Source organism: Eulemur rufifrons, unplaced genomic scaffold, assembly GCF_041146395.1.
Source record: "Eulemur rufifrons isolate Redbay unplaced genomic scaffold, OSU_ERuf_1 scaffold_114, whole genome shotgun sequence".
Taxonomy (NCBI): Eukaryota; Metazoa; Chordata; class Mammalia; order Primates; family Lemuridae; genus Eulemur; species Eulemur rufifrons.
Window position 1 is genome coordinate 1 of NW_027182896.1, and position 71,334 is coordinate 71,334.

General features: G+C 45.6%; 3 protein-coding genes, 1 long non-coding RNA gene, 1 other non-coding gene and 3 pseudogenes across 5 annotated transcripts; 5 read left to right on the forward strand and 3 right to left on the reverse strand.

Moving 5' to 3' along the window:
- Positions 1-5,383: 5,383 nt before the first annotated feature.
- LOC138379685 (U6 spliceosomal RNA) lies at positions 5,384-5,489 on the reverse strand. The gene has a single exon (XR_011232270.1). It is a non-coding gene; the product is annotated as a U6 spliceosomal RNA (small nuclear RNA).
- A 6,252-nt stretch (positions 5,490-11,741) lies between these two features.
- Positions 11,742-14,125, reverse strand: LOC138379651 (uncharacterized). Its single transcript, XR_011232261.1, has 3 exons — positions 14,084-14,125; positions 12,046-12,160; positions 11,742-11,883 (listed from the first exon to the last, which is right to left on the reverse strand). It is a non-coding gene; the product is annotated as an uncharacterized lncRNA (long non-coding RNA).
- Positions 14,126-24,101: 9,976 nt separating this feature from the next.
- Positions 24,102-31,484, forward strand: LOC138379656 (HAUS augmin-like complex subunit 8; annotated as a pseudogene).
- Positions 31,485-36,526: 5,042 nt separating this feature from the next.
- Positions 36,527-40,451, forward strand: LOC138379657 (C3 and PZP-like alpha-2-macroglobulin domain-containing protein 8). Its single transcript, XM_069464806.1, has 7 exons — positions 36,527-36,581; positions 36,670-36,732; positions 37,474-37,691; positions 38,615-38,702; positions 39,409-39,483; positions 40,146-40,251; positions 40,342-40,451. Exons 1-7 carry the CDS (start codon positions 36,573-36,575, stop codon positions 40,449-40,451), a joined length of 669 nt encoding a protein of 222 aa, XP_069320907.1. The 5' UTR covers positions 36,527-36,572.
- Positions 40,452-41,314: 863 nt separating this feature from the next.
- LOC138379679 (zinc finger protein 333-like) lies at positions 41,315-44,133 on the reverse strand (annotated as a pseudogene).
- A 4,871-nt stretch (positions 44,134-49,004) lies between these two features.
- LOC138379658 (olfactory receptor 7A17-like) lies at positions 49,005-49,835 on the forward strand. The gene is made up of 2 exons (XM_069464807.1): positions 49,005-49,359; positions 49,648-49,835. The coding sequence occupies exons 1-2, from the start codon at positions 49,005-49,007 to the stop codon at positions 49,833-49,835; spliced, it is 543 nt and encodes a 180-aa protein (XP_069320908.1).
- A 2,996-nt stretch (positions 49,836-52,831) lies between these two features.
- LOC138379659 (olfactory receptor 7A17-like) lies at positions 52,832-53,763 on the forward strand (annotated as a pseudogene).
- A 9,752-nt stretch (positions 53,764-63,515) lies between these two features.
- Positions 63,516-64,454, forward strand: LOC138379660 (olfactory receptor 7A10-like). Its single transcript, XM_069464808.1, has one exon. It carries the CDS (start codon positions 63,516-63,518, stop codon positions 64,452-64,454), a length of 939 nt encoding a protein of 312 aa, XP_069320909.1.
- The last annotated feature ends 6,880 nt before the right edge of the window (positions 64,455-71,334 follow it).

Here is a 71,334-nt window from a genome sequence, read left to right on the forward strand (position 1 = left end):
CCATCTCCAGCTAGAAATGTCTATCATCCACTTACCTGCTGAAAACCTCCTACATGAATATCCCAGGAAACGCAACATGTATAGAAAAAACTTAGTCTTCCCTGTTAACCTGCTGCTCCCCTCTGCTTACCTGACAATTTCCTATTCCTTCCCCATGTCCAGTTTAAATGCCAGTGTACAGCATGGAAATCTATGGATCATTTGAAATTTCTCTCTGCCCCCTAACATCGCACACTCAATAATCGTATTAACTGTACCTCTTTTCTGCCTCTGCTTTATGTTTCTACTACCACTGGAAACATACACATAAGTATTCACATATAAAATAATTATATTCATAATTCTTAGTTTAACATGGGCTCCTAATGAATGGCTTTCGCAGGAAGAGTAAACTGCCAACTATTATTATTATTTCTTAAATTAAAAAACATTAAGCAAAACAAATGAAAAGGCATAATGCCAAGGAAAAGATCAACATTTTAAAATGAATAAACTGAGCTCTCTATCTTTCTGTATTTTACCATGGATCAGTGAAACCTCCTAATATTAATAGATTGAGACTACTCCAAGAATTGGTGACAAGGAAACGATGGCTTTGACTACTGCAAAAGCTTCCTTTGTCTCCCAGTCTCTTTATGTGGTTACCTTCCACCTATCCCCTATATGGGGGCTCAGCAGATTACAGACCACTCATCAGATCCAGCCTGCCATATGGTTTTGTAAATAAAGTTTTTTTTTGTTTGTTTGTTTTTTGAGACAGAGTCTCGCTTTGTTGCCCAGGCTAGAGTGAGTGCCGTGGTGTCAGCCTAGCTCACAGCAACCTCAAACTCCTGGGCTTAAGCAATCCTCCTGCCTCAGCCTCCCAAGTAGCTGGGACTACAGGCATGTGCCACCATTCCCGGCTAATTTTTTTTATATATATTTTAGTTGGCCAGATAATTTCTTTCTATTTTTAGTAAAGACGGGGTCTCGCTCTTGCTCAGGCTGGTCTTGAACTCCTGACCTCGAGCAATCCTCCTGCCTCGGCCTCCCAGAGTGCTAGGAATACAGGCATGAGCCACCGTGCCCAGTCGTAAATAAAGTTTTACTGGAGCACAGGAGTGTCTATATGCTTACATACCGTCTACAACTGCTTTCACACTACAATGCAAGGTTGAGTAGATGTGACAGAGACCACCACCTGGCCTGAAACATTCACTCTGTGGCCCTTAGCGTAAAGAGCTGGCCAATCTCTACTTTAGACCATAACCAATCTCTGTTTTAGACCAAATCTAATCTTGTGGCTCCCTTGCTCAAAATTCACCAGTGAATCCCTGCAGCACACTTTGCTGGCTCCCTACAACAGCCACCTTATTCTTTCTTGCTGGGGAAACACAATCTTAGCTGGATATTTCTCAGCCCAATACCCCAACCCAGCTCCCAAACCAGAAATGATTATTCTAAGCTTATCACTGTCATTACATCTGCTTTCCCAGCGATTGGCTTAGGAATGAGCACGTGGTGTAACTCAGCCAATAAAGAGTTACAGGAAGTCCCCTGCAAGCTTCTGAGTTTTCTCCCTATTTAACAGAAACATGTGAAGAAAAGCAAGCCTTTCGGCCTTCAGATACTGTCCTGTGAGAACATGATGCTTGGAGCTGTTGCTAATTAGCCAACCATGAAAGGAGACAAGAGCAAAGTGCCACCAGCAGCACAGCTGAAAGAGGGACAACAAGTGGGATCCTGATGACACTGACCACCAAAGCAACTCTTGTCCCTATGGTTTTAGCCACTGTTAGTTATGTCATCCGCTGTCTATAGCAAAAAGCATTTTGATAAATTGCCCATGGCCTACAGGGTAAGATCTGCTCATTTCTGTACATTAAAAAGCCTTTCATGAGCTCATCTCAGCGAGGCAGTCACCTCATTCCCGGCCACTCTCACATTACACTTTTGCTGTAGGAAACCGAACTGCTTTAAACCCTGCAAAGTTCACTCGTGAGTACCAGATTTTGCACTTGCCGTTCCTTCTGACAAGCACGCAATCCTCTAAGATGTTCCTCCTGCCAAGCGTCATCCTTCTGCCTCTTCATCTGGCAGACTTTTATTCGCTCTGCCATGCTCACTTCACATCCTACCTATTTTCTTAAAGCTTTAATTTCTCCCCATGGACTTAAAGTGTCAGGCATATGTTACAGTTAACATAATAAATACATAACAAGTGGTCACTATGTGCTCCCGGGGGGCATCAGACACACGGGAAACACTGAATAAAGTAGTAAATAATAAAAAGGACAATGATAATAACCAGCTCCTGACAGTATTTTTGAATGTTTGTCTTCTGGAACATTAGAAAAATGCTTCACACCTAAAAGACACTTGATAGTTATTTGTTAAGTGGGCAAGGGAATAAATGCATAAAAATGATTTCTTTGACAATTCTCTTGAAAAATCACAGAAATTCTTAATAAATAGAAACAGCTCCACTCTGAGCACATTAAAGAACTAAACTAAGTCTATTCCATCTTCTTTCTCCTGCAACTTGCAAAACTTAAGTTACAGAAATTGTTTCAGAAGTAGAGACTACATTACAATTTAGATTACACAATGCATTTGGTGTCAGACTGAGGTGGCACGGTAGCATTTTGTTACTGTGAAGCATTTTTGTACTTTTATTATAATTTGTTGTGCCCAGAGTTGTTCTATTGGAATATTATGACAAAACTCTAGCCAGTAGTAACAGAATATCTTCTTCTAACATTGCTGATAGATACTGTGGCAATTATCGAGCAGAGAGAAGAACACATCCTGTTCTAACAAAGTAAATGTATTTCATTCAATTTCAACTTATGGGCAATGAAGTCGATAACAGTGACAATATGTTGGCACAAGAATATGTAACATGCCTTGTACTTCAAAACAAAGAATTGCCCTTCTGACTTCTCTACCCAGTAGGTATCTTTAAGAAATGACCGACTATTGCTGGTGGTGCACACGGGTACGTTTTGCACTTCTTATTGCCATTTGTTTATGGTATCACAAAGGTATTGTTGAGTTCACAGACATTGCCTTTTTAGTTGACAGAAATCACTATGTAATACAATTGACCCTTGAATAACAGGGGTGTGCACTGCAGGGGCCCCGTTATAAGCAGATTTTCTTCCACCTCGGCCGCCAACAGACAGCAAAACCAACCTTTGCCCTCCCTTCTCCTCCTGAGCCTACTCAATGTGAAGACCGGGAAGGTAAAGACCTTTATGATGATCCACTTCCACGTAATGAACATACTTTTTCTTCCTTATGATTTTCTTAATAGTTTCTGTTCTCTAGCTTTATTGTAAGAATACAGGACAATATTCTTACATTATTGTAAGAATACAGCATATAATACATACCAAAATTATGTGGTAATCAACCATTTATGTTATCTGTAAGGCTTTTAGTCAGTAATAGACGCTTACCAAAGTCTTAGGGGATCCAAAAGCTATACACCGGCTGGGCATGGTGGCTCATGCCTATAATCCTAGCACTTTTGGAGGCTGAGTTGGGAGGATTGCTTGAGACCAGGCAAAAAGAGACCAGCCTGATCAACAGAGCAAGACCCCATCTCTACAAAAAATTTAAAACTTATCCAGGCATGGTATCACATGCCTGTAGTCTCAGCTACTCAGGAGGCTGAGGTGGGGGATCACCTGAGCCTAGGAGTTTGAGACTGCAGAGAGCTATGAGGAGACAGCGCACTCTAGCCCAGGCAACAGAGCAAGACACTGTCTCCAAAAAAAATAGTTGTATGCAGATTTTTAACTGCAAGGGGGATTGGTGCCTCTAACCCTCATGTTGTTCAAGGGTCAACAGTAATGAATATTCCTTTACTAAATGCAAAACACTTATTATGATACTAAATAGAAGATTCATTTTTATAGCAAGTCCAACTCATTATAATGTGACTATAGAGGAAATTTACAACATACTAACTTAAACATCTCTTTTCTTATTCATACAAAAATATCATATAAGATTTCAGAGACCATAAGCAAGTAATTAAGTGAATTTTTTTCCAGAATATTGTTTTGGATTATAAATTACCTACAACCAACTTCTTAAGTAATTCTGAATTTGAGGCTTCTAAGGAAGAAATTAAGAAATTTAAATATTAATTTTTTAACTGATCTTTTGTAGTCACAACTCCTACTCTTATTATGGTAGAACCACCAACAGCAACTCACTATTAGAAGTCTTTCCTGGACTGCGATTTTGAGGATTATGATGCTTCATTTTTTCTTTATATTCTAAAATTTGCCGACATAACCTATGAATAAACAATAAATAAAATTACTATTTTAATACAGATATGAAAAATTTTTACTAAATATAGTAAATTCTTAGAGCACTTCAGAAAATATCACAGCTAATGTAAGAATGTTATCATATACACTTCAAATTTGTAAGGTCTATCTACAAACTTCTAATACAGCTTCTAATTAATGAAGAAAAAAGTAAGGTGAAGTACTCATGAATTAACTCACTACATTAACTGGAGCCAGCTAGACATAATGGAAAATATCCTGAAATCGGAATAAATTCTAGCTCCACAAACAGCTATTTCTTCACGGCCATGTTGCTTCTTTTAGGCTCAATATTTTCTCCTAAAAGTAAGGATTTTACTGCCTTAACTCGGTTGTTATAAAAATGTACTGAGACAACATTTTTTAAATGCTCAGAGAAATAGTGATGCAATGGAATACTTTGTTCCTGAACTTCATTGCTGAAGCTATTATAGAAGCCCAAATGAAACCCAATTTGTGTTTTTTCAAGGTTCTAATATTCAAATGTTGCATTTTTCAGAACATATTATTAAGATCTAATTTTTGTTGTTAGTTGTTCTATTCTTTGTAGCTCATAATTCAGGCCACCTCAGCTATTTCACAATTTTTAACAAACTGTATTTATAAATACATTATCTCCTTAAATTAGATAACATTATGGTCCCCCATCACTGAGACAATCAGTCATGCAAAGGGCAGAAAACAAACAGATGTCAAGACCTGGCTTGCACTACTACTGTTCCCTCCCTAGCTGCTCAGACTCTGAACCAGCAGACCTTGGTTAGAATGATGCTTAACCTCCATGTTCATCTCCAACCGACATGGAAGATAAAATCCTACCTTTTTAAATTCCACAAAGGAAGTTGACATTTTCTCATTTCTGAGCTACATACCAACAACATATGTGCACACAACATGCCATGTGTTGCTAAGCTCCATTCTCATTTCATAGATTACCTTACATAGATACCTTTGTAAAGAACATCACAGTTTTGATATCGAGTGCCGCCCATTGGGCTGGACTCACACAGTTTTGGTGGAGCTAGTCAGCAAACAGTCAAATGACCTTCCAGGGACTGTGCAAAATGGAGCGTCTCAAGAATGAGCACATCATATTGTCACAGGAGCCATGCTAACTGCTCCGTATTGTTTCAATTTTAGGATACATGCTGCCAGAGAAAGCACCAAGCCCCACCTCTGTATGTGGGTATCGATGAGTCCTGGGTGAGGCTTAGCCCTGTTACATCCAACTACCCTAGTTTAGACTCAGAGGTTTCAGCTGAATGGCTTCTTTGTGAAGCAGAATTTGAAAATGTTTTAAAACCTTGAGGTAGAGAACCAAGCAGCTTGGGAGATTTTTGTTATTATGGGGAAGAGATCACTTCAGGGCCAAGGGCAAGTTGGTGCCCACTACTGAGGAAGGATGATATGGACCATTCGCTACCTCAGAAAAGGTGCTACACAGGACACAAACAGACCTCAGGGTACAGAGCTGGTAACAAAGAAGAAAGGGAACTCTGATCTATTCCTGCAACATTGTTTGAACCTCTCTGACAGTTTAGAACAATCTCAACTAACATTTGCTTGAGAAAAGGGCTTCAAAGGATAACTTACCATGAAGGTTTAGACTAAGTCTAAGCCGAAATGTGGGTTCTACGTAAGGTTTGAAGTGCGGGGGGAAGGGTCACTTGCTCACTATGTGTGTGGCTAAAGCTAGCAGGCCCAGCTGCAGAGCAGAGTCCTGCTGCTTTGGGAACAATGGCTGAGCACATGAGCATATGCACGTGAACCAAAAAAAATGTTACTTGGAAGTCTAAGTATGGATGACCATGAAGACTGAGGGATCTGAACCAGCAAAGGTGTCCTAGTACCAAAGGTCATCATTACCGGATGGCAGGATCAGTTTCCATAGCAACAATGCAGCAACCGAATCAAGGGAAACAACTGAATGATTAGAATGTTCTTTTTTCCCTCCTTCTGCCTTATAAAAGAGGATCATCTTCCTTGCACTTTGGAACCCCTTAAGTTCTTTAAAATTCAAGGAGAAGGTTAGGACTGAGGTCCCCAACCCCCAGGCTGCAGGCTGCTGCTGGTCCGGCCGTTAGGAACTGGGCTGCACAGCAGGAGGTGAGGGCCTTCGTCTCTATTTACGGCCACTCCCCATCACTCACATCACCTCCTGAGCTCCACCTCCTGTCAGATCAGTCACTGTCGCCCATCAGCCCCAGATGGGACCATCTAGTTGCAGGAACACAAGCTCAGGGCTCCCACTGATTCTGCATTATGGTCAGTTGTAAAAATATTTCATTATATGTTACAATGCAATAATAATTCTGAAATAAAGTGCACAATAAATGTAATGCACTTGAATTATCCCAAAACCATCCCACCCGATCCATGCAAAAATTGTCTTCCATGAAACTGATCCCTGGTGCCCAAAAGGTTGGGGACCGCTGGTCTAGGAGATAGCCCCCAGGGTATGGTACAAGAGTTTCTGCTAAACTGGACATTTCAAGACCCAAATAACGAATTAGAAGTATCAAGGATGTGACCTTATTTTTATCCCATGCATAGGGGTTATACTTGGAATAAAATGGACAATGTTGAGATCCCTAAGGATAAAGGTCTTAAATGTCCTGAGGAAAAGAATCCTGCACCCTTTGCTACTTCTGACTAGGCTGGCCTTTTGCTTGATTCCCGGCACATGAAGTGGACTACCTCGCGGCCATTCCAGCACTACCTGACCCAAACTATGAAATCTCCCCTGATGTATAAGATGCAATAGCTATAATTATCTTATACCCCAATTTAGTATCAACTAGTCTTTGAATGGGTACACTTACGTAAAAGGCTGAATAGTAACAGCATAATCTTCTGCAGTCCGTCCCTGGTAATCTTTAGCAAAGACATCAACACTTTGCTGGAGCAGAAGACTGACTGTACTGGATGATTCACATTGTACGGCAAGCATGAGGGGTGTTCTAAAATAACAGAGAGATAACTCCACCCTTAGGAACTTTAATAAAGTTACTTAAACAACTAATATGATATACTTTACCAATTCACTATCTTGCCTGTCTGTGTACAATTAACCATTTACATGTACTTGTAGACACAAGAATCCTGGGTGCTCAAGGGTTCACTTTTGTAAATTACCACTGAGGCTAAAAGAAAGGGACAAAAGAAAGCCTCCCGTCTCACTGGGGTATGGGATAGTACAAGTTGCTAATTTATGGTCCTTTGATGGGCAAGAAACTATGCTGAGGTCACTTATCTACAATAGGCCGAGATTTAAATGGAGAATTATCCATTCTTCCCTAGTCTAAACAGAATATATTTTAATTCAAAGTCAGGTAGGGGTCACAGAAGTAAAAGCTACCTACAGCCTTACATCAACAATATTAGTAATAACAGTAAGAACTGTACTCAGAGTACTTTCAGGTATCGATGATGAGAAGCATGTGCTGGGCACTGAAGTAAACGCTGTACACACACGCAGACACACACACACACATAATCTCACACACAGCAACCCTTGGTGGATATCTTTTGATCTGCCTTTTCATATCAGAAAACATATTTGGTGATCAATAATGTCCCCAAGGTCCACACCTAGCAAGTGGGAAGTCAGGAATTGAACCCAGGTTTCTGGGAGTCTAAATCTATCTCTTTTCTCTTTATCACCCACCTATGGCTCATCTTCATTCAAGGAAAAGTTTATCCAATGAAAGCTGTCTTTCTTCCCTCTGCCCATACCAATTAAAAATAAAAACACCAAAATACACTAGAAATGCAAATGGAAAAAGCTGATGAATCCACACTATCTGGTAATAGCAATTCATAGTCACTTAAGGATAACTTAACATCAATATGCTTCAAAGAAAGCAACTTAAAGCAAAGACTCATTGAGTAATGCAAAAGACAAAATGAATTTCAGCTCCTATCTATCTGAAATAGAGCATTTTTAAAGGAAAAGTACGTAAGAAGCAGGGGTTAGACAAATACTCTGACGGGGTGAAGAAGTTCATGTTGAGTCATAAAGCAATCTAAAAGTTAAAGTTCATACTTCATAAAACTAACATGAAACCCCTTTCACTAATACAAGATCATATCACTGAAAAAAGATAATATGATAAAAAACATCAAATTACAAACATCAGTCAATATTGTAAAAGAAGATGAATCCTTCTGTATACTGTTCTTTACATTGTCCAGTCCAAATCACTGATTTTCTAACTGAACATTTCTGTTGACATTTTTCACTATACCCCAATAATTATAAGGTAATCTTCTTATTCGCTTAATATTTCCGACTTGAGTGACTGTTACCATTCTAGAAAAACACTCACTTTTTTTAAAAAAAGAACTAATTACTGTACCTGTCCAGGGCATCAACCGTATTTACATCTGCCTTTTCCTTTATTAAAAATTGTGCCACGTTCACGTTTTTTTGTTTCAGAGCAATCAAAAGTGGTGTGTCTTGTAGCTGTAATACAGCAAAAACAATTAGTAATGGACAAAACTAAGTATTTCTCAACTGAAGTGAACACCTTATATAAGACCCTAAGAATGTACATAATACAGAAAGTGAGTAAAGAGTAGCCCCTTCCTTCTCAGCCCTGTGCTTTCCCATGTGCTGCTCCTTCCCTTGGAAACTCGCCACCTCTGCCTCACCGCGTTAGCTCTGGTCATCTCCAAAGCTCACTTCAGACACTCACTGCTCCCAAGAATCTTTGCTTCTGTCACAGCATTTATCATGGTATATCGTAATGATTTTAGTGATTCTCATCTAAAAAGAGCTTCTTGTGGGCAGGGGCAGGATCTATTGTCTCTACACCCCCAGACCCTAAGATATAATAGTGAACATTTGCAGTATTTTTATTGAGTTAATGATCTAAATATTACCTCTAGAGCAGTGTTTCCTAAACTATATTCCAAAGAATATCTGCCCTACAAGAAGTAATGTTCCCCAACAGAAAGTTTGCATGATCATCTATTGGTGAGAAATATTACAAAATTGTGCACCGTGTGTCCAGTATGAAAACAATCTTCTGAATTTGCCTAATCCCTCTTTGACAATACATCTTTTGTGGCAAATATTAACATTTGAGAAATTATAGATTGAGAGAGACAGGTTTGAAAGCTTTCAACAAAGGTGGAGGATTTCTCCAGGTGATGCCAACTCACTTGACTCTCTTCTACCAATGGTGACAAGATCCCAGATGCCAATGTCTGCCACTCCTGCTCAAGTGGGTCATTAAGGAAATGGGCTTTGAATTAAAAGAGACAGGTTTCAAATGAACTTTGATTGCTTATTATTAAATGGTCCATGGAATTTCTCCTATTACAAGATCACAGATTTTTATCTCAGCTGTTAAAAAACTCAGTATGAAATTTTATTCTCAATGATAATGGTAATCCTGGGACCCTAATGCATATCTACCTTTTTAATCCATTTTCATTCTGGTTTCCCTTTTAGTTGTTACTTAAAACTATTTTTATTTTAGGCAAAATATGAATCAGAAATAGAAATATAATGGTTTCTTAATAAAAGTTCTGCTACTGCCTATATGAATTATTTCTAGCATAAGTAAAGGCACTAAATTACTTGCATTTTTAAGGGACGATGCTGAGAAGTAACATATAACGTCATCTACAATCTGCATAACCAATCCAACCATAACCCTGATTAACCGAAAAAGGCTTATAGGCAGTCTAATAGGAAGACGATTATTTATGGTATATATTAAGAAAAAAGAGTTTTTAAAAAGCCATCTTCTGAATTCTAATACTCAACCCTATTACTAAGGGAATAATATAAAACATAGGCTATATATTGTAAATAAAGATAATCTATCAAAAAGTGGGCAAAGGACATGAATAGAAATTTTTCAAAAGAAGACACAAGAATGGCCAAGAAACATATGAAAAAGTACTCAACATCTCTAATCATCAGGGAAATGCAAATCAAAACCGCAAGGAGCTATCACTTAACTCCAGTGAGAATGGCCTTTATCAAAAAGTCCCAAAACAATAAATGTTGGCATGGATGCGGAGAGACAGGAACACTCCTACATTGCTGGTGGGACTGCAAACTAGCGCAACCTCTGTGTAAAGCAATATGGAGATACCTAAAACAGATACAAGTAGACCTACCATTTGATCCAGCAATCCCATTACTGGGCATCTACCCAAAAGAACAAAATACATTCTATAACAAAGACATCTGCACCCGAATGTTTATAGCAGCACAATTCACAATGGCGAAGATGTGGAAACAACCCAAGTGCCCATCAATACATGAGTGGATTAATAAAATGTGGTATATGTATACCATGGAGTACTATTCAGCTATAAGAAATAATGGTGATCTAGCACCTCTTGTATTTTCCTGGATAGAGCTGGAACCCATTCTACTAAGTGAAGTATCCCAAGAATGGAAAAATAAGCACCACGTGGACTCACCATCAAATTGGTTTCACTGATCATCACCTAAGAGCACATTTAGGAATAACATTGATCGGCTGTCAGGCAGATGTGGGTGGGGGAGGGGATGGGTGTATACATACAGAATGAGTGCAATGGGCACCATCTAGGGGATGGACACGCTTGAGGCTCTGATTCTGAGGAGGGGGGCCGGGGGACAAGGGCAATATGCATAACCTAAACTTTTGTACCTCCATAATATGCTGAAATAAAAATAAAAATTTGTTCTTCCCTCTTCTTGCCCACTTCATTCCCACCTACTCACCACCAATCTGCTTTCCTCAGAGTCCTCCTACAATTGATGGCTTGGCAGGCTGACCACTCACTAACACTCTACCTGAGAATTATCATCCCCACAGCTGAAGAGCTCATGGTCTAAACATAAAAAAACCTCTTCTTGGTGTTTTCCCTGAGTTACATAATTGTCAAATTGGCCTGCATATTTCTGGTAGCTCTCCTTCTCCCTGTCCATTGTTCCCTTTTTAGCCTTGCCACCGAGAGGCATGTTCATAGCAACTAGTTTTTTTACGAACTTCTCAACAGCAAGATTTCCATTTCTGTGAAATGCATTTCTTTTGTTCAAGTTTTATGATAGAGCCCATTTCCAGGGTCAATTTGCTTTGCCATGTTGTTTTACACTAATGAGAAAACAAACAAACAAAAACTTGGTGGGAAAAGAATTTGAAAAAAAATTTTACTTTTAGTGTTAGCACAAATATTTACCCTAAATGCATAAAAGAAGCTGTACCCTCTAATGCTTCTTTAAAAGTATCAATATTTCAAGTAAAACCTTAGACAATTAAGGTATTTCAAAATATTTTCATTCAGGGAATGCTTGAACTTCCAAACATGGAAAATTGACCCTTACATTATGTCAATGTTAAAACAAAGGCATTTCCAATAGTTCGAAAATAAATACCTTGTTTGTCATTTCCAGAGTGGCACCATGAGCACATAGTTTTGCTGCTATTGATAAATCCCCATTATAGGCAGCATAGTGGAGAGCAGTGTTGCCGTAGTCATCCACAACATTGGGATCGGCACCATGTTCTAAGAGCAGAATGACACATTCCTGTGCCTGGCATTGTACGGCCTGTCAGTGTTAGACCAAGAAATAGATTGTAAACTCTAGGAATTCAATATAAACATTTCACAGGTTTCACTTATGAGTTATATTTCAATGAGATAAATTCATTTTTATCCTATGGGTTTAAACAAAACCCATCTCATGCTGAAATAGTTGGCAGCTATATACCTTTATCAGAGGTGTCCTGTTTTTGCCGTCACGGGGGTTAAGGTCACAGTCTTTGTGCAGCAGGAAAGTTACCACCTGTGCATCTCTGCTGGCAGAGGCCAAATGGAGAGCAGTCCTAGGAAGGCGAGAGGACTTTTTAGAAAATTGTAGTTCACCATCTCAAAACATATTTATGTAATTGCAAACATTAAATCTCATGGTAGTCCATCTGTTTTCAAAACAAATCTTTAATTTTCTTGTGAAGGCAGAATATGTCTTCGCTCTTAGTACTCACTGCATTAATGAAAGAGCAGCCTATCGGCATACAGAGACATTGACCTTTGGGTTCATTTCAACTTGGGTTTGAATCCTCCTTTAAGCTGTCACTTAACTGGCTATGACTTAGCTTTTCTGTGCCTCAGTTTCCTCACTACTAAAATGAAAATGAGAAGAGTGGGGACACCTCCCAGGATACCACTGTGATGCTTACGTGAGAATCTATGCTAAGTGTTTTGAAGAGTTCCCAGCACAAATAACAGCTCAATAATTGTTAGATATTATAACGATTACCATGACTACTACCTAACAATGATGACATTCTGATTAAGTAAAAATGATACAATACCTACCTTGTGGTAAGTTTGAAAGATGAGAGATTCAACCGTATTTCAGTGATTCTAAGAAACTCATTTTTTTCACATTTTAACACCTCTGACATTGGAATGCCACTTGTAATTCATGATTTATTATAACTATAATTGGCAGCATTTTAATTATCTTATTGATACATAAGATAATGGGGCATCACACAATCCATGATGACTTACATTAAATGAACTTTGGTATATAGAACAGGTCTCTGGCAGTTCTTTTCATATGATTAGCATTTAAAGACATTTTAGTTTTTACTTTCCACCGTAAACATACTATGAAAAAAGAGGGCTGAAATAACAACAGTGCATTTTTGAAACAAAGTTAATTCTTAATTTGATTTTCAAAGAACTTTAAACCAAAGGAAATGCAGGATTCAAATGAATAGGTATGGCTTATTTTGTTCAGTACTTAGACTTATAGAACGTACGTAAATCAGATATTCCCAATGACTAATATTAGTATTGAAGACTTATACCACATTTTGCTAATGCATTCATGAATTGATGGGCATTTGGGTTGTTTCCACATCTTTGCGATTGTGAATTGTGCTGCTATAAACATTCGGGTGCAGGTGTCTTTTTTATAGAATGACTTTTGTTCTTCTGGGTAGATGCCCAATAATGGGATTGCTGGATCGAATGGTAGGTCTACTTGAATCTGTTTAAGGTATCTCCACATTGCTTTCCACAGGGGCTGCACTAGTTTACAGTCCCAGCAGCAGTGTATGAGTGTACCTGTCTCTCTGCATGCACGCCAATATGTGTTTTGGGACTATCATGGAATATTACTCAGCTATTAGAAATAATGGCGATATGGCATCTCTTTGGTTCTCCTGGAGAGAGCTGGAACCCATTCTATTAAGTGAAGTATCCCAAGAATGGAAAAATAAGCACCACATATACTCACCAGCAAACTGGCTTCCCTGAGTGCACATTTGGGAATAACACCAATTGGGTATCGGACAGAGGTGGGGGCTGGGGGGAAGGGATGGGTGTATACCTACTTGATGAGTGCGATGCACACTGCCTGGGGAATGGGAATGGACACGCTTGAAGTTCTGACTCTGGGGGGATGGGGTGGGGGGAGGGGATGGGTGCATATCTACATGATGAGTGCAATGTTCACTGTCTAGGGAATGGACACACTTGAACCTCAGACTCGGCGGGATGGGGAGGCATAGGCAATATATATAACCTGAACTTTTGTACCCCCATAATGAGCTGAAATTTAAAAAATAGAAAAAAAAAAAGGGGCGCCTGGGAGCAGGACCCCTCCAGGGTTTCCTCATCCCAGGTGCTCAGGAGCCCGCGGAGGGGAGAAAGCCGAGCCCCTTGGGCGACAGGAGGGCTCGGGCTCCCGCACGCCCCCGGCCCGCTCCCAGCCCCGGGCTCACGGTTCCTATCACCTGTGCTTCGTGTCTGTCTCATTCAGCAAGTCTCTGTTGTGGTAAAGGATCTTCTGCACTTTCCGGAGTTTGTGCTGGTAGGCAGCTCTGTGGAACTTCCCCATCTCTTTCAACCGGAGGTCATGGTCATATCCTCGGGTTAAGAATGCGAAGTCACACGTCTCAGTCGGGGGAAGTTGGGTCGCCCTGGAAGGGGCAGGGGCAGGGGGAGGGGCAGGGGCAGGGGCAGGGGGAGGGGCAGGGGCAGGGGGAGGGGCAGGGGCAGGGGCAGGGGGAGGGGCAGGGGCAGGGGCAGGGGGAGGGGCAGGGGCAGGGGCAGGGGCAGGGGCAGGGGGAGGGGCAGGGGCAGGGGGAGGGGCACTGGCAGGGGCAGGGGCAGGGACAGGGGCAGGGGCAGGGGCAGGGGGAGGGGCAGGGGCAGGGGGAGGGGCAGGGGCAGGGGCAGGGGGAGGGGCAGGGGCAGGGGGAGGGGCAGGGGCAGGGGCAGGGGGAGGGGCAGGGGCAGGGGCAGGGGGAGGGGCAGGGGCAGGGGCAGGGGCAGGGACAGAGGAGGTGGACCCCATCCTGCCGCTCAAGCCGAAAGCTTCTTTCGGGTGGCGCCTTCCGGGTCCGCGGACACCTCAGCTCCTCCTCGCGTTTCCTCCGCCTCCGTAGCCCAAGGCTGGCAACCCGGTCTGGCCGACACCCGCAAGGAGCAAGCTCCGCACCTTCGTGCCGGTCAGACCAGTAACGGCCAAGTCAACCGTCAGTGCCCGCGCTGCACCTCAGCAGGCGATGTCGCCGGCGAGACCCACGCGCCGCGGCTGGGGAAGTCTCTGGGGCCGTGGGCGTCGCCGGCAGGTGGCGGCTGCGGCGCGGGAGGGCCCGGCTCTCCGCTGGCTGCCCCGGGGCCCCCGCGCGCTGCCCGCCGGGCCGAGACAGCAGCCGCGGAGCACGCGAGGAGGGTTCCGGGACGTCCTTCTCCGCCCTCGGCGCAGGCAGGTGCCTCTCCACGCCCGCTCCGTCGGCGGGGAGGAGCGGGCCGGGCCGGGACGCTGGGCGACCCTGAGGATGACAGCAACAAGCGGCCTGCGGGGCAGGGCAGGAGGGTTGGCCAGAGGCCCGGAGGCAGGGCTCCCACCTGGATGGAGTGGAACGGGGCCTCACCGATGGAGACGATGTCCCCGGGAACAATCTCGTCGCTGGCGATGGGCCTCCACTTGTGGCTTTGGTAGACCTGGGCGGTGAGGGGCGGCAATGTCACCGCGGAAGACGTGCCTGCGCTGTGCCCACCCCCAGACTGGGCAGGACTCTCCCCGCCACGCGCACCTGGATCACGCGGGGCTTGTTGCCCATCCTCCGGATCTCCGACATGTTCCGCATCTGCTGCTGCGCCAGGGAGGCCGCAAACGCCACCGGCATGGACAGCGTGAAGACGCTGTAGTACCAGTACTCGTCCAGGCACCAGAGTCCCACACAGAACACCTGTGGGACATCAGCCTGTCTGTCTCCACCCCACCCGTCCTGTCCCCCGCCAGCCTCTTCTGCCCACAGGCTCTGACGCACGAGGACAGGGACAGGTTTGGGGGGTTTGGAAGTGGCAGACAGGTTTGCCCCGGCTGTGAAAGCCCCGAGGAAGGAAACGAGAATGGCCAGAGCTGCCGCTTTACCTGAAACACGAAGAACGGGGCTGTGGCTCTCTCCTTGGAAAGCTCCGAGAAGTCGGGCACCACCATCTCGGCCCTGCAAGCGACCAGACCCCACATCCTGTTCCTGGTGCAAGGCCTCTCGGGGGTGGAGGCCCCACCCTGACAGCTCCACTCAGGGCACGGCAGACCCCCCCGGAAACCGAGCGGCCGTGGGTGGGTGTGGGGCACCTGGGCAAGCCTTCAGGCTCCTCCTCATCCGGGCCTCACCTGGGGCAGACGTGCTGCCCGCCCACAGCCCTCTGCTCCGCAGGAGCCCGAGGAAGCTTCTCAGTCTGCTGCTGCTGCGGGGCCGCTGCATCGTGGACCGGGCCTTGCTCACGGGGGAGTCGGTGCCGCAGATGAAGGTGGGTGGCAGGAGGTGGGGGTCCTCAAGCTACTCAGGAGGAAACAGGCCCGGAGAGGGCGGGCCAGTGGCTGGGCCAGGATCCCACCCAGGTGTAGATGGTGGAGGCGGGTGGACTCGGGTGAGTGCCGTGGACAGGAGGAGCTGGGAGGTGGTGGGAAGGAAGGAGGTGAGAGAAGCCAAGGGCAGCCAGGGTATCTGTGGGTGCCCGGGGGTGTCAGAGCAAGGTGGACTGAGAGAAGGGGGTGAGTCCTGGGAGAGGCGGGTGTGGTGGGGTCACAGGGAGTGGGAACTGCAAGTGCAGGGCGAGAGGAGACGGGATGCCGCCCCGGTGAGGGCGGGGCCTGAGATCTGGGTGGGATGCACGGGGTCGGGCAGGGAGCCCCATGAGGTCAGGCTGGCTCATCGCAGCCGCAGGGCCAGCTCTCCAGGGCTGGAGAAGGAGGCAGAGTGGCCCCGGCCATCCAGGGTCACCACCTTCCTCCCCAGGTGCCAATCGAAGACCTCAGCCCAGACCGGGTGCTGGACCTCCAGGCTGACTGCCGGCTCCACGTCATCTTTGGGGGCACTTCCTGAGCCTTGTCTACCTGTACAGGGAGGCCCAGGCCCGGAGCCCTGAGAAGTGAGTGCCACCCCCCAAGAGGTAATGCCCCTGCAGTCAGGAATGGCAGGAGGATGAATGCCCAGACACTGACGGGAGGGCCTGTGGGTCGTCTGGGCCAGGGAGGGACACAAGGCCAGGCCAGTGTGGTCAGCCAAGCAGGGGCCTGGCTCTGTGCCAGGGCAGCAGGGAGCCATAGAGGGTGTGTGAGGAGGAGAGGGAGCCCTGACCCCCACGCATCCCTGCAGGCAAGAGCAGTTTGTGGACCTGTACAAGGAGTTTGAGCCAAGCCTGGTCAACAGCACCGTGTACATCATGGCCATGGCCATGCAGATGGCCACCTTTGCCATCAACTACTTGGTGAGGCCTGGCTCCCCGCCCCCAGCACGCCCCGCCTGCCCACCCATCACCCACCACACGCAGCCAGCTGTCCATCCCCGCAGGGCCCGCCCTTCATGGAGAGCCTTCCTGAAAACAAGCCCCTGGTGTGGAGCCTCGTGGTGTCACTCCTGGCTATCTGCCTGCTCCTCGGCTCCTCGCCCGACTTCAACAGCCAGTTTGGCCTCGTGGACATCCCTGTGGAGGTGAGTGGCCCTTAGGCCACTGGGGCTTGGCTCGGGCCTAGCTGTGGGTCACTGGCTCACTGGCCCTCCTGGGATGGGTCTGTCCTGGGGTCAAGCCCTCAGGAAGGTTCAGGCTCGCGGCTCCTGTCCCCCACGGGGCTGTTCCCCAGTGTGTGTTGGGGAAGGGCTGCGTGGTGGAGGGAAACCGGATCCCCCCAGAAACTCCAAGGCTGACCCCTCCCTTTGAGTGGCTCCCCCTGCCTGTCTGGGGCCAGGGCAGGTGGGAGGTTGGGGGTAGGCCCAGCTCTCACCTGTGCTCCCACCCTCCTTCCTGCTGGGGGTCCGAGTCCACCACCTCAAGGCCGGCTCCGCTCAGCTTCACATCCCGCTGCGGGTGCCCCAAGTCCAGAGGGCCTGGGTCATCGTGGTGGGTGTAGGCCGCAGAGGCTGGCGGCAGCGGCTGCTCTGGAAGGGCGCTGTGGGGGAGGGGATCGGGACTGCAGGCAGCCCAGCGGGACCCAGGGACGGGAGGAGATATGTGGCCCAGAGCAGCAAACATGGGAGGTGAGAGGCGTCACAAGGCGGGGACAGGGATCAGTGGGAGAGGGGCAGGAGACCAGGGCAGGGACTGGGGGAGTCGGGGCCCTGGGGACGGGGAGGGACAAACAGGCAGAAAGGAACCAGGAGCCCACGTCGTGGGGAGGTGATGGACGAAGGGATGGATGCACGGCGGGCGGGGGCCGAGGCCGGGCGGGAGGACGTGGGGTCCTCACCGAGGGTGCAGCGGCTGGGGGGCGCTGGCTCCAGGTGCCCAGCACTGCGGCAGGCGGCCTCCTGCAGGCAGCAGGCGCTGGCGTAGACCGCCCCGTCTGAGCCGCACACCGGGGCCCCATGGGCGCAGCAGCATAGCGTACGCATCGTGGGACCGCCATGGGACCAGGCTCCCCAGGGGTCTAGCGTGGGGGATTGGCAGGATCAGCGGGGCATCGAGACCTCCACCTCATACTTTGCATGCGCCCCACAGGGCCTGGGGGATGGGGAGAAGTCCCTGGGGCTGGGGACCAAGCCCCCCCATAAGGAGGGAGCGGGCGCGACAGTTAATGGAAGGTCCTTGTAGTGCACGTTCTTGCAGAGAGTGAGAAAGACAGAAGATCGACACATGTAATAAAGTTATTGCGGAGTGTGGAAAATACCGTTAGAAAGATACATAATGTGAAGAAGCGCAGGCCGGAAGAGCACCCCACTTCAGAGCGAGAGCTGAGAAGAGACGTGGCGGCCGGGCTGTGGGGCCCGGGTGCTGGTGCAGCGTGCACGCACGTCTTCCCAACTCTGTGTGCGGTGACATCACACTTGGTAGTTGGAGTTGAACCGTGGTAGCATTTGCGCAACAGAAGTCAGCAGACGTGAGGTATCGGGGGTTTTCTTTCTTTCTTTTCTTTTCTATTTTTTCCAGAGTCAGTTATTAAATATTTACCGGCAAGCAAATACAAGCAAAGGGAAATACACCACGGACCGTAAGGAAAGGGGCGCGCGCAAAGGTGCTGAGCTAAGAGGAGCACTTGAGGGAAAGGTGTTTCTGAGCTCTTATTTCGAACACGAAGAATGAATGCACAGTGTTTATTATTAATAATGTACTTTTCTCTGCTGCAACTAAATGCATATTGAACAAATACAATATGTTTGTTTAAAATGATACCAAATTGTTACCTTGACCTCATTTACTCATTACTCATTTCTTGGTTAAGACAAGGATAATATATCAGAGGTTTGTTATAAAGAATAAATCTAACACTACATGTAGAATATACGGCTAAAAGTCCCTGGCACATACCAAAACCTTGATCAATGTTGGCTGTTGTTGTTATTATTAGTAGTAGTATTATTATTTTACTTTGCTCAGTGCACTTGATACTGTAGTTACGCCAGAATCTTGGTAGTTTCTGAAATGCAAAATATTGTTTCCTTGTCTTAAATATCTTGGTCTCTTGGCCTCAAAAATCCCTTTTTGTCTACCTGGAAACATTCTATTCATCCATCAATCTTTTACTAATTTCACATTCTTTCTTTCTTCCTTTTTCCTTCTTGATCTTCTCATAACACCTCACGTAAAAGGCCCTGTATCCGCACACAAGCCAATGCTATAACTTCTATGCATATTTTCACATGGGTTTGTCACACAGTAGATTAAGTCTGAAAAGAAGTTAGCACGTTCTTTTTTGGAGATGTTTTCTATCTTTAATATACTTCAGGGTTTTGTGACATGTTAAGTGGTCTGGTATGGCAAAATATCAAATCCATTGTAATATATTTATCATACATTAAAATGCTACTGAATACTTACTGAAATTATAATGTTTCCAAAACTCTATTACTTTTCCACATCTCTGATATTGTATAGAAATACTCTAAATGTTCTCTGCTTGCATATTTGATATAAGTATCAATTTTATTATTTTACTGATTTATTAATGTTCTGATTGTATTGTATATAACATATATAAAACATTATAAATAATTCCAATATACATAATGTATATAGTATATATACATATAAATAAACATACATATGCATACTTGATTCTGTCATTCATTAAATTAACTTGTATTTTGTATCCTGCTTTCAACTAACAGTTCTGTGTTCCTGATTTATCACAAATTATATCCAAGAATTAACCAAAATTAATGTAAATTCTTAATGATTTCAGTGATGCTAGGACCTTAGAATACTTTGCTTTCAATTACTTTCTCCCTCCTTTAGGTTCTTTTAAACATGCTTTTGTTAGTATCCCAAAGATATTATTTTTGTGATTAGATATTCAGTTTTCAAAAATTTGAATTAAAATAGCATAATTGAAATTTCTCACATAGGAAACTTAATTTGTTAACAATATAACATTTTAAAATCTTGTAAAACTTTAAAAATAATTTTATGTATAAAATTATACTTGCTAATCATTCAGATATCATTGCTATTTCATAATTTTGTAAGCAAAATAAGTTTACTTTCCCAGTTTGAGGGAAAACGTATGCATCTAAACACAGAATTACCCATCCAACCAAATTTTTAACAGCAACAACAAAAAACAAAGATCTAAAACTTAAAACTTAAATTTATATTGGAATAAAATAAGATTGTACTTCATCCCTGTTATGGAATTCTGCTGATTTTCATTATATTCATCACTTTACTTCACTAAAATCCATAATTATTTCTCTCAGATTGTAGAACACAGCTCTTCATCTCAATACATTTTATAAAATATACTCAAAGACATCTACACAGTCATTTGTTTTCAACAATTCTGGAACAAATGACAGATGTTGTTTCCAGAGTTTTCTTCCAATATTCTTAAAAGAACAATAGGGTGGTTTGATTATCTCGTCATCGTGTATCACTTTACTCATTCTCCAAATCCTTGGCATACTCAGGTACTCAGATAAAAGGGAGCAGGACCTAAACCACTTCCCAGTGTCACCTTCTGACCTCTATTTTTACCTACTTTCTTTCTCTGGTCATAGAGGAAAAAGGTTATGTTAATGAAAAAGTATTTTCACTTTTTTATTATATATCATAACTCAAAATTTATTTAACGATTGAAAGCACTAATGAAAAACATAGTTTCTATGCTGGCACATTGTTCTTTGAAAAATTGTTTATTCTTTAGATTTTCTCCTAAGATCTTTCAGATTGTCTCATTTCTCCAATAATTGTTACTCGCTATTAGCTTCTTAGACTAAATAGATAAATTGTAGATGTAGATAGAGATGTAGATAAAATTATGTATCACTTTTTATTTAAGAAATTAATTTGAGAACTATATTTCAGATGAAAAACATTTTTAATATTCCCTAGATGGTTTCTTAGTTACTGTCTGGAACTTGTATGCCCAAACAATAGAATTCATAAATCCATTCATATGTTTTTCTTTCACTATATATTAAGATTGTGATTGATGCCTATTTGAAATTCCATTATTTTCTGACATGTATAGATTTTATTCACATTGCTGGAACTACATAGACCAATGTATTGCAAGTGTGCACATATGATATATTGTGTATTCAGATGTTCACACCTACACCTACGTATAAGCACAAAATATCACAATGAATTAGACTATTCACTAAGAAAACTTTTATTGATACACTGCTATGAATCGAGCATCATGCAGAACACAAGAAATGTAGTGGTGAACAAAAAACTGTCTTGAGGTAAAATAGTGTTTTTCCAAACCATGTCTGAGAATATTGATGTTCTGTTACGAATGCGGTATTTGGGGAAGAAGGCAAGGGGGAATGTACTCCGTGAAGGAGAGGTCTTTCGAGCACGTTAGCAGTGTTAAGGTAACGGCAGTGGAGGCAAGATGACGTGATGAATATTTTACAGAGAAACTTCTTCAAGGCCACAATTGGGTACCATGTGATTAAAGCGTGGTTGCTTCTCAGTTCTAATTCTTACCAGACCATGTGCTATATGAAAACACAGTCACAGAAAAGCCTTTCTTTGCAGCAATTTAAGAGAACCCTGTAACATCAGAAACGGTTTTTCTTAAAGCTGTCATTGTTGAACTGAGCAATAGGAAATGATGACAAATGCTCTGCAATGTGTCGTCCTGCAGAGAAGTGACCCGAGTAAGTGTCAGCTTCTTTCAGCGTCAGTGATTACTCTGCTCGGGGGACCTAAGATAACATGTAAACACGTATTTGTCTTCTTGTTGTTTTTGTTTGATTTATCCTTCTTATGAGCTATTTTTTTCCAGCTTTTTAAGAAATTGACAAAAATTATATATATTTGGCTGGGTGCAGTGGCTCGCCCCTGTAATTCTAGCACTCGAGGAGGCTGAGGCAAGAGGATGGCTTGAGGTCAGGAGTTTGAGACCAGCCTGAGCCAGACCTCGTCTCTACAAAAAATAGAAAAATTAGCTGGGCATTCTGTTTTAAAAATTTTAAAAGCCAGCCAGCATGGTGGCATGTGCCTGTAGTCCCAGCTACTCGGGAGGCTGAGGCAGGAGCTTGAGCCCAGGAGTTGGAGGTTGCAGTGATCTATGTTAATGCCACTGCCCTCTACCTGGGGTGACAGAGTGAGGCTGTCTCAAAAAATATAATAAAAGTACATATTTATGGTGTGCCACAATGATGTTTTGAAATATGTACACGTTGTGGAACGGCTCCATGCAGCTCACTAACATGCATCGGCTGACATCCTTCTCATTTTTGTGTGTGTGGTGGGAACACGAAATCTACTCTCAGTGGTTTCCAGTATGCAATATGTTGTTATTATTAATAATAACAGTTACCACATTGTACAACAGACCCGTTGAACTTACTCCTCCTGTCTACCTGAAATTTTGCACCCTTTGACCACCATCTCCCCACCTCCCCTCTCACCCCAGCCTCTGGTAACCACCATTCCACTCTCTGCTTCTGTGAGTTCAACTTTTTTAGATTCCACATATAAATGAGATCACGCAGTGTTTGTCTTTCGGTGCCTATTCCTCCTGGCATAATGACCTCCAGGATCTAATCCAGGGTCCCTCATTGCATTTGGTATCTAGTAATATGTACCATATTAAAAATGAAAAGGGATATTTCATTATGGATACACAAATATGCATTAATTAATTAACATGATATTCACATAGTAACATACATTTATTTAAAAAAAAACCCATATGTTTCTTAAAACCAAAAGAAAAATTCATGGGAAGAGTGGTAATGTTTCACATTTTTGCAAATCTCTTTAATGTTTGGCTTATCAGAAGACAGACGGACTCTCATGTTTGATTCTGCATTCTCATATTTGGTGTGATATTACATCATGTAGCTTCTGAAAACTCCACCACTTACTTGTCAGAGGAAGAGAGTGAAAAAGGCAAATAATATCTTAGAATCATTATGAACAAAAAAAGAAATAAAAAAGAAAAAAAGAATTATTATGAACATAGTTTTGATCTTGCAGACCCCCTAAAAGGGCCCAGGGGTACCCCCGGGACATGCTTTGGGAACTGCTGCGGTAGCTGATCAGTGAGGCATGAGGAACTTTAAGGGGTTGGGGAGATGTGACGTCCCTTGAACCGCAGCCTAAAAATTCATCGTAAGTGGATAAATGGGCTTAATAAAGCCTGTTTCCAAGCTACAGTTGTGTAAGGAAGACGTCACATCTGCCCTCCTATTCTCTATCCTCAAGTGTGGAGTCTGTCGGAACAGGGGACCCTGCTGCATATCCTCGAAGGCGTCGGGGCCCCTGTGAGCCTGCTGGCCCGCGGTGGGGCTTTGGTGGTATCTGCTTCCTGGCAGTCCTCATCTTTCAAAGTCTGGGATCTCGCCAATGCTCAGAAACCCCAGGAATCTGCCCCCTTTCTGGACTGCACCAGCCTCACTGCAGTGTCCCACAATGGAAGCTACGTCTGCTTCCCCAAAACTGGGGACAAAAACAAAGTCACCATGTGGGACTTGGCAGAAGGTTTGTGAGATGTAAGTATAGTCATGTGTGTGGGTAAGAACTGAAGCTGTCTTAGTCAGTTCAGGCTGCCGTAACAAGTTCCCATAGACTGGGTGGCTGGAGCAATGAACATTTATTGCTCACAGTTCTAGAGGCTGGGAAGTTCAAGGTCAAGGTGGAGACAGGTTTGGCGTCTGGTGAGGGCCCGCTTCCTGGTTCATGGACAGCCATCTGTTGCTCTGTCCTCACATGGACGAAGGTGACAAAGGAGCTACCTGAGGCCCCTTTTATGTATGTATTTATTTTTGAGACAGGGTTTGATTCTGTTGTCTCTTTATCTTAGAGAAAAGTACAGTCAGAAAGACTCCACAATTAGAAAAAACAAGGTCAGAGAAAATGGAGTTGACGTTATTTTCTGCCCCTCGGAAAAAGAGCCCGGTAAGTGTCTGAGATGGAGGGGTTGCCGTTCACAGTTTGCATAAATCTGATTCTGCACCTCCCCTCCGCCAGGTGTCACCTGAGGCCCCAGGGCTCCTGGAGCAGACAAGACAGCCGTGCCCCTTAGGATAAAAATTAAGAGCACAAGCGTTCTTGGATCATCTGTAGAGTCTATGTTTCCCCAAGTACACAGACAGCAGTAGAAACCAACGTGAGATTGCGGCCTTCTCTGTGCCGATGCTGTGCTAGGGAGGACGTGAGGCCAGGCCCCGTCCCCTGGCAGGAGGACAGCTGGGCTGTGGCCTCACCTGGGTGAGGACAGGACCTAGGGGTGAGGGCTGGTGCCGGCACAGCACCGAGTCGCTGGGTGCTCTGAGCTGTCCTTTGCCCGGCTGCTGCCCCCTCCCCTTCCCCTGCCCGGTGCCGTGGGAGGGCCAGACCTCCCTCCTCCTGCTCACAGGGTGCTGGGAAACACGAAACACGTGAGAAAATAGAAGCAGCGGGGCCGCGTACCATAGAGGGTTCCCAAATTATCAAATGAAACACAGGAAACACGAGTCACGTTCCGCCCCTGCTGGGTTCACCCCAGCTCCCCGGGAACTTGAAGGGTCTTTTTCCTCTTCTCAAGAGCTTGTCCGAGGAGAGGGAGATGATGGAGTCCCAGACGCAGCTGCTGGTGCTGCTGGCGGTAAAGGTGAGAACAGTTCCCTGCTCACGTGTGACGTGGTGCAAGGCGGCCCCGATGCACCACCGGGAGGGCGTCCCCTCCAGCCTGAGCCTCCGTTTCTCGTTTAACAGATGGAGAAGGGTCTTGCCCAGTTTGAAGAAGAAGCAGAAAAACATTTATTAAAACTGTGCAAAGAGGAGGAGGAGCTACAGAAAAAGACCCAGAGCTGAAGCGCAGCCTTCTCCTCTGTCAGAGGAAGCGGGAGCGGGAGGAGGCCCTTGACGCCCAGGTGGGCTGTGAGCCACACCTGTGACCGGGGGCTCTGAGCTGAGCATCCTGGCGGGCCGTCCCCCGCCATTTCAGGGGGCGTTCATGGTAGGATGTCACTGCTCGCTCACGTCTCACTCTTTGCTGGGCTTTTGGTGTCGCCCACACTGTGGTCCAGGTGTTGGTCTATGACAGTTTCCCAGAGAATGAGGCTACAACGTAACGTGCCAACCAGGGAGGGGACCGGTGCCTTCAGCTCACTTGTGCAGATGTTCCTTGAGCGCCTCCTGATCACCATCGTGTGCGGTGACAGGAAGATACGATCTGGGCCTGCCCTGGAGGGTCAGTGGGCTGGTGGGAGACACGTCAGTCTTGGCACCGTGTGGCCAGCACTGGCACAGAGGTGTCCGCGTTGGGGAAGGACACGGAGCAAACGCTGGGAACCCAGAAAGGCCCGGCCAGGGGGACGGGCCCCCGTGCCCGGGGCGTGGGTTTCCTGCGGCTGCTGTAACAAGCACCACAGCGGTTCATTGTCTCGCCGTTCCGGAGGCTAAAGGTCCAAGGTCAAGGCTTTGGCATGGGTGGTTGGTGGGGGGGCAGTGATCTGTCCCAGGCCCCTCTCCTTGGCTTGTGGACGGTCGTCTGTGTCATCTTCTCCCTGTGTCTCTTCGTGTGTCCTCCCTGTGTGTGTCTGTGTCCAGGTTGCCCCCAGGACACCAGCCATGCTGGGTTAGGGCCCACCTAGTGACCTCACTCTAACTTGATGACCCTGTAAAGACCGTGTGTCAGAATAAGGGCACATCCCGAGGTGCTGGGAGTCGGGACGTCAGATAGGAATTTGGGGGACACAGTTCAACCCTAATGCCCAGCATGTTCACGTGAGTGGCCCTGCAGCCAGGCCTGGGCTGAGACCGGGGCCCCTGACCTTGTGGAGCTCACAGAGGAAGGAAAAGAAAAGACGCTCAAGTGAGCAACTACGGTTGAGCCTTGAACGTGGGTTAGGACTACGTGCGTCCACTTATCAGCAGACGGTCTTCAATAAATACATTGGAAAATCTGTTGGGGATTTGCAACAACTTGAAAAGCCTCATAGATAAACCTTATGGCCTAGAGGTACTGAAAAAATTAAGAGGAAGGTATATCATGAATGTATGAAATATATGTAGATAGTGGTCTATTGTGCTAATCAACTGTGTTAGCAGCAAGGCTTCTGGTCAACTGTGGGCCATTAGTAGTTCAATTTAGGGGGAGTTAAAAGTTACACACAGCCAGGTACGGTGGCTCATGCCTGTAATCCTAGCACTTTGGGAGGCCAAGGCAGGAGGATTGCTTGAGGCCAGGATTTCAAGACCAGCCTGAGCAAGAGCTGGTCTATTTCTACAAAAAAATGGAAAAATTAGCTGGGCATGGTGGTGGCGCACTTGTAGTCCCAGCTACTTGGGAGTCTGAGGCAGGAGCAACGCTTGAGCTCAGGAGTTTGAAGTTGCGGTGAGCTATGGTTGCGTTATCATACTGTAGCCCAGGTGACAGAGTGAGACCCTGTCTCCAAAACAAAAACAGTTGTATAGGATTTTCTACTGCTATGGGTCGGGGGAGGGAGGTGACAGCCCTAACCCCCAATTTGTTGAAGAGTCAACTGTATATTGTCACAAACGCCCGTGAAGACCCAGGCAGCACGTGTGGGGTGGGGGTGGGCCGTGCCAGGCTGGCCTTGGGAAGGCAGGCCCGTAAGTGGAGTGCTCCAAGGCAGGAGGGCCCAGGCCCGGAACACACTGGAAGGGGACACGTGTCCGTGGTGAGGAGCCTGGGCCGCCCTCCTGTCTGCTGGGCCATTGCCGGGAGGGGAGAGCACACACCCGCCCCTCACACCCTCAGAAGCCTCCTGAGCTCTGATCCCCTCGGGGCTCGTGAAAGAGCAGAGCCGTATCTTAACCTTGCTTAAGCCCTTAAACTTCCGGGCTGGTGACTGCAGGGTCCCCTCCCACGGCCCCCTTCCGTCCTGCTTGCAGATGGAGATGCTCAGTCCCTTTGAGGCAGTGGCCGAACGCGTCAAGGAACAGTACAAGACGTTCGCCACGGCCCTGACACCACCCGGCAGGAGCTGCCCGTGAGGCCGGTCCACCTGGAGGGAGACGGGCAGCAGTTCCTAGGTAGGAAACGGACGTCCCGGCTGTGCCGCGCAGGCTGCGGGGGTGAGGAGCACGTGTCAGCGCTTCCCATGGGCCTTACGTCACTTTGACAAGTGTCCTCTTCCCCGTCTAGTGGCAGAGGATGGTGGGGACTGGCCAGGCTGTGGTTCCTCCAGGGTCTTGCCCTGAGTAAGCGACTTTTGGGATTTGAACCCAGGCCTGTGGGATTCACCGTGATCTCTTGTCCTGCTGAAAGGCATTCTTGCGGGGGCAGCCTGCAGTCCCCTGGGCCCTACACGTGCCAGTCGGTGGCTGGAGGGGGCTACAGGGCCACCAGCCCGCCCTGGCTTGCCGTCTCTGCAGAGCGGTGAGGTCCTTTCTGTGCACAGGTTTCCCACCTCATCCCCACTGGAAGCCCTTGGCAAGTGTGAAAACCGCCACGCCCCATCCTAAAACCCTCTTCAGAACAGCAGTCCTGCCAGAGCGCGACTTCAGCTGCCCTGGAGTCTGGGTGTTCCTGAGAGGAGCTCTCATGCGTCATCTCAGTACGTTTTGCTTGAGGCTGTTGCAGGAGAGGCCGGTATCTAAGACCCAGAGGTGGGCTTCCCTGCGAGCTCCGCCGGGAGCGCATCTGAGGCAGAATGAAAACACGGTCCAGGGTCCCAAGGGTGCTGCTCGATTGGCAGCCTCGGAGAGAAGTGGTTTTCAATAAATCGAGCTTTCTCCAGTGTGACATGGTATAGGCATGACATCGAACTTTGGAAAGTGAGCCAAGTTGTAAAGAAAAAAGTGACAATTGTGGGTAATGTCACGGTTCCAGGATAAGCGCTGTTTGTCCATTGGAGTGTTTTCTTTCCATCGTTGGTGCAGCATAATGTCTGTGTAAACAGACTTGACATGGAGCCACGCGTGTCCTGGTTTTCCGCTTATTTCACGCACGTTTCTTTGTTGGAAGTCGTCATTAGAAGGGTGTAATGAGCACATAACTCGTCACACGGGTGTACACAACTCCGCCCTCATTGGATGCTTGTCAGCGTCTGGGTTTCTGATTTTATGGCGACCGCAGTCACTTCTGCAGCAGGAACTCTTGGGCTCCGTCCGTACTACGTTCCTTAGGTCGCTGCCAGGAGCTGGACTAGGGACTTGACGCATTTTCTGCGGCTGCCGTGACAGACGGCCACAGACTGTGTAACTTAAAAGAACAGAAGTGTATTCCCTCGCAGTCCGGGAGGCCGGAGTCTGACGTCAAGGTGGTGCAGGACTGGGTCCTTCCAGGCTCTCGGGGAGAAGCTAGTCCAGGCCTCTCTCCTGGCTTCTGGTGTTGCCGCCGACCTTGGCGGTTCCCTGGCTTGTGGCTGCATCACTCCAGTCTCTGCCCTGTCGTCATGTGGCCTTCTGCCTCCGTGTCTTTATCTACATTCCCCCCGTCTTGTAAGGACACCGGTTATTGGATTAGAGCCCACCCTAATGACCTCACCTTAACTCAGTCACATCCGCAGAGACCCCGTCCCCAGCTAAGGTCACACTCACAGGTAGCTGAGAGTAGGACCGGAACATTGGAGGACACGGTTCAGTCCACAACAGGACGGAGATGCCATTTGTGAGGCTCCTAGGTTCCCGGAATGTGACCCTAATGTACAGCTGGCCTAGATATGGCGTGTGTCAGAGGGGAGAGAGGTGTGTTAATGCACCTGGCGTATGTACGTGGGTTGCAGGTGTCCCTCGGCTCAGGGGATGCAGGCGCGCCAGGATCAGGGAATGCAAAGGATGGGGTTTTAAAGTTGCTCCTGGCCTGGCTGGGAGACCCCGAGTGAGGCTGGCACAGTGTGGCCTTTCCTGCATCTCGCATTGGTTTCTGTTGAGGACCCCAGTCTGTTTGAATGAGCACCTGGTGGACATGCCTGTCCCACTATCTCCGGCCACCATGATCTCTGGCCAAGGGACAAAGAGAAGGTACCAATGCACAAGTGTCTTGCTTTGCTTACCCTTCTTGCCTGTGAGCTCTAGCAGAGCATTACATTGGAGTGAGAAAAATCTAGTCGGTTACTCAACTCGTGCGTCTGTTGCTTTGGGCACCTTGCAATCCATCACTGACGACCGCTTTCCCCCACCCCAGACACCCTGCAGTCGGAATTGAAGACCACTCAGAAGCTCCTGAGAGAACTTGGCGTTGGCAATTCAGAAACAAACGTGCAGGTGCTGGACTTGCTGGGCGAACTCAAGGACGTGGCCGTGAAAAAGGACCTTGAGCTCCAAAGGTCTCTCAGAAAATATTTTCAGAACAAGGTGGCACTGCGTCCGGGCAGGACGTGGGCCGCTGGGGGCTGCACTGTCTGGAGTGGCTCCAGACTCCCCCTGGGGCTCAGCTCCCTGAGCCAGCCGCTCTTTCCCCGGACCGTGCGCGCTGCGGGAACAGCCAGCAGGTGTCGCTGTCGTCCGGGTTGTGGAGAAAGTCTCAGTCCAGGAGCACCTGCCGCGTCTTATGTCCCCTTTCTCCCCGCTCTGGAGTCGGTTCTGGGGGCGCGGGGGTGCTGGTGCCTTGTGGGTCAGAGACGTTGCAGGGTGGGCCCCAGAGTCACAGCGCGAAGGTCGGGCGAGGCAGGGGGAGGGAATGGCGGGAGAACTGACACCGGCTCTGGAACATCCGAGAAGTTCTCAAGCAGCCGGAAGAGAAAGGGCCTCGCCCCGCACGCACCCTTCGCCCCCGCAATAACCGGCACAGAACAGGCGCCCTCGGATCAGCCCTGTTCGTGTTCTGCGTGTCTTCCAGGGCTAGGGTTTGGGAGGGTGTTTCTGAACTCTTTATTGAAGTATAAACACACGCAGAAAAGACACAGATCCTAAGGGACTGCTCAGTGGCTGTCACGGAGCACGTACCCTTGTGGGACCAGCCCTAGATCTGACACAGCCCGTGACAGCGCCCCGAAACCCCTCAGGACCCCCTCTTTTCACCTCCCCCAGGAGATTTCTACCTATGGGCTTTTGACCTCTTCTAGAAAAGAATCTTGTTTTCTCTTCCTTATGATGCTCAGTCTGTCTCCTGAGATGCCTAAAATATTTGGAAAGGACTCATGAGAAACAGCTGCCACCTGCTGTGGCACGTCTTCCGTGGGTGGCTGCAGGGTGAAATCAGGGCACACCAAAGGCTTACAGATGGCAGGGGTCATGGGTTTGAGGGGTTAAACACGCAGGTGTCACACACGCTGCTCCATTGCCACGTAAGTGGCATAAGCAGGGACTTCATCCTGTTCACCGCTGTCCCGCCTGCTCCTGAGACAGACGTGCCCAGCTGTCTTGGTTTTCTGTTGCTTCTAACGATAACTGAAACTGGGTGACTGGTAAAGACAAGGAATTTATTTCTTACGGTTCCGGAGACTGAGAAGTTCAAGGTCGAAGGGTCCCATCTGGTGAGGGCCTTCTTGCTGGTGGGGACTCTGCAGAGTCTGTTCGTGGTGACGCAGGACATCACGTGGTGAGGGGGCTGAGGATGCCAGCTCAGGTCTCTCATAAAGCCACCAGTCCCACTCCCGTGATAATGGATAATTAATTAATCCTTTAATTCACGAATGGCAGAGCCCTCATGACCCAGTCACCTCTTAAAGGCCCCACCTCTCAGTGCTGCCACTGTGGGGATTGCGTCTCAGCATGAGTTTGGAGGAGACAAGCGTTCAGACCACAGCGCCAGCACCGTGCTGATGCGCTCTGAGTATTTCTGGCCCAGTGAGTCTTCTTTCACGCCTGCCTGGTTCCGTCCTGGCAGTGTCCCTGACAGAGTCTTCTCAGACCAATCCTCTCCCCCACGCTCTGCCACCGAGCACACGGGGGACGTGGAGATCCCCCCCCCACGCCGCAGCCCTCGCTCGCCGCGAAGGGGCTGTGTGACCTGGCGCTCAGCTGGGAGTGAGAGGCCTCCGCTCCTCCTCTCGCCTGCCCAGGAGCTTGGCCCAGCTGCGGGAACTCTCCGCCGAGGCGAGCAAAGAGGCCGCCTTGAGAAACCAGGGAGTCTGGGAAGAGGCCCAGGGCCCGGCGACCCCCAGCCAGTGGTACTCCAGCGAAGACAGCGCCCGTGAGGAGTCCCAGGGAGCAGTTGAGGGCACACCCTCGCCTGAGGACAACGCGCCACATGCCCCGGGAGGCCACACTCATGCCGTGTTCGCCAACCCCAGCGAAGACCTTCCTTCCAGCAGACGAGCAGAGAGCCTGCTGTGCCTCTCGTCCAGCAGGGACTTGCAGGGACGTGTTGGTGAAACTCAGGACACTTGAGCACTCTGTACACGACCTTGTTTGGTACTTAAAATAAACTTGTTTGCAACTGAAGCCTTCGTTTTCTATGCAGGGGCACACTTGGAAGGCCTGTGTTGTCTCACCTTCTGGTGAGGGGCAGATCCTGGGCCTCGGGACCTCCAAGACATGACGAGTGTCCGCTGTCAAGATGATTTCACGTCCTTCGTCACAAGGGTGGTTTCGATGACTGTCTGATAGCAAGACAGGAATTGGCAAACAAGTGGGCGTTTTCCGGTCCCAAGTTCCAGCAGTTGTTGCTGGGAGGTGCTCACAGGTGTGGGCTGTGGCCGGAGATTCTTCCACTCAGCTCTCCAGCTTCCACCCTGCTCTGCGTGGGCTCCGGGGTCTTCCTGGTCCTCATCGCACATCTCTGATTAATGATGCTTGAGGGCAGATTTCTGTGCCTCTGTGTGACGTCTCCAGGTAGGGGACACAAGCCCGTCAGACACAATCTGCACCCCCATCCTACGTTCGGGTAAAAGAGATGCACCTCTTCACCTCAGGTGGTTCAGGGATACGGTTTTGGTCTAAACTTTTACCTTAATACCACCAGCCCTCACATTCCCCCCTGTAGCCTTGGCGAGGACTTCAGCAGCAGGTTCTGGTTTTACCATAGTAGATCAGGGGAGAGGAGGCACAACTTCTGCAATTTTCATCCAAGCCTCCACCCCAAACCCATCGCCTTAGTCTGTTCAGTCAGCTATAGCGAAATACCATAGACTGGGTGGCTTATTATTAATAACAAGAGAAGGTGATTTCTCACAGTTCTGGAGGCCGGGAGTCCCAAGTTCAAGGTGCTGGCAGGTTTGGTGTCTGGTGAGGCGTGCTTCCTGCCTGGCCGCCTTCTGTCTGTGTCCTCATGTGGTGGAGGGAATGAGGGAGCTCTCTGGGGCCTCTTACAAGGGCACTAATTCCATCAAGGAGGGCCTCACCCTCATGACCTAATCACCTCCCAAAGGCTCCACCTCCTGACACCATCACCTTTGGGGTTGGGGTTTCCAGCATAGCAATGTGGGGGGTGGACACACCTGCAGACCACAGCACCCAGCCCCACATGCGGTATCCTCCCAGTCTAACTGAAAGCCCACATCAGGGCTAATCTAAAGGCTCCTGCATCGAGGAATCCCGGAAACTGTTCTGCACACCTTGACTTTATTTCCCGCTCGTGAGCAGAAAGCTTTGAGTTCACAGCAGGGGGCTGAGCCAAGGGACCTTGGCCCTTTTGTCATTCTTTATCTTGATTAATCTGATTATTGCCCACAATGATTCCAGGTGTGGTTACACATTGTAATCTCCGCCTTCCAGTTTTTAAAATGTTTACAAACTGGAGTACATATAGCAGACTTGTCTGGGGCCCTTTAAAATATTGAAGGACCCTAGACAGTCCCTTTGGTTCAACCAACCTTCCAAAGTGCTGTCTTAAGACCCTTGTTTCAACCCTATTAATGTCCGTGCCAAGGGTTTTAGGAACCCTGTGCCAGGAACTGTGGACAAAGACCAAATATATATTTTTTATTATACTACGGGGACATCATTAAACCCACATTACACGAAAAAGGAGCCAGGCGCAGTGGCTCACGCCTATAATCCTAGCGATCGTGAAGGCTGAGGCAGGAGGATCCCTTGAGGCCAGGAGTGTGAGACCAGCCTGAGCAAGAGCAAGACCCCATCACTATAAAAGATAGAAAAATTAGCCGGGTGTGGTGGTGCACACTTGTAGTCCCAGCTACTCGGGAGGCTGAGGCAGGAGGATCACTTGAGCCCCAGAGTTCCAGGTTGCAGTGAGCTCTGATGACACCACTGCACTCCAGCCTGGGTGACACCCTTGAGACAGGGTCTCGCTCTCTTGCCCAGGCAAGAGTGCAGTGGCACAGTCATAGCTCACTGTAACCTCCAACTCCTGGGCTGAAGTGATCCTCCTACCTCAGCCTCCCACGTGGCTGGGACCCCAGGCATGCACCACCACGCCTGGCTGATGATTTTTAAATTCTTTTTTTTTTTTTTTTTTTTTTTTTTGAGACAGGGTCTTGCTATGTTGCCCGGCTGGTCTTGAACTCCTGGCCTCAAGTGATCCTCCCACCTCGGCTTCCCAAGGTGGTGGGATCACAGGCATGAGCCACCATGCCTGGCCTCATCTCAAGATTCTTAACTTAATTACATCTGCAAAGACTCCTTTTCTAAATAAGATCACATTTATAGGTTCCGGGGAACATACCTTGTCGTGGAGGAGGGAGGCAGGCACCATTCAACCTGCTACACCTGCACCAAGTGTCCGGGTCCTCCCAGTGTGGTGTGGCCTCAGCAGCATCCTTGAGACCCTTCCTGGTCCCATGGCCTGGAGTAGCCCCTTGCCTCTGGGATGGCATCCAGCCCCCCCCCCCCCCCCCCGCACCGCCATCCCCCCAGGCGATGGGCTTGTGTGGGCCAGGCCTGGGGTCTGGTTAATCTGCCCCTTTCATCCCTGGCACATGCCCCAGGTGGCACATCACAATGGCGCACCTTGGGGACAGTTGCCATGCTTTGTCCTGGTCTAAGGATCTAAAGTTTTGGAAGGCATTCTTTCTGCGTTCACATTTACCAAAGCTGGGGCTGCCAGAACACCTTTGCTCATTTCTTAAATTCACTCGTGCTCCTGCTCACTCATTTCTTCCATTTAACCAATATTATCGGGCAACTTCTCTGAACTGAGCCCATTGCCAGAACATGGACTCAGTCCCTGTCTTCCAGCAGCTCACATTCCCGGGGTGTGAGCAGGGTCGGTGGGCTTCTCCAAGGAGGTGACGAGGCCTGGAGGATGAGGAGGGCCTGGGCAGGGTGGTGGTGGAAGCCAGATGTCTTAACCAAGACCTGGCGCTGGGGCACGGTGGGACAGGGTGGCCAGGGCTCTGCCCACTTCCCCCAGGATGTCTCTGTGCTCATTTGCTGTACACACAAGCACTCTGGCCAGACCTCATCGGGGGCTTGAACGTAAAAGAATGGAGATGGGGTTAGAAAGCTGAGTCTGCAGGAAGTGGGAGCCACAGATGGTTGCAAAGCAAGAGACAAGAAGCCATCCAGGGCTCTCCCCAGGGAAGCCTGTGTGTGGTGGGTTGGATGAGGACAGGGCAGCCTCCCAGGGTTCCCCATCCCACCCCCCCCGCAGGAGGAGAGGGGCGCCATTGCCAAGGCGAGGCGCTTTCTGGAGTCCAGCATGCCCCTGGCCACGGACCCCTACAGCTGTGCCCTCACTGCCTACGTGCTGACCCTGCTCCACAGCCCGGCAGCCCCCGAGGCGCTACACAAGCTCCGCAGCCTGGCCATCATGCACGGTAGGTGACACCCTCCCGCCAACACCTGAAGCCACCATGTGGGGCAGCCCCCTGTGGACCCTAGTAAAAAAAAAAAAAGTTAAAATCCAGGCATTGTTGCTCATGCCTGTAATCCCAGTACTTTGGGAGGCAGAGACTGGAGGATGGCTTGAGCCCAGGAGTTTAAAACCAGCCTGGACAACACAGAAAGACCCCATCTCTAAAATAAAACAGTTAGCCAGGTATGGTGGCACCCGGCCCCTAAGTCCTAGCTACTTAGGAGGCTAAGGCAAGAGGATTCCTTGAGCTCAGGAGTTCAAGGCAGTGAGCTGTGATCACACCAGTGTACTCCAGCCTGGGCAAGAAAGCAAGACCCTGTCTGAAAAAAAAAAAATAGTAATAATGCAAAATTCTAAAACCACCCAATTGGATGAGTGACAGTGTCTATTCCTGACTAAATGTTCAGGATCAAGGGTGGGGGTGGAATGTAGGAAGGAGGGCTGGTTTCTCTCTGGGGTTGAGGGCTTCACAGCCCATGGGAGCTCAGAATCCTTGGAGCCCTGCAAGTGGGGAGTCACTGTTGGGCACTGAGTGGGAACATCTGGGGTCACCTCAGGACCCAGCCAGGAAGGAGGCCATTGATTGGTGATGTCTGCCAGGGGCACAAGAAGGAAGCCATTGACTGGTGATGTCTGCCAGGGGCACAGGAAGGAGACCATTGAATAGTGATGTCTGCCAGAGGCATGGGAAGGGCTGGGGCTGCCACATGTTTGCAGATCTGAGATGGAGCTCTTAGGCCTTTCCTGTCCCAGCTGTCTTCCCCCCGGCACTCTCTTTCCACTGAGGTCCAGCACCCCAGTTTTTCTCCTCCTGAGACCACATGCACGGACTCCCACCATGGGATGCCAGGCAGAGGCCTGGGTGGGGTTGTGGCCCCTGACCAATCCTGTCCTTGCAGATGGGGTCACCCACTGGAGCCCAACAAGTTCCTGGGACATGGACAAGGATGCATTTCTGAGCTACAGCGATGGGGTCTCTAAGTCAGGTACTGGCCACCGGCTCCCCGCTGCCTGCCTTGGCCGCTGTCTCCATGGAACTGGGTCCGGGTCCCAGTATCGAAAGGGCACCCGCTGGCCTCTTCTGTTGCAGTGGTCTCAGCCGAGGTGGAAATGACGGCCTACGCCCTTCTGACCTACACCCTTCTGGGCGACGTGGCCGCCGCCCTGCCCGTGGTGAAGTGGCTGTCCCAGCAGCGGAACGCACTCGGGGGCTTCTCCTTCACTCAGGCGAGCTGGGCGGGGCCAGAGGGCGGGGCAGGGTGGGGTTGCCACAGTCCAGGGCTCTGAGCTTGCCAGGCAGTCTGGCCCCTTCCCACCTGCAGACCCTGGAGGCACGGACCCCAAGAGAGGGCAGGGATGGGGGACAGGGGACAAAGGACGATGCAGCTGGACCCTCTGCAGGAACCTAGCCCCTACCTCTGTGGACACGCCAACCTGGCTGTCTCAGGACCCCCAGCTCTGTGGGTGTCTGCCAGGTTCGGTCTCCATTCCAGCCCCACTGGTGGACAGGGGCCAGGGGACCTCTGGCCAACTTGCTCTCGGGGCTGATGGCAGCCTCCCCTCTCTGTCCCCAGGATACGTGTGTGGCTCTTCAGGCCTTGGCTGAGTATGCCATCTTGTCCTATACCGGACACATCAACCTCACTGTCTCTCTGGCCTCCACCAACCTGGACTACCAGGAGACCTTCAAGCTGCACGGGACCAACCAGAAGGTTCTGCAGATGGCGGCGGTGCGTGTCCCCGCAACACGGCGTGGGCTGGGGTGCGTGTGTGTCGGCAGTGGGGTTGACAGGGCCTCACAGTGACTTCTCTCTCCAGATTCCCAGCCTCCCCACGGGGCTGTTTGTGAGTGCCAGGGGGGACGGCTGCTGTCTGATGCAGGTGAGTCTTTGGGGACCGTGGGGCACTCTGGGTCTTGTTCTCCCCTGGCCCCCCTGCCACACACAGCGGCATCTGGAGCCCCAGGGACCCCCAGAGGGCTCTGAGCTCAGCATCGGGCCAGACCGCAAGGCAGGCTTTCAGCCCCCTCGTATGCAGCCCGCCAGGCCCCAGGCAGGTGGCCAGGGAGCCCATCAGGTGTAGGGGCTCAGGATCCCCCCAGGAAAATCCATTTGACCTTCAGTCCAGTGGTCTCTGAGCCTACGCAGACCCTAAGCAACGGGTCAAGGTTATTCCCCCTCTGTGGCCTGGACAGGGACGCCCCACCTGGACTCCCCCAGCTCTCGCCCTTCAGCCCAAGCACCACCCACCACGTTCTGGGATTTAGCCCCCAGCTGGGCTGGCGCAGGCAGGACTCGTGGGCTCTGCCTGCCAGTCCGAGCGCGAATTGCCAGCCTCCGCCTCCCCGTCTCTGCGATGGGAGCCCGGACCGCGCGGTGCGTGGGAGAGAGAACCCCGCACTAGGATGAGGTTTGAGCACAGCTCTGCTCCTGCACCTGCACCGCTGGGCACCTCCACCTGCGTCTGTGGTTTCAAGGCTAAAAGGAATAACAGTCGTCCCTAGAACTGTCATTGATGTCGTTGCCATCGTAATTCTCGTTGTCCCCACCTCCCTCGTCCCCTACCCCACACCTGTGGGGCAGGGCTGGGACCCCTAAGCCTCAGTCTTCTAATATCCTCCAGGTTGACATCACCTACAATATGCCCGACCCAGTGGCCAAGCCGGCTTTCCAGCTGCTTGTCAACCTCCAGGAGCCTGAAGTCCAAGGGCACCCACCTGCTGCGCCCGCCTCCGTCACTGCCAAGGGCCCCCGAGGGGACCGGCACCCAGCTGACGATGATGACCCAGCTGCGGACCAGCATCACCAGGAATACAAGGTGACGCTGGAGGTGTGCACCAAGTGAGGCCGACTGTCCCGCTGGCTGGCACCCGGAACAGTGCTGTAGGTGGAGGATGGCCTCCCGGGACCAGGGGGAGCTTCCAGGCAGGAGCTCAGTGATGGTTTCTGAAATGAATGAAAGAAAAGCAAATGCTTTCCAATGGATACAGCAGACGCCAGTGATGGTTGGGGCAGGAGGGCTGGGTAGGACAGCTGTGTGTGGCCAGCGTGCTGGGCCCCGCTCAATACATCAGCTCCAGGCCCCTTGGTTTCCGGCAGTGAGCCTGGTACCCAGCCAGAGGGCCCCTCATCCACAAAGAGGATGCTCGTTGCCATGGCAACAAGGATGCTCATCACCATAGTGATGATCTGGTGGCCCAGAGGTGGGTGGGTCAGTGGTTGCCATGATACCTGTGATACCCACAGCCCATCAGAGCAGCCCAGCTACCTGCCCCGCCCACAGCCTGCAGGCTCCACTCTGAAGGTCAGCCTCCCTTCCCTGTCCCCAGCACCCTGCAGGAAGGGCCTGGCATGTAGCAGGTCCCACAGAAAGCCCAGTCAGCCACTCCCCCTATGTTACAGAAGGAGAAACTGAGACCTGGAGCTAGGAAGTGACTTGCCCAGGGTCTCCTGCCAGGGGGGCAGTGGTCGAGGACCTGGTCTGAAGCTGCCCTACAGGGCCACGGCCCCCCCATCAACGGACCTGTGTCAGGCCTAGAACCCTCGGCAAAGCTCTTTCCTTCTTGCCTCAGTGTTCTGGCCATAAAATGGGCTGATTGAACTGACCAAGCCAAAAATGTTTGTGCCAATGGCCACCGGCCAAACCCAGGTTAGGCGTCCCCAGGACATCAGCTGGGTGGACTCCAGAGGGCAGAGAGGGGAACCATGCATTCAACCTTGGGGCTGGAGTTCTAGGGCCTCTCTGTCTCCCCTGTCATTGGAAGGTGGCTGCATGCAGGGTCCTCCAACATGGCTGTCCTTGAGGTGCCCCTGCTGTCGGGCTTCCAGGTGGACACCGAGAGTCTGGAGCAGGTAAGGTGGTGCCGGTAGCGGAGGAGGGCAGGAGCCTGGTGGGGTCTGTGGGCAGTGGGCACCCCGGGTCAGGCTGGCTGGCAGCTCAGCCCTTTGTAAAATATCGTGGGTTTTTTGTTCTTGTTTGTATTTGTTTGTTTTGCCTTTCTGCACGAAGATGGGCCTACCTAGGAGCTGGTGGGGTGGGGGAGGTGATGGGGAGGCTGAATGGAACAGCAGAGGAGGGGAAGGGCCAATTCAGAGGCCCTGGAGTGGGAATAAGCTGTTGTATCAAAAAGCAAAGAGAAGTCTCAGGCTGGGAAGGGAGGTTACCTGGTGCAGTGAGGCCAGAGCAGTTGGCAGGGCTCAGCCGGGTGCCTCATGGGCCACAGAGAAGCCAGACTTGGTCCTGGGGCTGGATTGGGGGAGGCTGTAGGGAGGGAGGCAGATTCTCTGGGCAGGGGTACCCAGCCTTTGAGCACCCTCTCCCAGGTGCTGGGGGGCCGACAGGGCCTGGGGAGCACTGATCATCACCCCCTGGCCCCAGCCAGGTGCACATAGACCCTGGCCCATGGGGACTTCCTAGATGATCACAGGCAAGTTCCTGAACTTCTCAGAGCCTCAGCTTCCTTCTGGGCCTGGTCTGCCTCCCACTGACCAGTGTGGACGAGGAGATCCGGGAGGAGCAGAGGGGCTGAGCGAACCCTGACTCTGGCTTCCTCTCCAGTTGCTCTTTGACAAGCACATCGGGATGAGGAGGTACGAGGTGGCTGGACGCAGAGTACTCTTCTACTTTGATGAGGTACAGCCGGCCACGGTTGGTGGAGGAGGCTTCCCTGGTGCCCACACTGGTGAGGGAACAGCGGTCACTGGTGCAGCTCCCCACAATCTTGTACCTTGAAAAAGACACAGGGAGGATAAATTCCAGGCAGAGCTGATGGCTCTATGCCCCAGGCGTACGGCTCTTGGTGGAAAAAACGGGGAGAGGGATGTGGTGGAATATTATGCAGCTGTAACAAGGAACAAAGCACTGATCATGCTACAATGCGGATGGACCTCGAAACCAGGATGCTGAGTGAGACACAAAGGGCCACACGGTGTATGAGTCCATCAGCAGAAGTGTCTGGAACAGGCCAATCTGGAGACACAGGAAGCAGATTCGTGGCTGCCAGGGACTGGTGGGGAGGGGAACGGGGAGTGACTGCTGATGGGGACGGTGTCCTTTTCCGGGAAACACATTGTTCTGGAACTAGATAGAGGCGATGGCTGCGCAGTATTGTGAATGTGCCCCATGCCACGTGCACAGTGAGGAAGTGCCCGTGTGGGCAGCGGGGGTTGACACCGGGCAGGTCCAACTGAGGACCCCAAGAATTGAAAAGCGAGATCGGGTTTCTGTGTGTCAGCCTCCTGGGTAGCAGAGGGACCCACGGTGGCCCCAGCCGAGTGTGTCCGCTGTCCCCGCAGATCCCCAGCCGGTGCCTGACGTGCATGAGGTTCGGGGCGCTCCGCGAGTATGTGGTGGGCAGGACGTCGGTGCTGCCCGTGTCCCTGAACGACTACTACGAGCCCGGTAGGCCCGCGCCCCCCGCGCTCTGGCCCGGCCCTCGCCCTGTCACCCCTTGCCCGGGTTGGTCATCCACCCGTCATCCCCGTCCCGCAGCCTTCGAGGCCACGCGCTTCTACATCAGCACAGGCAGCCTGCTCACCAGGGAGCTGTGCGCCTGGCCCGCCTGCAACAAGGTGGAGCGCACGGCAGCCCCAGCCCAGTGAGTGTGGGGGACACCCCAAAACTGCCACCACACCTGCCGAGGCGTCCCTGGGGTCTGGGCAGAGGAGGAGCCGGTACAGTGAAGTCAGGAGGACACAGACCCCTGGTGGCCCCGCGCGTCCTCTGCATGGAAGGGAACAGGCTGCTGGGGAGAGGGGCGAGGGGCGGGGCTGTGCAGGGGTGGGGGGTGTGAGGGAGCATCTTTCCGCGGAGGCACACCCAGGGACTTCCCATATTTAGGCTTGCCAGGACTGGGGCACATGGCCTCCTGCCCTTGCTGCAAGAAGGGCTGGGAGATGGAGGTGTTTGAATAGTCCACATTACCAACCTGAACAAAAAACCCAGGTTCTGTTCTAAGGGAGAAGGGGCAATTTGGTTGGCAACTAGCAGGATAAGCCACAGCAGACCTAACAGCAAACGTCAACAAGTACCTAAGATCCAGTAACACAAGGGCTACATATTCTGCTCACCATGTAATTAAATTAGAAACCAAAAATAGAAAGGCAACTAAGAAACAGCCATATAACATGCAGGAACCTTCCAGAATGACAGAAACATTCTATATCTGGAATGGGGTGTTGGTTACATATATGTATACATCTGTCCAATTCATCCAACAGTATGCTTAAATGTATTCATTTCACTATGTCATTATGCCTCTCTGAAAATACATCCATGTACTGGTATTGAAAAATCTAATTCCAAATAACGCATGGGTCAAAGAAAAAGTGATAATGAAAGTTAAGACAATACTTAGGATTAAACCAAAATGAAAACATTATACATCAAAACATAGGATGCTGCTAGAGGAGCATTATGAGGAACAGTGATAGTCCCAAATGTTTATATTTCTACAAACTGGAAGTTAATTAGCAAGGGGACCACCATAGGAATCAGACACTGATAAAGGCAGGCCACCATTCCTAATGTTCTCTCTCCCCATGTGGGTCCTTTTGTGCACAGTGAGTGAGGAGCTGTGTCTGAAGGCTTTATCACACTGATTACACTGGTTGGGTCTCCCTGCAGTGTGTGTTCTCACGTGCACGATGAGGTGTGAAGACTGACCAAATGTTCGCCCACTTTCCTGGCACGCATATGGCTTCTGGCCACTGTGAGTCCTCGCATGTTTTCTGAGGGAGGAGGGCTCGCTAAAGGCTTGCCTGCATTCCTGGCATGTGTAGGGCTTCTCTCCGGTGTGAGTTTGCATGTGACTCTTCAGGGTTGAGAGATGACTCAACACCTGACCACAAGTCCTGCACTCATACAGTTTCTCCCCTGTGTGTATCCTCTTGCGCACATTCAGGTGAGTGCTTGTCCAGAAGGGCTTGCTGCATGGTTGCATTCATACGGTTTCTTTCTGGTATGGGTACTCAGGTGGGTCTTCAGCGACGAGTGTTCCCTGAAGGCTTTCCCACACTGGCTGCACTTGAAGGGCTTCTCTCCTGTGTGAGTTCTCACATGGCTCCTGAGGGATGATGGCTGATTGAACGCCTTCCTGCAATCCTTACACTCATAAGGCCTCTCTCCTGTGTGGTTTCTCTGGTGCAAAATCAGGTTAAAGTTCCTCATGAAGGTTTTCCCACACTGGCTACATTCGAAGGGCTTCTCTCCAGTATGGGTTCTCAAGTGTCGCCGCAGGTTTGAGGCATACTTGAAGGCTTGCCCACATTCTTGACATTCAAAGCACTTCTCTGTGCTATGAGTCTTCTCTTGCCTGATGAGGTCAGAGCTGTATCTGAAGGATTTTTCACCTTGGTTACATGCATAGGTTTTATTCCCATTATGGATTTTCTCAGGCATGATTAAGTGAGTGCTCTGGAAGAAGGAATTTCCACTCTCTTGACATTCATAGGGGGCCTCTCCCACATGAAGTCTCTGGTGCTGGAAAAGTAGTTTGATGCTGTTAAAACATTTCTCAGGTTCATTATATCTACAGTTTTTCTCCAGGCTGAGGTTGCTCCCATCAATTAAGGAAAATGTGAAGACCAAAGACTTTATTGCATTCACAGATATTCTTCCCCATGCGAACTGAATGTAAGAGACAGACATTTCTATATCTACCACTTTTACCATTTTAGTGAATCTGTACCATTTCTACCCCAGAGAATGGAACAGGGTGGATGCTCTGGTACAAAGAGCCATCTTTTCATTACTTTCATGGGCTTTTTAGATGCAGAGTTTTTCTGAATTGTTTAAGGCTAGATTAAGTTTTAAACACTAAGTATCTGTGTCACATTTGTGAAAATAGTTACTTATGGGAACTCTATGGAAACACGAGTCTTGATCTACATTTAGAATTTTCTGCCAATTCATGATTCACCAACTCTCTCCCAAGAAATTGCTTCTCCTGGGCAGGCACCAATTGCCTCAAATGTCAGCTATTGTGTTGCTTGTCTAACCTACAGCACCCCAGACTCTTCATACCATGTAGGACCAAGAATAATCCCTGGTGAACCTTACCCTTTTCATGCCAAAGGATGGAATCTCCACAAAAATATCTTCACCAGGAATTGACTCTCTGGGTTGAAGCTGAGGTTCTGAAATGAGTTAGGGGAAATAATTAAGGACACAGAGAAAGAAACTATGGGACCAAGGTGACTAAAAAAGTAAGCAAGGCACATACAAATTATTTCTTTTTAAATATTGATCCTAAATATGGGGAAAAAATTGCAAAGTGTAGGAACGTATCAAAGAGAGAAGGAAAATTTTAAGACATTTGGCTATGTGAGGCATTATGTAATTACAGGAATGAAGGGTGAAAATAGCACATAATTTACTGAGAAAGGATTTTATGAAGATTGTGACTAACATAAAGTAAAATCATTTGCAAGAATGTACAGTGGGGAGGAAGTGAATAAAATATACATGTGGAAATATTAAAGACGAAGAGGAGGTAGGACAAATCTTTCTATGCAATCAGAGTAAAATATAAGAGATTAAAAGGAAAGGGAAAGAGGAAAGAAGATGGAATTGACTAAAGGCGTTCAACCAGACTTCTCAGTCAAGGGCATTGAAAATGTTTCCCTGATTGATAATTTCCCAATCTAATGCTCTTCTCACTGACCAGAGCTGGTGCTCACCTGATCCACCTGGTATTCACCTGGACAGGTATCTGAGACGTCTCTTCTCTCCTTGGTCCACAGCTCTTCTCTTTGCTCCAAATGGGACAATGTACAGGGTTTGCAGAGTTGATCTCCTGCTTGTAGGAAAAGATGCACAGTGTGGGTGGACTTCATGCCACCATGACACTGGGGCTGATATTCTAAAGTCTTTAGGGGCTCTGGAGATGGGAGTAGCAAAATGAGCCTGCCTGAATTCTGATGGAGACAGCAAAGGTATTTCACTAAGGAACTAAATACAAGTTCCCTCACTGAGTCCCAGAGGATATTAGGCCTCCCTAGTCCCAAAAGGCCAGGGCCTATGTCAGGAATATATTTGAGAAGCCTGGATGCTTTTAACCATGGACAGAGTGCGGCAGACAGATCTTCATTTCCATGGAAAGGCCACCAGACTGCAGGCATCGTGAGTGTGGGACTTATCTGTCTTTCCACCTCTTGGCTTCCCAAACCTGCACAGTTGCTGGGACCCATGGCTGCTGTATGAGTGTGTGGATGCAGCGACGAGGCCAGCCCTACCCACGGAGGCCAGGTTCCTGTAGTTCTCCCGCATCCCGTCTCTGTACAGGCTCCTCTGAGCAGAGTCCAGGAACACCCATTCTTCTGGGGTGAACACCACAGCCACATCTGCAAAGGTGACTGGTTCCTAAAACACACACCCATCCCGGTTCAGCCAGGCACCACCGCCACCAAGACTCAAGAGACCAGCAGGCCTGGGGAAGGGAGGACCCATGCAGAGCATTTTCAGACAGGCTTCTGAGGTCCTCCAGAATCTGCCCCCTGGCTCAGGCTTCAGAAAGAGAACTCTTCTCTCTCTAGTCTCCGCTCCTTGAGTGACGGCAGCAAGAGGCTACAACTAACGTCAAAAGGCTTCCACTTCATGAAAGGACTTACCTACTGACAACCAGCCAGGAAGTCCTTGCAGATTTATACCCCCTCTCATTCCAGGGTCTAGCAGACCTGAGCACATTGCAGGCAGGAGTGAACTATCTGGCAAATGACTGAACTCTTTGCTCAGCAAGACCGTGAAGACCACGAAAGAAGGACAGCTCACATTCTTGCTTTGTTTTCCCTCCTAGTGCTCAACAGCCTGGGGAGGGGTCTAAATGAGGGGGTGGGATTGTCGCCCAGGCTGCTTCCCACTAGCTGCATGAGGCCCAGAGGGTCAAGAGAGTCCAGGCAGGTCACGGGAAGGCAGCAAGTCCAGCCTTTGGGCACAGCAGAAGGGTTTTTTACTTACTTGTGAACAGGTGGTCAGCAACCCAGGCGCCACGGCTTCTTCCTGTGCTCTGTCCTCCTGGAGCCAGGCGGGGCCCGCTGCAGGCAGAGCTAGTGGCGAAGAGAAGAGGTGCGAGGGTCAGTGCCCAGCCCAGGGAGCCACTCACAGGCCCAGAGGCTGCCCGCCCTGTGTGACCACGTGTGTGCACCCACACACGGTCATGGTGGAACACACATGCAGAGACGCAAACACATGCTCTTACACACACTTGTACACACACATGTACACACAGACATGCACACACAGACACACCATGCACACGCATGCACACACAGACATACACACAGACCAGCACACAAACACACACAGCCAGACACACAAAGAGAAAGACACACACACACACACACACACACATGCATCCCTCCATATCCATACTCCAAGAGCTGCAGTCTCATGTCCCCAGGAGACTCCAGAGCTCCTGTGGCACCCACCGTTCCCCTGTCTCAGCCTTGGGACAACTCTTCCTCCCCAGCTGCCGGCCCCTTCCTCCGCCCCCTACCCCACATGGCTGGCATCGCCCCAGAACTCACCACAAGTAGGGAACAGATGACCCAGTACCACCCTGTGATTCTGCCTAAAAAGGAAACGTCCTTCCTACCTGCCTTCAAATCTCAACTGCCTCCTCCCCCCACACCAGGCATCCTCCCTCTGGCCGAGGACAGACAAGCGAGCGACTCCTTGGTCACCCCTGGTCCCCCTGCACCCTCACCTCTCCCTCCTGACGGAGACTTTCCCCTCAGTACTTAAACCTGGCCCACAACCAAAGCAAGAGCCCGGCCCATAGGCTCACCAAAGATATCCTGCAGAGCGACATGCAGCCTGAACCTAAGAATGACTTCCTGTCAGTGACACAACACACATTCCAAACTCAGGAGTGGATGACATTTTGAAGAAACAAAGTTTATTACTCTTACTAGAAGGCAAATTGGAAGAAAACAAACATCTTGACACTAAAACCAAAATGTTATCTGTCTTCTAGAATTAGCTTTTCCCCACTTCTTGGGAAATGTGGCTTTGAACCTCATTTTTTAAAAGCTCAGTTAAAACCCAGTCCATCTATAGTAAATTCAATTGTCATTTTCAAACTCAACCAATATACAGCCCTTGGGGAATTTCCTGGTATCTTTCCTTGATTGTTTCATGTCTCTGCCTTCTGCTTCCCTTCGGTTCCAGGACTCTGCTTTCTGCTGAGCTTGTCTGGAGCTGTGGCTCAGAAGCCCAAAGGTGAGTGCTCAGAGCCAGAACAGAGAGAGCGTGGCCCAAGGTGGCCCAAGGTGGCCCAAGGCTGGACCAGCCACCACCCATGTTCTCCAACAGGCTAAAGACAAGTGTTTGTTTGGGAGAGATACTTGGGAAGTCTTGCTCCTGTGCTTGTTTGTTTAACTGCCCATGGTGTCAGATGTAGACATCTTTTTATTTACCTTTTTGTCTGGTTTTTAATGTGTCTGTTATTTGGGTGATGGGCACACCTATAGCTGGAACTTACACATTACAAAAGTGATCGATGTAACCTGAAACATTTGTACCACATGAATATGTGGAAATTTAAAAAATAAAAAAGTAATCAAAGCAGATGAAAGTCCTGCCATTTGGATCTTTCATACAATGGTGAGCACAATACAGTGCAATCAGTGTGTGTGTGATGTAATGCCCTCAGGGATGAATCATACACAGGAATTTATTCTGGGCAGAAGGAGAGGATTATCACGGTGTGCGCGGGATTTTATAGAGTGTGGCCGAGGGATGCCTTTGCATGTGAGATGAAGACCAGAACCAGGACTAGAGTGTGACCATTGGATTTGTCAAAAAAAAAAAAAAAAGAAAGAAAAATGTAAAGATCAAAAATAACAGAAGCAAAAACACCACTCAAGAAATATGGGAAAGGGCTGCCTCACCTGCTAGCAGACCATATAAAATACAAAAACCAATTGACCAGCCCGAGCAACACAGCAAGACCCCATCTCTACAAAAAAGTTTTAAACATTAGCCAAGCGTTGTGGCGAGTGCCTGTACTTCCAGCTACTTGGGAGGCTGAAGCAGGAGGATCACTTAAGCCCAGGAGTTTGAGGTTACAGTGAGCTATGATGACACCACTGCACTCTATGATGACAGAGTGAGACCCTGTCTAAAAAAAAAAAAAAAAACCAATATGTCCAATAAACTTACAGTAGGCAGAAAAAAATAAAAATCTCTCTACTGTTTCACCTAAAAAATGTCCACACTTAGCAGTTCCTTGTATATTTCCTTTTTTGCATTATTGATTTGTACTATATGCCCATTTTTTCCATTGTTGTTCTCTATCTGTAAGTGTCTTGACGCAGACAAGACACTTGTCTTGTGTTTGTCACTTTGTAGATTTTTCCTTGTATTTCATTATTTTTGCTGAGCATCAAGGGGATACCAAGGAGCTGGGAATTCTCCAAAACTAGGAAGTTTTTTCTTCCTTATTGTCTCTCAGGGATCACCTTAGCTTAGTAGATCTTTTTCCCCTTTCAGGTCAAATTAATTCCTCTTTCTCTGTTTATTGGACAGATTTAGAAATATATATATATTTCTTTAATTGCAAGGCAGAAACTGGCCCTACGAAAATGGAGTCTTAGGGTTACATGTGTATGGGAGATTTTCAAACTGGAATTTCTGGGTATCATTTCTGTATTTAGTCCAGGAGACATAATGTGATATTGACCACTTGCCTGGAATCCATTCATTTCCGGATGCAGATGTGGAGCCCAGTTTGACTGAGGTGAGAAGAACATGGGCGGAACACAGCCTCAGGAGGGCACACTGTACTGTGTGTGTGCGTGTGTGCGTGTGTGTGTGTGTGTGTGTGCATACCGTTAGGGTGAGAGCAGGTTTCAGAAAATGGAAACCTTGGCTCAATATATTATGAAAGGAAACTTACAATATTATATAAAGGCCAGAACTTAAGGCTACAGCAGGGAACATACAGGGGACGAATTTCAATCCATGGGACACGTTTGCAACTAAATTAATGAAGTGCAATGGCAACAGCATCTGGATAGAGGGACTTCTTGTGTCTGCACGTTTCATTAGCTATAGGACCACCTGCTTCCTCAACATCCTCTGACACCTTCTCTCATCACTCTCCTCTTGCTCATTCCCCTGCCACACTGGCTTCCTTGTTGGCCTTGAACATCTGAAAGAAGCACATTCTTCAGGGCCTTTCACTGGTCATTTCTTCTGCCTTGCACACACGACTTCCTTCTGCAGGGAACATGGTGCCTCACACCCTGTCCCTGTGGTCCCTGCTCAATAACACCACCACTCACAGTTTCCTTGTTACCTTCTTTCTTGTTCTTCATAGGATTTGTCACCATCTGACATAGTATGTGATATTTCTTTCATGTGCTTTTCCTTTTCTCTGACATTAGATTGCAGGGACTTTTGTTTTCTAGCACCATCTACTCTAGGAAATGCCTAGCACATGTCAAAATTCACTTTGTATTCTTTAAATGCATGAAGCATTTTCTAATTAAAACTTTAGAATACAGGCCTTCAAGGAAAGGCTGAGAGTGATACGAGAGTTCCTAAGAAGAGACGGACAAGGGATCCCCTAACAGAGAAAAGGTTCACACACAAAATATAGAAATTAACTTCTCGTGAATGGAAGTTCCCAGAGGCTGGGGCAACTGGGGTAGGGTGTTGGGCAGATGTTGGTCAAAGGATATAATGTTACAGTTACATAAGATGAATAAGTTCAACAGATGTATTGCACAGCCTGGTGACTATAGTTGATGATATATATTATTCTTGAAAAATGCTAAGAAAGTGAATAAGTGCTCTCACTACAAAAACAATGACTAAATGAGATAATGTGGATGTTAATTGGCTAGATTTAGCTATTCTGTAATGTATATATACTTCAAAACATCATGTTGTACACAACAAATACATGCAACTTTATTTGTCAAGTTAAAAGTAAACTTTTAAAAATGGAAATTAATTTCTTTACTGTACAATATAAAAGAGCATTTCTGATAGGTTTGCAATGCATGCCTGTGTCATGTTCTCATTCTCTTCCTATCAGTCATGTCAACAAGATGGAAGGAGGGAATGATACATGAATTTCAGAATTTCTTCTTCTGGGATTTTCAGAGGACCCAGAACTGCAACCCGTCCTCTTTGGGCTGTTCCTGGCCATGCACCTGATCACTGTGTTTGGGAACCTGCTCATCATCCTGGCCTCAGTCTCAGACTCCCACCTGCACAGCCCCATGTACTTTTTCCTGTCCAACCTGTCCTTTGCAGACATCTGTTTTGGTTCCACCACTGTCCCAAAGATGCTGGTGAATGTGCAGACACAGAGCAAAGTCATATCCTACGCAGGCTGCGTCACCCAGATGGACTTTTTCATACTCTTTGCAGGGTTGGATATCTTTATGCTGATCATGATGGCCTATGACCGGTTTGGGGCCATCTGTCACCCACTGCAGTACACGGTCATCATGAACCCCAGGCTCTGTGGGCTGCTGGTTGTGGTGCCCTGGATCTTGAGTGACCTGAATTCCTTGTTACAAAGCTTAATGGTGTTGTCACTGTCCTTTTGTAGACACTTGGAAATCCTCACTTTTTCTGTGAACTTAATCAGGTTGTCCACCTTGCCTGTTCTGAAACCTTCTTTAATGACATGGTGATGTATCTGATATCTGTGGTGCTGGGTGGTGGTTCCCTGGCTGGGACTCTTTATTCTTTCTTACTGCAGAATAGTTTGCTCCATACGTGCAATGTCCTCAGCTCAGGGGAAGTATAAAGCATTTTCCACCTGTGCATCTCACCTCTCAGTTGTCTCCTTATTTTCCTGCACAATCCTAGGGGTGTACCTCAGCTCTGCTGCTACCCAGAATTCGTGCTCCAGTGCAATAGCCTTGGTGGTGTACACGGTGGTCACTCCCATGCTGAACCCCTTCGTCTACAGTCTGCGGAAGACAGACATAAGGAGGGCTCTGAGAAGATTCCTCAATGGGGTGTAATGAAAGGGCCATTGTTCAAGTTTTGCATGGGATTTCAGAGCTCTTCATCTCAGAGTCAGAAATTGTGATTCAACAACACCTAAGTGCACATATAGGAATAACATTCATCGGTTGCAGGGCAGATGGGAGGCGGTAGGAGGGGATGGGTATATATATATACATAATGAGTGTGATGCTCACCAGCTGGGGGATGTACACACTTGAAGCTCTGACTCGAGGGGTGGGCAAGGGCAATATACGTAACCTAAATATTTGTACCCCTGTAATATGCTGAAATAAAAAGTAAAAAAAATAAATTGTGATTCAATTGTCAGATCATTGAAGCAGACTTTGCACCTTTATTTATGGCCTGGAGTTTCAATCTGTTTGATCTGAATTTCTTTATTGAATTCATGCCATTCTGTCTTAATGCTTTCTGCTCTCCGATATCCAACTCTTTTGTCCTCTGTCATTTTCCTGCTCTCCTGACGTTATTCAAAACTATGGTCAGAAACAAGTTGGAAATTCCTATCTGTCTCATATACTGGTTTCTGGTTGAAGCTGACAGACAAGTTCGATTTGGGGGAGGTCAATGTGGGCGGCAGTGGGAAGGTCTTCACAGAGAGTGGAACCTTGTATTTGAAGATGTAGGATTTCAGCTTCATTCTCCACTGAGGAATCGCAGGGTGGGGAGGGCATTAAGGGGGACATTAAATGATCTGCTTTGAAACATGGACTTCTCTGGTTCAATGACAATGTTGGAATAGAGGGCTGCCAGCAGGAAGGCCAGGACAGACGACAAGGAACTGAAAGGAGGCTGTAGAAATGGGAACCGAGAGGTGAGAAAGGAATGAAACTGTTTGAGAGGGAGAAGGAAAAAGATGAACTCTGTCTCATCACCAATGATAACCATTCATTTACTAAGAAGAACTATTGGAAATTGCTTTAAAATTTTAATTTAGTCTGTTGATCACCTCAGGAAGATGGATACTGCTGTACCACTATAGAGGAAACAATATTAATATTTAGAGATTCTGTCATTTGTAGCAACAGGGAAGAAACTGGAAGTGTCTAAGTTGAGTGAAACAAGCCAGACACAAAGAAAAATGTCACATGTTCTCACTCATATGTGAAAGCTAATAAAGCTGATATCATGGAGGTAGTGAATAGAATGGTGGTTACAAGAGGCTGGAAAGTGTAATGGGGACAGAAGGATGGAGACAGGTTGGTTAATAACTACAGAAATACCATTAATAGGAATAAGATTGTTTCAGAGCACAATAGGGAAAGTATAGTTAACAATAATTTAGTGTATATCTCAACAGAGCAAGAAGAGAAGATATGAAATGTTTCCAACACAAATAAATGATAAATGTTTGAGGTGATAAATATCCACATTATCCAGATATGATCATTACACATTGTATACTTATATCAAAATATCACATGTACCCCTTTAATATTTACAAATATTATGTATCCATAAAAACAAAGTAATACACATCATTTAGAGTGGTTTTGTTGACTTTCCAAGTTAAAACAGCTGGTACATGGTAGATATGAGATGCCAAACCTGTTTTTTTCTGATTTCAAATGTTTTGCATTTACTATCATTTAGAAAAATCTTTTACTGTTGCTTCTTTGAAAACCCCCACTTTTGTTGTAATTTGTTCTATATTTCATTTGTTGGATTGTGGATTTATTTTCTTTGCTCATTTTTTCTCTCAGAATGTTCAATCTATAAAGTGTCTTGAGACTATAGAGATACCACTCCTTATTCTTGATTAATTATTCTGAGCATCAAGGGTGTTTAACCAGGATTGCAATCCTGGCAGAACCAAGGAAGATTTCTTCATCCCAACCTCTCCTAGACCATGTGTGTATACCAGATCTTCCCCCCGCTGCTCCTATCCAATCATGCCCATTTGACTCTTTTCTCTCTGTTTATTCAGGAGCGTTTTTATGTTTTGTTAAATATAGAGCACAAAAATGTCCTATAAAAATGAAATCCCAAGTCAACACGTCCATGAGAAGATTACCAACTGGAATTCGCTGCTCTGTCTTCATCCTTAGAGGGCTACGTGAATTTAGAGAGCTTTGAGCAACACGCGAATGAGGGACTCTCAGAGTCTCAAAGTTTCAGCAGTAGGGAGGAAGCCATCCCATTCTCCAACACCCCCCAACACCATCTCTCATCACTGTCACTCTTGCTTGTTTGCCTTGTGACACATGCTTCTTTCTGAGCCTTGGTTTTACAAAACAAACACCTTCCTCAGGGCTTGTGCATTAATCATTCCCTCTGCCGGGCACACCTGTCCCCAGATATCCTCAGGGGTCCCACCCTCTCTTCCTGGAGGTCTCTGTTCAAATGTCACCTTGTCTGCTGGTCTTGCCTGGACACACACAAAAGAATAGCACTCCCTATCCACTCTCTTTTATATTTGCTTTCATTGTCTTCTAAGACGTTATAACCATTTAACATGTCACATGATTATTTCTTGATCAGCTCATATTCTTTCTCCATCAAACTGAATTGTAAGCAAGCTATGTTCATTACCTAAACAGTGCCTGGAATATGGCTGACACTCTGTACAACTCAAATGCGTGAAAGAATTTCTCATTAAACTGGAGATATACGACCTCATGGTGGTAATACTCACTGGGTGCCTGTCAGGTGGGGTGGGTGGGAGTGGGGTAAACCCACAACTAATGGAACCAGAACGTATTGTATCTGGTAGGGACACGCTCGTAGCCCTGGCTTGGGTGGGGCAAATGCATTTTATATAACAAAATGTTTGTACCCCCATGATATCCTGAATTAAAAAGAATAAAATAAAAAGAAAAATAAAGAAACAGTTCTTGGGGAAACAGATAGAAAACAAGTTAAATACACAAAATATAGAAATTAATTATCAGCTACAAAAATATTTTGTAACATTTCAACTATGTGAGTGTTAACGTCTTGAGTGAAAATGAGTCACATTATTTTTCTCTTTCCCGGTAGTTACCTCCACAACATGGAGCTAGGAAACAATACAAGAATTTCAGAGTTTCTTCTTCTGGGACTTTCAGAGGAACCAGAATTGCAGCCTATCCTCTTTGGGCTGTTCCTTTCCATGTACTTGGTCACGGTTCTCGGGAACATGCTCATTATCCTGGCCACAATTTCAGACTCCCACCTCTATGCCCCCATGTACTTCTTCCTCTCCAACCTGTCCTTTGTAGACATCTGTTTTGTCTCTACCATGGTCCCAAAGATGCTGGTGAACATCAAGACACACAGCAGTCATATCCTATGCAGGCTGTGTCACCCAGATGCACTTTTCCATAATCTTTGCAGAGTTAGACATCTTCCTCCTGACGGTGATGGCCTATGACCGGTGTGTGGCCATCTGTCACCCCCTGCACTACACGGCCATCATGAACCCCAGGCTCTGTGAACTGCTGGTTCTGGCTTCCTGGATCATAAGTGGCCTGAATTCCTTGTCACAAAGCGTAATGGTGCTGTGGCTGTCCTTCTGTACAAACTTGGAAATCCGTCACTTTTTCTGTGAACTTAGATTCTCCACCTTGCCTGTTCTGACACCTCTGTTCATGACGTGGTGATACATATTGCAGCTGTGGTGCTGGCTGTTTTTCCTCTTGCTGGGATCCTTTACTCTTACTCTCAGATAGTTTCCTCCACACGTGCACTCTCCTCAGCTCAGGCGAAGTGTAAAGCATTTTCCACCTGTGCATCTCACCTCGCGGTTGTCTCTCTATTTTACTGCACAAGCCTAGGGGTGTACTTGAGTTCTGCTGCTACACACAACTCACACTCCAGCGCAACAGCCTCGGTGATGTACACGATGGTCACTCCATGCTGAACCCCTTCACCTACAGTCTGAGGAATAATGGCATAAACAGGGCTCTGAGAAGATTCCCTGGGAGGGGGATTATTAAAGCATAAATTTTCCTGGGGCTAAAGAAGTGCCCGTGATAACAGGGTCAAAGCTTCATAGCCAGAAATGAAGAAAATCTGATTAGACGGTTGGATTTAGAACTTGTTTCTTTTCTTTATCTCCTGGAAATTAAATGACTTTGATTACAATTAAATAATTCACCTCATTAAGATTTCTGCTCCATTTGATATCTGGACAGTTTTCCTCTTTGTCTATTTTTATATTTTTACAAGGTGATCCCAAACATAGATGAGAAATACTTAAAAATCTTCATTCATTTTTTGGAGCAACATGTATTTCTTATGAATAATTCTTTTCTTAAATGCATAGGCTGAGAAATTTTCATTTTCTTCTACTGAAAAAATTGTCATGTGTCATATTATGTTCTCCAATGGGGGAAAAAGAGACTACACTTGGCAACTAACGTCATTTATGTAATTTTATAGTAAAGAAAAGCCTGACACCACAATTTTCCAATTTTTGTGTCCATCATTCTTGTGTATGTCACTCCCTAAACTGTACTTCCTGACAATGTATCATTTAACACACCAGTTTGACAAAAATTGATCATCTGCATGTCTTCAAGGGAAGTCTACATAACAAGACAAATTTGAGTCAATGTTTTTTTAGTATGGCCTTAGAGTCTGAGTCAAATATAAATAAAATGTAGTAAATTTTAAATAATACATTTTGTGATGATGCAAAATATTTCTTTTTCATTCGTTGTATCTACTCATTGAAGGATGGAAGACTGTTCATGTGTAAGGAGGGATTGTTCTTTGCAGTGAAAGGTGGGTGGGCTAATTCTATGTTTTATTATTTAATTATCTTCCAGTTCTGCTAGAAAACTTCCAGTTCTGCATACATGTATGAGTGCTCCCATTGCTATCAATGAACCATCACCCCCTTTTTCTAAGTCTTGCTGTAATCACTGTATGGGTGGTGAATGAACTAGTTCAATATCATTTAGCGTAAATCTCCCATGTGCTAAGAGCTCTCCTTAAACTTCATGTCAAAGATTTCCTCACAGGATAGTTTGAATTTCTGTCCAGTCATGTGACTCAGGGTCACAAGTTTTCCTGTACAAACATGCGTGTCCTTCCAAGCTCCCCTGATTACCTGGAAAGAAACTTCCATGTAGTAGTAACTTTTTTATACAATATGCTAAAATAAAGTTGAGTAACAGAATAGTAATGAATGTAAACAAGCACCACATGTACTCACCATCAAATTGGTATTAACTGATCAACACTTAAGTGCACATATAGTAGTAACATTCATCAGGTGTTGGGCAGGTGGGAGGGGGTAGGAGGGGATGGGTATATACACATGTAGTGGATGTAGTACACACCATCTGGCGGATGGACATGCTTGATGCTCTGACTCGGGTGGGGCAAGGGCAATATATGTACCCTCATAATATGCTGAAATAAAAAAAATAAAAAAAAAAGAATATAGTCTTTTTTTCCCCTGCCAAAATGGGAAAAACAAATTTTATTTATTTTTCATTTTTTCATTTTTTTTTATTTTTCAGAGTTTTGGGGTTTTTAAAATTTATTTTTTGGTTGGCTAGTATCTCTCATGTGTCCTATTTTTAATATTATTTATTTCAGCTTATTATGGGTGTACAAAAGTTCAGGTTATATATATTGCCCATGTCCCGCCCATCCCCCTGAGTGAGAGCTTCAAGCATGTCCATTCCCCAGACAGTACACATCGCACTCATCATGTAGATATACACCCCATCCCCTCCCCCCACCCCCATCCCCCTGAGTCAGAACATTCAAGCGTGATCATTCCCAGACAGTGGGCACCATACTTATCATGTAGGTATACACCCATCCCCTCTCCCCACCCCCCACCTCAGTCCAATACCCAATTGGTGTTATTCCCAAATGTGCACTAAAGTGATGATCAGGGAAACCAATTTGCTGGTGAGTACATGTGGTGCTTATTTTTCCATTCTTGGGATACTTCACTTAATAGAATGGGTTCCAACTCTCTCCAGGAGAACAAAGGGGATTTTATATCACCGTTATTCCTTATAGCTGAATAATACTCCACGGTATACATATACCACATTTTACTAATCCACTCATGAATTGATGGGCATTTGGGTTGTTTCCACATCTTTGCAATTGTGAATTGTACTGCTATAAACATTCGGGTACAGGTGTCTTTTTTATAGAATGACTTTTGTTCTCTTGGGTAGATGCCCAATAATGGGATTGCTGGATCAAATGGTAGGTCTACTTGAATCTGTTCAAGGTATCTCCATAATGCTTTCCACAGGGGTTGCACTATTTTGCAGTCCCACCAGCAGTGTATGAGTGTTCCTGTCTCTCTGCATCCACGCCAACATGTATTGTTTTGGGACTTTCTGATAAAGGCCATTCTCACTGGAGTTAAGTGAAATCTCATTGTGCTTTTTTTTTTTTTTTTTTTTTTTTTTGAGACAGAGTCTCACTTTGTTGCCCAGGCTAGAGTGAGTGTCGTGGCGTCAGCCTAGCTCACAGCAACCTCAAACTCCTGGGCTCAAGCGATCCTCCTGCCTCAGCCTCTCGAGTAGCTGGGACTACAGGCATGCGCCACTATGCCTGGCTAATTTTTCTATATATATATTTTTAGTTGTCCATATAATTTTTTTCTATTTTTAGTAGAGACGGGGTCTCGCTCTTGCTCAGGCTGGTCTCGAACTCCTGACCTTGAGCGATCCACCCGCCTCGGCCTCCCAGAGTGCTAGGATTACAGGCGTGAGCCACCGCGCCCGGCCTCATTGTGGTTTTGATTTGCATTTCCCTGATGATTAGGGATGTTGAGCATTTTTTCATGTTTGTTAGCCATTCTTATATCTTCTTTTGAGAAATTTCTATTCATGTCCTTTGCCCACTTTTTGATAGGGTTGCTCGATTTTTTCTTACTGATTTTCCTGAGTTCTAAATAGATTCTTGTTATCAGTCCTTTCTCTGATATGTAGTATGCAAAAATTTTTTCCCATTCTGTAGGTTGTCTGTTTATTCTCGTGACTGTTTCTTTGGCCGTGCAGAAGCTTTTTAATTTAATCAGGTCCCATTCATTTATTTTTGTTGTTGCTGTGATTGCCTTTGGGGTCTTCTTCATAAATTCTTTGCCTAGGCCAATGTCTATAAGAGTCTTTCCTACATTTTCTTCTAGAATTCTAATAGTTTCGCACCTAAGGTTTAAGTCTGTTATCCACCGTGATTTGATTTTTGTGAGAGGTGAAAGATGTGGGTTCTGTTTCAGTCTTCTATTGGAAGTCCTTGCGAGAGCCATCAGGTAAGAGAGCAGAATTAAGGGAGTCCAAATAGGGAAAGAACAGATCAAACTCTCACTCTTTGTTGATGATATGATGTTATATCTGGAAAACCCCAAGGATTCAACCAAGAGACTCCTGGAATTGATCAATGAATTCAGTAAAGTCTCAGGATACAAAATCAATACACAAATATCAGAGACATTCATATATGCCAATAACAGTCAAATGGAGAACCAAATTAAGGACTCAATACCCTTCAAAATAGCAACAAAGAAAATAAAATACCTAGGAATATATTTAACTAAAAAGGTAAAGGACCTCTATAGGGAGAACTACGAAACACTGAGGAAGGAAATCGCAGAACATGTAAATGGGTGGAAAACCATACCATGCTCGTGGATTGGAAGAATCAATATTGTTAAAATGTCTATACTACCCAAAGTGATCTACAGATTCAATGCAATCCCTATTAAATTGCCAACATCATTTTTCAGAGACATAAAAAAATAATTTTACACTTTGTATGGAACCAGAGAAGACCCTGTGTAGCAAAAGCAATTTTAAGCAATAAAATTTTTTTTTAAATTAAAAAAAAAGAATGTAGTCTTATTTTCCCTGCCAAACTGGGAAAAACAAATTTTATTTATTTTTCATTTTTTATTTTTTTTATTTTTAAGAGTTTCGGGGTTTTTTAAATTTTTAAAAAATTTTTTAAATTTCAGCATATTAAGGGGGTACAAATGTTTAGGTTACATTTATTGCCCTTGCCCCACCTAAGTCAGAGCCCCAAGTGTGTCCATCCCCCAGATGGTGTGCAGCGCACCCACTATGTGTGTATATACCCATTCACTGAGGTTACTGATGACATCTTCCTGGATACACTGTTATTGTTTTGATTGAACTGCTATTTACCATATTCTTAAGACTTTCCATCCTGGTACTGGTATTTCTTGAGGCAGTCTTTACTGGAGTAGGTGGCATTTGAAATGTAAATAAACCACAGAGATGTAGGAATTTGAAAGAGGAGAGAAAATTGAGGAGAAAGATTCAGTGTAGAGTTCTGAATGTAAGAGAAGAGATTGGAGTCACTAGAGACTCCAAGGTACGCAGAAGGGACAGCATGAAGTGATGTACAAGAAGCAATGCCAGCATACCTTTTAGTTGAATATAGGTTTTATGACCACTAAGTCTTTGCTTATGCAGAAAATAAAACAATGATACTTTCTTCGTCTGGTCACACTATGATATTTTCTGCATTTTTCTGAGTGAACATAGTTCTCCGATGGAGGTTTTCTAATTTATCAAGATCTTTCTTTTTGTGCAGTCCATGAATGAGCAGGAATACTCTATAATTCTTCCACTGTTACAAAGTACACATGGAATATAACCAATATTAATCAACATGTAGATATTGTATAGGTATCACCTGTTACAAACATTCTGAAATTTATTATGGCCCAAGACATTTTAGAAAATTCACAAATAAAGAAAATTATAAAACAAATTCCTAAATAACCACCTGAGTTGCAAGTATGAAATTTTTTAATTGTTTTGGAAAAACCTCTGTGAAGCCAAGACATTTGGTACCCATGGTTTTCCATCAAGAGAATACAGTTCACTCCCTTGGTGAAGAGGGGAAGAGCAATTTCTGGGAGATATCAAGGGCTGCATTCCCAGCACTTGTCAGTGATTTGAAGATCCAAGGGTCCTAGTCAGGACAGGTTCCTCAGTTTAGACTTTGGAGAAAAATTTCACGCAGGGTTGGGTTCAGTGTTAACAGGTTAGGTCTCTGGACAACAAGCAAGTCCATGGAGAAGGAGTAACAAAGACTGGATTCGCTTCCTGTTTTATCTGGTGTCTTGAGAACAGAGAATGCAGAGAAAATATCCCTTTTGGTGCAGAGCTATGTCCCAGAGGGAAATGATGTGCACAGGGCTGGAATGACAAGAGGGAAATGTGCCTAATGAGCAGAATATGAAGCTGGAAATATCCCTCTTTGCTGTTGTTCCCCAGCATACACAGGCCTGGGCTGGATAGGATGTAGTTGTTCCTCTTGGGAGTCCTACATCTGGATTAGGGACATTTTCCTCTGCATTATCTTGGGACTGAGCTTCAGTTTTCATTATCAGCCATCCAGGGAGGATTTCTGGCTTCCACACTGAGACCTTCCTTTCAGAAAACCTATCAAGGTGAGTCCAAGACGCAGGAGGTCCTGAAGGAAAGGGTCAGGGAGAATGGATGCTGTGACCATGTCTCTGAGGTCACCTGAGAGCAAATCTAGCCAAGTCTAGAGCAGAGAGATTGCTGCTTGATTAATTAATTGATTCAGGTATTTATTTATAATGCTAAAAACAGGCATGGACCTTGAACCCAGCCATGGAGTGTGAGTGTTGATAAGTAATGGTAAGGGAAGCCCAGTTGGAAGAGGACATGGGACATTTAAGGTGGTTCCAGTAAAAATAGAACATGTGACCAAGGGTCTTTGCAATAATTGGAGAAGAGAAATATGCTATTAGCTGTGGAGGAATATACACTGAAATAAAGGCAATTATTTTTTCATTTTTACAAAGGGGTGTTATCTGAGCATTTCCATACTGATGAGAAAGATCCTGACCAATGAATTCCTTCCAAATAGTACCTGACAACAGCAGTTTGTGAGGCACACATTTTGCAGTATGTTCTCTCATGCTGGGTATTCAAATGAAATAGGAAATTTATTTAGTAGGTGAAATATCATATACTAATGGCCTTTAGTCTGCAGTTGTTTCCTTACTAGTGTGGCTGAATATATTTGTGTTTGCCAGACATGAAACACTCTACTGCAAATAGTTTGTGCACATCCTTTGCTTTTGCATGGTGGGTTTAGGTGTTTTTATTCCTGGTTTTGATTGCATTTTTTAAATCAAGAATTGGAATGTTTCAACACATTTGGCATATGCCAGTTAGTTCTTGCATGCAAGTTTCAGTGTATGTGAGGGGAATCTGTGAAAGTTTATGAATCTTGTGTAGGCAAATGCATCCGTCAGTCATATTTTGTTTTCCTCATTGCTTTATACATGTAGAATGTGCTCCTGCACAATTTGGCTAAATAAACTGCCATGTATATATTTCCCATTGGTTTTCACCCCTCTGTCATTCCTATTTATGACTTTTGTCTTTTTTTATTAGATATATTTCCAGAAGTTGCATCACCTTTGGCCATCATTTGTAAATCACTGTTTATCATCTCACTAAGGTGATGTGTGAATTTCTCCTGGGGGAGATTATGTCCCCCAGGGGATATTGAGCAATGCCTTGTTTGGCTTTCAACCTGGGGAAGGGTCGGTAGAGAATAGGGATGCTGGGAAACATAATGTAATGCACAGGAAAGACCCCATCACAATAAATTACCTGACCAAGAATTTCAGTAGTGCAGGCACTGACAAAACTTCGGTTAATGAATATCTGTATTTTCAATACTTATAGTTTTGTCTAGATTGTTTTCTTAGGTTTTTGCAGCACTACATATTTCTGCCAGCAAAATTGGGGTGTCCTCCTTTGCTATCTGTTTAAAACTTTGAACCCCACACAATGTGACAGCTCTTTAAGATTTTCCCAGGCTGAGGGGTTTCAATGAGATTTCTTTTTGTTGTCTTAAACTATTACTGGTTTGAGTAAAGATGCATATATACGATCACCATTTTGCTTTGCTTATTATTGTTTACCAAGTTTTCTACAGTCATCACCATTTCAAGTGATTTTTGCAGATTAATGTTTCCTCATTGATTTTTAAGAGTATATGTGTGGTCATAAAAAATTTCAAAAATTTTTAGTTTATCTATTTATAAATATAGATATATAGTCATACTTCTGTTTCTTGCCTCAGTTAAAATGGTTTGCCTACGATGTAGATTTCATATGTAGTTTTCTACGTATTCATGTAACAAGTATTCTTTACTTTTATATTAAGGTCTTTAAATATGATAATTTTTGTAAGATGTGAGACAGGGATTGAACCTAATTATCTTCCAGGCTGATAGACATTCATGCCAGCGTTTATTCAGTAATCCAGCCTTTTCCAACTAAATTGAAATACAGCCTTGTCATGTATTAAATATCCACATACACTGAGACTTGTTTCCTGATCCATTCCATAAACAATGAATATGTGTTATGTGCCAGAGCATTCTGAGATAATTATATGTTCTATAACTTGATGTAGAGGTTATGGCCAATTATATAATCAATCCATTTTGATATTATTAAATTATTATTATTTTGTCATATTTCAATTAATTTTTGTCCCATCCAATTTTGTTTAATACAGTACATTTGAAATAATAAAGTTAATGGGGCTCTGTTCCCTGACATTCTTTTTATTTCATAACTTCTCATTGTTTTAATGTTTTCTATATAATGCACACGTATCCATGTACCTCTGTGAAAATAGCAAAGTAATCAAAGCAGGTGAAATTCCTGTTCGTTTGGAACTTTTGATCTAATGGTGAACACAATGGAATGCAATAGCTGTGTGTGTGATGTAATGCTCTCAGGGATAAATCATACACAGGCGCATACCCTAAGCAGAAGGAGAGGATTACCATGGTGTGCGCAGGATTTTATAGAGTATGGTCTAGGGATGTCTTTGCATGTTAGATGAAGACCAGAGCCAGGACTAGAGTGTAACTATTGGATTTGTCAAAAAAAAAAAAAAAAAAAGAGATCAAAATGTAAAGACCAAGAATAACAAACAAGAAAAAATGCCACACAAAATATGAGAAAGGGGCTGCCCCATAAAATCACTTTTGAGAATTGTTCAGCAGTTTCTTATGAACAAATAGGACCTATGTGACCCAGTAATTCAATTCCTAGGTAAATACAAGAGAAATTAAAAGATATGTTTTGCATGTGAAAAACAAAAACCAGTTGATCTGCCTGAGTCTCCATGCCAAAATGGAGTTCTAAGGTTACATGTATATGGGAGATTTCCAAACTGGAATTTCTGGGTATCATTTCTGTATTTTGTCCAGGAAACATAATTGGAAATTGACAAATTGTCTAGCATCCATTCGTTTCTGGTTAAAGATATGGAGCCCAGTGTGACTGAGGTGAGAAGAACATGGGCGGAACACAGCCTCAGGAGGGCATACTGTATGTATATGATCTGTGTGCTTGTGTGTGTGTGTGTGTGTGTGTGTGTGTGCATAAATTTAGGATGAGATCAGGTTTCAGAGAATGGGGACCTTGGCTCAGTATATTCCAAAAGGTAACTTACAATATTATATAAAGGCCAGAACTCAAGGCTATACCAATGAATATATAGGGACACATTTCAATCCATGGGACACCTTTGCAACTAAATTAATGAAGTACAAACACAACAACATCTGGACAGAGGGACACCCTGTGTCTGCAGCTTCAAGGCCACTCCCTCCTCAACATCCTCTGACAGCTTCTGTCATGTCTCTCCTGTTGCTCATTCCCCTGCCACATTGGCTTCCTTGTTGGCCTTGAACATCTGAAAGAAGTACATTCCTCAGAGTCATTCATTGGTTGTTTCTTCTGTCTTGCACACACGACTTCCTTCTGCGGGGAACATGGTGCCTCCTGCCCTGCCTTCATTGTGGTCTCTGCTCAGTTGTGACCTTGTCTGCTGGTCTTCCCAGAACACCTAGGAAAAATAGCACCCCCCTTCACACTTTCCATTTTACCTTCTTTCTTGTTCCTCATAGTATTCATCACCATCTGACAATAGTATGTGGTATTATTTATTTGCTTTTATCATTCTCCGTCACTAAATTGTAGGGATTTTGTTTTCTAGCACCATTCACTCACTGTCTAGATAATGCCTGGAACATGTCAAAATTTACTTTATATTCTTCACATGCATGAAAGATTTTCTAATTAAAACTATAGAATGAATGCCCCCAAGGAAAGGTTGAGAGTGGGACAGGAGTCCCTAATCAGAGATGGTCAAGGGATCCCTTAACAGGGACAAGATTCACACACAGTATATAGAAATTATCTTCTTGGGAATGGAGGTTACTGGAGCCTGGGGAAGTTGGGATAGGGAGTTTGAGAGATGTTGGTCAAAGGATATAATATTATAGTTATGTAGAAGAAATAAGTTCAGAAGATGTACAAACATGGTGACTATAGATGATGATATATTTTGTTCTTGAAAAATGCTAGGACAGCAGATAAGTGTTTTCACAACAAAAATGGTAACTAAGCAAGTAATGTAGATGTTTTTGACTAGATTTAGCTATTTCATAATGTATATATACTTCAAAACATCATGTATATATATTTCAAAACATCATGTTGTACAGAATAAATACATACTACTCTGTCAACTTAAACATAAACTTTCAAAAATAGAAATTAACTCCTTTACTGTAGAATATAGGAGAGCATTTCTGATATGTTTATAATGCATGCCTGTGCCATGTTCTGTTTCTCTCTCTCTCTCTTTTTTTTTTTTTTATCAGTCACGTCAACCACATGGTTCCAAGGAATGATACACCAATTTCAGAGTTTTTTCTTCTGGGATTTTCAGAGGACCCAGAATTACAACGCATCCTTTGTGGGCTGTTCCTCTCCATGCTCCTGATCACTGTGCTTGGGAACCTGATCATGATCCTGGCCACAATCTCATACTCCCACCTGCACAGCCCCGTGTACTTCTTCCTCTCCAACCTGTCCTTTGTAGACATCTGTTTTGTGTCCACCACTGTCCCAAAGATGCTGGTGAATGTGCAGACACAGAGCAAAGTCATATCCTACACAGGCTGCATCACCCAGATGTACTTTTTCACACTCTTTGCAGGGCTGGATATCTTTACGCTGACCATGATGGCCTATGACCGGTTTGGGGCCATCTGTCACCCACTGCAGTGCACGGTCATCATGAATCCCAGGCTCTGTGGGCTGCTGGTTCTGGTGTCCTGGATCCTGAGTGTCCTGAATTCTTTGTTACAAAGCTTAATGGTGTTGCCCCTGCCCTTCTGTGCAGAGTTGGAAATCCCCCACTTCTTCTGTGAACTTAATCAGGTGGTCCACCTTGCCTGCTCTGACCCCTTCTTTAATGACATGGTGATGTATCTGGCATCTGTGGTGCTGGGTGGTGGGACCCTCACTGGTATCCTTTACTCTTACTCTAGAATAGTTTCCTCCACACGTGCAATCTCCTCGGCTCAGGGGAAGTATAAAGCATTTTCCACCTGTGCATCTCACCTCTCAGTTGTCTCCTTATTTTACTGCACAAGCCTAGGGGTGTACCTTGGCTCTGCTGCTACACACAACTCACACTCCAGAGCAACAGCCTCGGTGATGTACACGGTGGTCACTCCCATGCTGAACCCCTTCATTTACAGCCTGAGGAATAATGACATAAAGAGGGCTCTGAGAAGATTCCTTGTGAGGGGGATTAGTAAAGCATAAATTGTCCTGGAGCTGAAGAAGTCTCTGTGATAACAGGGCACAACCAGAAATGAAGAAAATCTGATCAAATTGTGGATTTAGAACTTATTTCTTCTATTTGTCTTCTAGAATTTCCATGAGTTTGCTTTCAAATTATTTATACAATTTAAGTATTAATAACTCACTTCATTAAGATTTCTGCTCCATTTGATGTCTATGTAGTTCTCTTTTTTTTTCCATTTTAGTATATTTACATGTTGAACCCAAATAAAAGTGGATCAGAAATATGTAAAAATCCCCATTCAGATTTTGGAGCAACATGGATTTTTAAGAATCACTTTTTTCTGAAATACATATAATCAGTAACTTTCAATGTCTCCTACTGAAAAAACAAAAACTATCATGTGTTATATTATGTTCTCCTATGGGGGAAAAGAGAGTACACTTGGCAACTAAGGTTGTTTATATAATTTTATAGTAAAGAAAAGTCTTACACCAGAGTTTTCCAATTTTGTGTCCATCATTCCTGTGTATGTCACTCCCTAAACTGTACTTCCTGACAATGTATCATTTAACACACCAGCTTGGCAAACTGATTATCATCTACATGTCTCCAAGGGGAGTCTATATCACAAGACACATTTCAATAAATGGCTTTAGAGTCAAAGACATATTTAAATAAAAAGAAGTAAATTTTAAATTGTACATTTTGTGTTGATGGAAAATATTTCTTTTTCATTCTTTACATCTACTTATTGAAATATGGAAGACTGTTCATCTATAAAGAGGGATGGTTCTTTGCATTCAAAGGTGGGTTGGGTGTTTTTATGTTTTATTACTGAATTATCTTTCCAGTTCTGCATACATATATGAGTCCTCACATTGCTACCAATGAACTAGCACCAGCTTTTCTAAATTTTCCATAATCATTAAATGGGTGGCGAATGAGCCATTTCAATATCGATTATCATAAATCTCCCTTATGATAAGAAATCTCTTTAAACTTAATGTCAAAGGATTCCTCACAAGAGAGTTTGAATTTCTGTCCTGTCATTAGATTCAGGGTTACACTATTACAAACATACATGTCCTTCCAACCTCCCCTGATTACCTGGAAAGAAACCTCCATGTAGTAGTAACTTTTTAGTATAATATTCTAAAATATGAGTAACACAATAATCATGAATGTAGTCTTCAAATATCAGAATAAAGGCCAAAATACAAAGTAGCAAATTATTTTAATTACTCTGAGTTCTGTTTTGTTCAGATATTGTATCAGTTAGCAGCTGCTACATAACAGACTATCCAACAACACGTGATTTAACATAAGGCCTTTATTGTTTTTTTTTTTTTTTTTGTGACAGGGTCTCGCTCTGTCACCCTGGGTAAAGTGCAATGGCGTCAGTTATAGCTCACTGCAACCTCAAACTTCTGAGGTCAAAGCTCTTTCCTTGGCCTCCCAGAATGCTAAGATTACAGGCATGAACCACTGCACTCAGCCCATAATGCCTTTATTAATGAAAAAATGATTGTATAGTGGGGAGTCTTTCTACACTGTCCTGGTCTCCTCATGAATCTGTACTCAGCTGTGGGCGGCTCTGCTGATCTTGTCTGGGTTTCATATATATTAAGGACTCAGGTAATGGTTGGGTGATCTAGGGTGATCTTGCCTAGAAAAAGAAGTTTCTCTTCCAGATACCCTATGGCAGTCATGCCTGTATATGTTTACGTGGCTGGGGCTGGGTTCCAAGAAAGAGCAGCACAAATGCCCCAAAGCCCCTTCAGGCACCCTGACCATACCAGCATATTCTATAGGGCAAAGCAAATTAAAACTCCTCAATCTGGCTCAAGCTTTAAATGGTGGCTCCTTTCAACTCCTCCTTCCATAGCTGGATGATCTTAGATGAGAAATTGAGAGTTAATGTACGTGTTTAATAAGCATCTTTGGAAATTCTATTTCAGGAGATCTACCACCCCTGTAAATATTATTGTCTGCTCCTTACCTCTAGCTCACCATTCCTAAGCAGAGAAGAAATATCCATTTTCCTTCTAGATATTACATCGATCCAGGGACCTTATATCTAACTCATTGACTAACAGAGCTGGAGAAATGTTGCTTCACTGAGGTTACTGATGACATCTTCATAGATACACTGTTTTTTTTTTTTTTTTTGACTGAACTGCTATTTACCATATTCATAAAGTTTTCCATCTTGGTACTTGTATTTGTTGAGGGAGTCTTTATTGGAGTGGGTGGCATTTGAAATCTAAATAGACCACAGAGATATAAGAAGTTGAAGGTTGAGAGAAAATTGAGGAGTAAGTTTCAGTATATAGTTCTGATGGAAGGTTTGAGAAGAGATTAGAGAAACTAGAGACCCCAAGGTACCCAGAAGGAAAAGCATGAATTTACGTGCAAGAAGCAATGACAGCATACTCTTTAGCTGAATATTGGTTTCATGACCACTAAGTCTTTACTTATGCATAAAACAGAACAATGTTATTTTCTTCCTCTGGCCATGCTCTGACATTTTCTGCATTATTCTGGAAGTAAGTAGTTCTCCTAAGGAGGTATTCTAATTTGTCCAGTCATTTCTTTGTGTGCACTCCCATAAAGAACAGGAATACTCTACAATTCTTCCATTGTTACAAATTACACATGGACTATAACCAATATTAATCCCCATGTAGATATTTTATGGGTATCACATGTTCAAAAATTTATTATCAACAGTGTAGCAACTTATGCATTGCATTCAACTGCATGTAAGAGAAAGCTAAATAAAAATAGTAGCTCTTAATTTTCTAAAGGATACACAATCTAAAAACATTTAAATCTTTTTTTTTGGTTACCCTCTTTTTTTGTTGTTTTTATTTATTTATTTATTGTTTATTTTATTTCAGCTTATTATGGGGGTACAAAAGTTCAGGTTATATATATTGCCCATGCCCCCACATCCCCCTGAGTCAGAGCTTCAAGCATGTCCATTCCCCAGACAGTGCGCATCGCACTCATCATGTAGGTATACACCCATCCCCTCCCCCCAACCCCCACCTCCATCTGATACCCAATTGGTGTTATTCCCAAATGTGCACTTAGGTGGTGATCAGGGAAACCAATTTGCTCGTGAGTACATGTGGTGCTTATTTTTCCATTTTTGGGATACTTCACTTAATAGAATGGGTTCTAACTCTCTCCAAGAGAACAAAAGAGATTCTCTGTCACCATTATTTCTTATAGCTGAGTAATACTCCATGGTATACATATACCACATTGTATTAATCCACTCATGTATTGATGGGCACTTGGGTTGTTTCCTCATCTTTGCAATTGTGAATTGTGCTGCTATAAACATTCGGGTACAGGTGTCTTTTTTATAGAATGACTTTTGTTCTTTTGGGTAGATGCCCAATAATGGGATTGCTGGATCAAATGGTAGGTCTACTTGAATCTGTTCAAGGTATCTCCATGATGCTTTCCGCAGGGGTTGCACTAGTTTGCAGGCCCACCACCAGTGTATGAGTGTTCCTGTCTCTCTGCATCCATACCAACACGTATTGTTTTGGGACTTTTTGATAAAGGCCATTCTCACTGGAGTTAAATGACATCACATTGTGGTTTTGATTTGCATTTCCCTGATGATTAGAGATATTGAGCATTGTTTCATATGTTTGTTAGCCATTCTTATATCTTCCTTTGAGAAATTTCTATTCATGTCATTTGCCCACTTTTTGATAGGGTTGTTTGATTTTTTCTTACTGATTTTCCTGAGTTCTAAATAGATTCTTGTTATCAGTCCTTTATCTGATGTGCAGTATGCAAAAATTTTTTCCCATTCTGTAGGTTGTCTGTTTACTCTCTTGACTGTTTCTTTGGCTGTGCAGAAGCTTTTTAATTTAATCACGTCCCATTTATTTATTTTTGTTTTGCTGTGATTGCCTTAGGGGTCTTGTTCATAAATTCTTTTCCTAGGCCAATGTCTATAAGTGTGTTTCCTACATTTTTTTTTTATTTCATCTTGTTATGGCGGATACAGAATTGCAGGTTACATACGTTGCTCCTGTACTGCCTTTTCCCCCAAGTCAGAGCTCCAGGCGTGTCTGTTCCCCAGGTCGTGTGCGTTGCACCATCATGTAGGTATATATCCCTCCCTTCCCCACCCCCCCTTCCCGAGTCAGCACCTTCAAGCATTACCAATACCCAAACGGTGTGCAATGCACTCATTGTGTAGGCATACCCCCATCCCCTCCCCCACCCCCCACCTCAGTCTGATATCCAATTGGTGTCGTTCCCAGATTTGTATTTAGGTGATGATCAGGGAAACCAATTTTCTGGTGAGTACATGTGATGCTTGTTTTTCCATTCTTGAGATACTTCACTTAATATAATGAGTTCCAACTCTCTCCAGGAGAACCATAGAGATGTCGTATCTTCATCATTCCTTATAGCCAATGTTTCCTACATTTTCTTCTAGAATTCTAATAGTTTTGCTCCTAAGGTTTAAGTCTGTTATCCACCGTGATTTGATTTTTGTGAGAGGTGAAAGCTGTGGGTCCTGTTTCAGTCTTGGCTGTCCAGTTTTCCCAGCACCATTTATTGAATAAGGAATCTTTTCCCCAGAGTATGTTTTTGTCTGCTTTGTCAAAGATTAGGTGGCTATTTGAGGATGGTTTTATATTTGGATTTTCTGTTCTGTTCCACTGCTCTATGTCCTTGCACTTATGCCAATACCAAGCGGTTTTAATAACCACAGCCTTGTAGTATAGTTTGAAGTCTGGCAAATTAATACCTCCCATTTTGTTTTTATTGTTTAAAATTGCTTTTGCTACACAGGGTCTTCTCTGGTTCAATACAAAGCATAAAATTATTTTTTCTATATCTGTGAAAAATGATGTTGGTAATTTAATAGGGATTGCATTGAATCTGTAGATCACTTTGGGCAATATAGACATTTTAACAATATTAATTCTTCCGATCCATGAGCATGGTATGGTTTTCCACCTATTTACATGCTCTGCGATTTCCTTCCTCAGTGTTTCGTAGTTCTCCCTATAAAGGTCCTTTACTTCCTTAGTTAAATATATTCCTAGGTATTTTATTTTCTTTGTTGCTATTTTGAAGGGTACTGAGTCCTTAATTTGGTTCTCCATTTGACTGTTAACGGCATATATGAATGCCTCTGATTTGTGTGTGTTGATTTTGTATCCTGAGACTTTACTGAATTCATTGATCAATTCCAGGAGTCTCTTGGTTGAAGCCTTGGGGTTTTCTGGATATAATATCATCATCAGCAAAGAGTGAGAGTTTGATCTCTCCTGTCCCTATTTGGACTCCCTTGATTCTGCTCTCTTGACTGATGACTCTCGCAAGGACTGCCAATATTATGTTGAAAAGTAATGGGGACAGTGGGCAGCCTTGTCTGGTTCCAGTTCTAAGTGGGAATGCTTTCAATTTTTCCCCATTCAGTATGATGTTGGCTGTGGGTTTGTCATATATGGCTTGTATCATTTTTAGGTAGGCCCCATCTATGCTTATTTTGTTAAGCATTCTTATCATAAAAGGGTGTTGAATTTTGTCAAATGCTTTTTCTACATCTACTGAGAGGATCATATGGTCTTTATTTTTGCTTCTATTTATGTGGTGAATTACATTTATAGATTTGTGTATGTTAAACCATCCCTGCATCTCTGGGATGAAGCCCACTTGGTCATGATGGATTATTTTTTTGATAAGCACTTGGATTCGATTTGCTAGGATTTTATTGAGAATTTTTGTATCTATATTCATAAGGGATATTGGTCTGTAGTTTTTTTTTTGTTGTTGCATCCTTTCCTGGTTTTGCTATCAGTGTTATGTTGGTTTGGTAAAATGTAAAACATTTAAATCTTGACAACAAAACCATAAAATTTCGTTGAGTGGAGGAGTGGCATTAAAATGTAGGGTTTTGATATGTAATCAATGTTACCAGACTAAAATAGCATGTGGTAACTATAAGATGTTTTATGTAAATCTTATAGTAACCACAAAGAAAAAGTATATAGTAGATAAGGAAAAGATAAAAAGTAAATATTCAAAGCATAGCACTAGAGAAAATCACTTAATCACAAAAGAAGGCACAAGAGAGGAAGAAAGGAACAAATGATCTATAGAACAACCAGAAAACAATTAACAAAATGGCAATAGTAAGTCCTTATGTGTCAATAATTACCCAGGTTGCACATAAATTAAAGTCTCCAATCAAAAGACAAAGAGTAGCTGAATGGATAATCAACAACAACAACAAAAACAGCCCAAGTATATGCTGTCTACAAGAGACTCGCTTCACCTGCAAGAACAAAAATGGACTAAACGTGAAGAGATCACATCAAAAAAAAGATAGTGCAAATGGTAACAGAGAGCAGGAGTAGCTTTGCTTATATCAGAAAAAATAGATTCTAGGTCAAAAAGTGTAAAAAGAAACAAAAGGTTATTCTATCAAGATAAAAGGGTCAATTCATCAAGGGCATATAACAATTATAAGTATATATGCACTCAACGTTAGGACATCTAAATAAATAAAAAATATATAAGTCTGAAGGGAGAAATATGCAGCAATACAATAATTGTAAGAAACTTTAACTCCTCATTTTCAGCAAAGGCTAGATCATGTAGGTAGAAACCCGATAAGGAAACATTGGAGATAAATACAAGGGACCTAACAGACATACAGAGATATTTCTTTCAACACCATTAGAATATACACTTTTCTCAAGCACACACCAAACATCCTCCATATAGGTCACATAGTAGATCATAAAACAAGTCTTAACAAATTTGAGAATACAGAAAATATACATCAAGTATATTTTCCAACCACATGGTATGAAACTAAGAATGAATAACAAGACATTTCAGAAAATT

Excerpts from the sequence above, each read along its gene's own strand:
- LOC138379657 (XM_069464806.1), top strand. Across the intron at positions 37,692-38,614 it reads ACGCTGGAGGTGTGCACCAA|GTGGCTGCATGCAGGGTCCT; the intron begins GTGAGGCCGACT and ends TGTCATTGGAAG. Across the intron at positions 40,252-40,341 it reads GAACGACTACTACGAGCCCG|CCTTCGAGGCCACGCGCTTC; the intron begins GTAGGCCCGCGC and ends CCCGTCCCGCAG.
- LOC138379658 (XM_069464807.1), top strand. The coding sequence starts at position 49,005 with ATGCACCTGATCACTGTGTTTGGGAACCTGCTCATCATCCTGGCCTCA. Across the intron at positions 49,360-49,647 it reads TGTGGTGCCCTGGATCTTGA|TTGTCTCCTTATTTTCCTGC; the intron begins GTGACCTGAATT and ends CTCACCTCTCAG.
- LOC138379660 (XM_069464808.1), top strand. The coding sequence starts at position 63,516 with ATGGTTCCAAGGAATGATACACCAATTTCAGAGTTTTTTCTTCTGGGA.